Source organism: Suricata suricatta, chromosome 1, assembly GCF_006229205.1.
Source record: "Suricata suricatta isolate VVHF042 chromosome 1, meerkat_22Aug2017_6uvM2_HiC, whole genome shotgun sequence".
In the NCBI taxonomy this organism is placed as follows: domain Eukaryota; kingdom Metazoa; phylum Chordata; class Mammalia; order Carnivora; family Herpestidae; genus Suricata; species Suricata suricatta.
This window is the reverse complement of record NC_043700.1, coordinates 33,295,439-33,367,527: the sequence shown is the minus strand read 5'-3', so window position 1 is coordinate 33,367,527 and position 72,089 is coordinate 33,295,439. Positions and strand designations below refer to the sequence as shown.

General features: G+C 45.6%; 1 protein-coding gene and 1 long non-coding RNA gene across 2 annotated transcripts; one reads left to right on the top strand and one right to left on the bottom strand.

The window, feature by feature from the left end:
- The first annotated feature begins 30,314 nt into the window (after window positions 1-30,314).
- On the top strand, window positions 30,315-30,620 carry C1H8orf86 (chromosome 1 C8orf86 homolog). Its single transcript, XM_029950219.1, is given in 1 exon segment — window positions 30,315-30,620. A coding segment is annotated over 1 exon segment (306 nt).
- A 13,897-nt stretch (window positions 30,621-44,517) lies between these two features.
- Window positions 44,518-49,335, bottom strand: LOC115290610. The gene is made up of 3 exons (XR_003908181.1): window positions 49,267-49,335; window positions 45,525-45,671; window positions 44,518-44,579 (listed from the first exon to the last, which is right to left on the bottom strand). It is a non-coding gene; the product is annotated as an uncharacterized LOC115290610 (long non-coding RNA).
- Between the last annotated feature and the right edge of the window lie 22,754 nt (window positions 49,336-72,089).

The following is a 72,089-nucleotide window of genomic DNA, read 5'->3' as shown; positions in this document are numbered from 1 at the left end:
TCCTTATTGTCTGAATTCTGAAGAGTTTGCCCTGTTTTTTCAATTTCATTCATTCAGCCAGCCAGTCTTTCTCCAGCAGCTTCCATGTGCCAGGACCTGCCAGATGCCCAGCCCCCAGCCCCAGTCCCCAAGAAGGGGGCGCCAGTGTTGTGTCTTCAACTAGATTGTGAACTCTTTGGAGGCAGGAACATAACAGACACTTTTCCGTATCATGCCCCCGCCCACCCCACACAGGCAGCCCAGGAGGTCTGCTGCAGATATTTCTGGGTTAACTGCTAAACTGGACAGTTGACAATAATGCCCAGGGAGGGATGCTCCCCCGCCCCCGCCACCAATCGGTGCCACTGACTCTGCCTGTACCCGATGACCTGCCTGTTCTGTAAACTCATCTTCTGGCTCTGAGGTATTTCTCTTTCCACGAGGAAGGCAGCTCTGCCAGGTAATTTATCTCTATGTCCTGTCTTCTTAGGAGAGGACGTGCGGCACAGCAGGTGCCTGGTAACAAGCCCATTAAACCTCCATCTCTGCTCTCAGCTCCAGCGCCCAGGCACTCTGCGGTATGTCTTCCCTACCTAGCAGCTGCGTGCACAAGGAGGCTCTACCTCAGCGTGCGGGGGTGCAGACGGAGGCAGGAGACTGTACACAGAGCACCAGGTCACCCGAACAAGGGGAACTGCACCTAGTGCCATGTCCCCCCCCCCCCCAAGGAACGGGGTTGGGCAGAGGTTAACAGAAAGCCAATTATGTATGGCCATTGCTTCTTCAGATTGCCCCCCACAACTCCCCCTCATCCTACACATCACCCCCTCCTCCCCAGGCCCCCTGACATGCAAACTCAGAACACAGGAGAAAGGAAAAGCCAAGGAAACTACCTTTCACTGAGGGAGTTGGAGTGGGTGATCCCTGGTCCCCAAGGTGCAGTTAGGGAGTATCAGACAGGACTGACTCCCCTGCCACCTGTCACCAGGGCCTGAAATTTCTTATTTTGAGTTGTTTTCTGAGATGGCCCAAAAGCCTCCCTTTGAGAAGAAATACTGGACAGCCTGGGCTGGCTTTCTGGCACTTAGAAGGGCCCCCCATCCAGTTTCATGTTCTGCTATTGCCATCTTGAGAGTCTTAATAATTTTTTAATGAGAGACCCTGTGCTTTCGTTATGCATCGGGCCCTGCAATTAGGTGGGCCTGTGGATCAATGGCAAGCACAATTCTTCAGGAACAGGATACAGGACAGGACAGGCTCTTGAGGGAGAAGGGGTAGCAGGGGGCTGTAAGGGCTAGGGGGGCTGACCCTGAGAAAGGACTAGCTTCACTGGCCCCACTCAGGCTACAGAACACAAGATGCCACAGCCCCCAGCAGCTCAGAGAAACTGCGGGAGGCTGCTGGCCTTTCCCATGTCACCAAAGACAGAAGGCACAGAGCTGAGAGTTGAGTCTCACTGTGTCCCTGGGAGGATGTCCAAAGGTGCCCCCCCACCCCCACCCCCAGCTCTGAGTGCACGGTGAGTGTGGTGGTAGCCCATCCCCTAGTTCACAGGCTTCTGTCCAGCCACCAGGCCGGGCTAGGCCTCCGGCTGCAAATCCTGTCCAGTCACTTGGGCCATAGCAAAGTCAACTCTAAAAAACTGCTGGTGCCAGCTGGGTGCCTTCAGCCACAGCAGAGCAGGACCCAGGACCCTGGATCGCCAGTGCCAAGCCTTCCCCAGAGGGAGCCCATGTCAGGCTCTGAGCCTCAACTAAAAGAGCAGAGAAATCCCGGCCAACCTCATTTCCAGCAGAAGCCCTGAGCCTCCTCTGGGAAAATCAGCCCTTTATTAAAGCAGGGGGTCTGGCAGGGAGTGAGGTGAGGGCTTCTTTAAGGCAAGAGCCAGGTCTGAGACCCCTTTGCATCCCCATGGCAAATTCAGGGCCTAGCCCAAAGCAAGTCCTGGAAGGAAGGAGGGAGGGAGGGATGGAAAGAGGAAGGGAGGAAGGAAGGAAGGAAAGTGGGGAAGGAAGGGAAGGAGGGAAGAAGGAGAGAGACTTTCTTGTCTTTCAGTTGCCTTCAAAACAACCAGTCAGATTTGACGAGTATCACTTCTTAAAGAGTTTGAGAAGCGCCAATAAAGTTCAAATATCCCTGGAAATGGTAATTCTGTGAGCTTTCTTCCAGGCCATAAAGGGTGGTGCTTGGAGCCTGGTAAAGGCAGAAGGAAAGTGGGAAGAGGAGGGAGGCAGGGTCCTCCGGAGGGTAGACCCTGGGCAGGGACACGCCAGCAGCTGGGCTTGGGAAGTGGCCCTATGTGGTCACTGAAGCTCTGTCCTGAGGCCACAGCGCAGACAGGTGCTTCTCCAAGCGGCTTGCTGAACTCTGCTTGTCCTAAACGCCTTCCTGGGCCCTGAATCCTCCTCCCTGCCAGTGCACTGGGAAAGCAGAGCGTCCTGGAAGGAGGGAACAAACCCAATTTCACAGCGGGTAAAGACATGTACGAGGGGAGGTGGGTGCCATGCTGTCTTCTGGCACCTCCTACTGCAGAAGGGGGCAGGTGGAGGAGAGCCGGGCTTGGAGGGAGGGGCTGTCAGATTCTCACTGGAAATCCCAGCCTGCTCCACAGAACTCAACCTCATTAAGAGGGCCTGCTGGAAAGAGAATTAGGCATCATAGTGAGTTCCCAGCATGTGGTTGTTATTATCAGTAGTTGTCATCATGATTCAGAACTCATAGTTCAGAACGGGTGCCCTCTAGCCAACTGCGGCTGCCCTGGCATCAGTGGTGTACCTGCCTTCCCACTCTGCATCTGCGGGCTTGTGGATTCAAGTGCTCAGGCGCCATGGCCAGCGTAAAAGAGGACTGCAGCCACCCTCCCCCTGAAGCGCGGATCATGTGCTGGTGGTCCAGGAAGGCCTCAGGAGGGAGGTGGCTGGAGCTGGGCCCTGCGGAATGAGGGCAGGGACACTTGAATGTGGTTGGGGGGGGAGGGGAGCAGCAAAAGCAGCCAGAGACACTTATTTGTTTATTTGTTTAGTTAGTTAGAGACAGAACAGGCACAAGCATGGAAAGGGCAGAGAGAGAGGAAGAGAGAGAATCCCAAGCAGACTGTGCAGAGCCCTATGCAGGGCTTGAACTCAAAAACTGTGAGATGATGACCTGAGGCAAAATCAAGAATTGGACACTTGACCAACTGAGCCACACAGGTGCCCCCAAAGCTGCCAGAGACCCTTAAGCACATACCTCTGCTCCCCTGCCTTGTGCTTCCTAGTAGCCTGGAAGTTTCTGTGCTCCAAAAGCAGCCAAAAGGATTTCCCTGGAAATTCTTGGGATCAAAGCAGTCTTAACTGTCCCTAGAATTACCTCATAGACCTGGGGGTGAGGTTAACGGGTCTCAGTTCCTCACCTGCTGCTGCCACCTGTCAGCCAGCTGACCTCCAGGGTCCTCCACCCTCATCCCTCCTGTTCCAACCTGGAATAGTCTCCTGTGATGACCCAAGCATGGGGGACAAGCCAGCCTTGGGGAGCCCCTCAGGAAGAGAAGCTGTGGGAGAAATTCATCTCAGGGCTGCTGTCCCCTCAGTACAGCAAGGACACTGATGCAAGTAGCAGGCTCCTGAGGCTAAGCTTCAAGGTCCAAGCCCTAGCTCACTTGCCCATTCATTTGTTCATTCATTGGTTTGGCAGGACATCTACTGAGGCACTTGTTAAAGGCCCAGTGCTTGGTGCCCTTTAGACACATTCATCTTCCCTTTGCTTGTGGCCAGAGGGGGATGAGGCAGACACTGGGATATAGGTCATCTGTTGTGTGTGAGGCACTGTAAGAAAGGGTGCAAGTTCATGCCCAAGCCCTCAAATAACTTACAGCCTCAAAGCTGGGCATCAGTGACAGGGTTGGGAAAGGGGTCATCAGTCTGGAAGTCTCCTGCTAGCCTGGGGGCAGCTAACTCTGGGGGACACCAAAGCCTGAAGAAGAGGAAGAGTTTGCTGAAAGGGGAGAGAGGAGGGTGAGAGCTAAAGATAGGGGAAGAAGAGCCATCAGAGAAAGGGCCAGAAGACTCAGAACCCTCCAGAAGACGGGAAGGCCTAGAACAACAATGATTCTGGGAGCTGGAGCTTAGAAGTGAAAGGAGAACACCTCTGCTTTGGGCAGAGTGCAGACATGGTCAGATTTGAATCTTATTTATTTATTTTTAAATGTTTACTTATTTATTTTGAGAGGGGGGGGAGGGGCAGAGAGCAAGCCAGACAATCGTAAGCAGGCTGACCTCTTTTATCAGCACAGAGCCCACTGTGGGACTTGAACTCACAAACCATGAGATCATGACCTGAACCGAGACCAGAGGTCCAATGCTTAACTGACTCAGTCACCCAAGTGCCCCAGATTTACATTTTAGACAGTGATCAGAGTAGGAGGACCCTGCCTATGGCTGGTGAGAGCTGATGGACAATGAATTACAGCAATGGAGGTGAGGACAGGACAGAGGGGCAGATTGGTGGATTTAAGGAGGGAGAATAGACCGGATACAGTGACTACGTGAGCGTAGGGCTATCCAAGAAGGAAGATGACACCCAGCTTCCCGCTTGGTTGAGCTGTTAAAAAGGGTAAGAAATATGGACAAAAAATGGGATTGTAGGAAATATGATGACTAGTTCAACTCTGAACTTGTTGAGTTCGAAGTATTTGTGAGACATGTAAGAGATTCTGGAAAGCTGTTAGACAGTCCTAACTGGACCTCAGGTGTTACAGGTTTGGAAGACAATGGTAAATGAAGTCCAAGTAACTGAAGTCATCCAGTTTGTAAATGACAACAAGGATAAACCCACATGGAATATCATCCATGGGAAAGGAAGAGAGACCCAGGAAATGTTGAAAGGAATGACCAGAGAGATAGAAGAAAAAGCAGGGGAGAAAGAAAGTGAATGCAATAGGACTTTCCCGTGCATAACCAAAAAAGCCAATTCAAAGTGGCCCAAATAATAAATGTGATCTAAGTGTCCGTGTATACTGGCTTCAGGTTCAGTTTGATTCAGCTCAGTTGTGCTTTCTGCAGGATTAGTTTTCATCCAGTGCCTGCTGCCCAAACTCCTAAGTTTCAGGTTTCATACCGCCCCCTCCAAGTACAGGGCAGAGAGACCAGCACACCCAGAGATCTCCCAGAAGAGCAAGGGACCTTCTTACCCAGAAACAACCAACAACATTTTCCCAAACTCATTGACAAATCTGGTCACATTCTCACCCCTGAACCAACTCCTGCAGCTCTGACCAGCTGCTGCCAAAACCATTTTCCCCAGACTCAGAGCACAGGACAGAACTGATTTTCCACTGGACACACAGACAGAGGAGTAGAGTCCTTAAATAAAAAATAGGGTAGGGGCGCCTGGCTGGCTCAGTCAGTAAAGCATGTAAAGCTTGAACTCAGAGTTGTAAGTTCGAGCCCCATGTTGGGTATAGAGATTAGTTAAAAATAAAGAAATTAAAAATCTTTTTAAAAAAATCACAACAGGGTAATTACCATATTACCAAAAATAGAAAGAATAGATGTGTTGGGGGGTGGCAATCACAATTGAAGGCATCACTGATGAGCGTTTTCAAAAAGGAGAAAGTGACTCATAGCAGAAAAATGAGAGATCAAGGGCCACCTAAACTGAACAGGTATGTGCTATATGTGGTGGGATGTAGTATCTGAGGGCCGGGGGTCCGATCCAGAGATTCTTCCTGGAAATTGTAGTCCCTGAAGGGAAGCAAACCACACATTGGTGTTAGATAGTATGAGTGTGCACGAGTGTACGTGTGTGTGTGCCAGCACACACCCGCACACTGCGCACACTGGGAGGCAGGGTCTGCCCAGCAGAGGAAGGGTCTCACACAAAGAGCTGGAGGCAACGCTGAGGACACACTCCAATGAGGAAACGCAGAAATCCAGCGAGTGGATGGAGCAAGAGATGATGAGCTGACACCAGATCCCTGTAGACGGGCCACACTGAGAGCCTTGGATTTCATCATGAAGACGGTGGGCACCCCAGTAGGGGGATGGCATGGCCACAGAGAAGTGTAAAACGCTCACTCTGGCCTCAGCCTGGGGATGGAGTGAGGGAGCCAGGGAGCAGGCTGCCAGAGCCAGGGCCAGGCTGTTGAAGGAGTCTGGGGGACCCCCTACCCAAGGGGTGGAGAGAAGAAGACAGGGTGTACAACATCAAAGAGGACGAAACAGCAGCAGGACGGGGAGTAGACTGAGGTGAAGGATGAGGAGAGGAAGCGACCCGGATGTGAGGGCAGAGCTAGATAGCCCCAGGCACCTCTCAGGATAGGGGCCCTGCCAGAACTCTCCTCCCCTGTCCAGCCCATCCATTCATCTCTCAGGACATGCCAGTGATGTCAGCATGTGCTGCCATGGTCAGGATGACTTACTCTTCTTTGTCGAAAGGAAATTGAATATGCACGTGCAAGAGATGCTTGGAGCTCCAGCTGGCCCCACAGGTGGGGTAGGGAGGAGGGAGAGGGTGAGCTCCAAGAGGAAGGAAATAAAGAAGAGAGATGCTCCCAATGAGATGGAGATTTGAGAGAGAGAAACAGAGAGAGAGAGAGAAAGAGAAAGAAATGCAAGTGGAAGAGAATTTTGCCCCAAGGAGCAGCCGATGCAGAACAGGATTCTGAGTCTTCATTTGGAGGCAGCCCCCTGAGTGGACAGTCATTTTTCTTCTTGAAGTCGAAGCGCTTGCAGTCCCTTCTCCCAGAGCTCAAACCCCACGTTTTATTCCTTGTCCATGTTGGCTGTCGTCAAACAGGAGATGTAGAATCTTTTCCGCAGGAGAGCAGACCAAGCTGCACTCTTGGCCATGCTCCCTTGGCCTCGGCTTCGGTTTGAAGCAGGGGAGTACAGGGCTGGGGGGCTGGGGGGGCTGGAGAACACACAGGAGGAATGGACGGCTCTTCCCAACAGCCCCTGGAAGGAGAGACAGGAAGGGGAGCCCTGGCAAAACACCTAATCCTCTCTCCCTCTGCTTTCTCGCTCAGCGGCCTCTGGCCCGGCGTTCCCACCCTTGTCTGACTGCAGGGGAAGAGGAGGAGGATGAGGAGCTGCGGATGGAGCCTGTTTCCAAGAGCATGGCCAAAACCCAGGCCACCAATCTGGAAAACACAAGCGCCTGGCCGACCACAGCCACACCTGCCCCCACCCACACTAGGAGGTGACAACATTGGTCTCTCCAGGGTATTGTCCACATTCAACCCTGATGTCCAAGGGAGGAGGAGCGGGGAGCTGGGGCCAGCCAGAGAATGCCGTGTTCAGTGCTCTGGCCTTCCTTCTGCCTCAAAGTAGCATTAGAGCCTGGAAAGAGTCAAACCAAAGGTCTTGGTCGCTATTTTCAGAAAATGCTCTAGGAAATCTCTTCTTCAATCTAAAAACCCCTCCACCCCATCACCAGGAAGGCCACAAGGTCAAAAGTGACCTTTTTACTCGCACTTCCCCCCCATTCTTCCCCCTCACTGAGCACCAAGAATAACTTCCTGCTGGGGGTGAGGGTAGGTAAAAAAAAGATTTAATTACAGTTTCTGTTTCTGACCTCACTCCTCACCCCCAAGGGCCACCTTGTTGCTGTGGTGTCAGTGAAAGGGCTCTGGCCTGGCTTACACTACCGCAGGCCATGGTGTCACCTAGAGAGCTGTGGGGCTGGGGGTGGGTAATCTCCACTGCCAAGCTTATTCATTCTCACAGCGATCCCCAGGCAATCTCTGGCAATATCAGAAAATCGGGTTTAAGTGTACCTTATTAAGAATCCTAAGACCCAGGGCACCTGGGTGACAGTTGGTTGAGCGTCCAACTTCGGCTCAGGTCATGATCTCACTGCTCATGGTTGGTGAGTTCAAGCCCCATATTGGGCTCGCTGCTGTCAGCACAGAGCCCACTTTGGATCCTTGTTCCCCTCTCTCTGCCCCTCCCCCTGCTTTTGCTCTTTCAAAAATAAATAAACATTTAAAAAAACAAGAATTCTAAGTCCAGATTGAAGACAGTCTTTGGAAGAGAGGGTAATTTCCTCCTGAAGTCTTCTGACGAGCATTGTCCCTTCCTCCAATTTCCAAATCACACCTTCCATCCCCTCCGGTACCCCATTCCTACTGCTCTCTGGCATCCCCCAGGACTGCTCCATGCTTACTGCTGCCCCTGTGTGTTCTCATCAGCATCAAATGGGCTGCCCTTCACACCTGATAAGCCTGGGAGACACATCCTCTCTGGGCCCTCCACAACTGTGACCTGCCCACCCTCACTGCCAGCTTTCAAAGGAAGATTTTTAAAAATCCAGTATTCACCAAGCAAACATTCCTCAAATCCGTCTCTGCCCTCAGGCAGCCCTCACCTGTCCCCTTAAACTCTGATAAGCAAGTAGGGAAGGGGGGGCCTTCTTCCCACAAAGCCCCCTCCACTCCTCAGAGACTGCTTCTAATCTGGTCATCAGATATTTCTTAAACCAATGCTGAGCCAGGAAAGTCATCCCTGGAGCTATGTGGAAACCATTTTTCTGGTTTGGAACCTCACCTACCCGGATTCCGTTAGCTGCCTTTATTGTCCAAGAATTTGAGTTAGGAATCCACCCCCGCCCCCCAGGACGTAGGAGGGGTGATTTAAATGAACAAGAGAATAAAAGCTTTCAGACATGGTCCATCCGTGCCAAGAACAGCTTCGGAGAATTACAAGTGCTCACAGGACCATCAAAGAGAAGCCGACGCCGATAACTGTTTGTTGACTCAGTGAAATACTCCATCTCGGGGATATTGCCATTGAACACATCCCCTCTATCTGGAATCTTTTCTACACCAAGTGCACAATTGCTTCATTCATATCTTCGGAGGAGTCTGTCACCAAATCCATAAGCTGCCTCTGCCAACAGGCGGGGCAGGATACCAGCTCGCCCAGCCCCCCACCCACGGGGCTGTGCCAAGGATGCAGTCCCCTGTTAATAAAGCCCCAGATTCCTCCTCCCTCCCTCAGCCTTATCCCAACCCCCCTCACCCTCATAAAGAATCAAAGCAAGGGAGAGAGAGGGAAGTGGAACTTCCATCTGAATCACCTTCAGGGAGATTCACATAATCCTACAATGGGCTCCTATGCCCAGGAAAGGACTAACCTTATGGTATATGTCTTCCATGTACCAGAAAATGCTGTCACACGTCTGATCTTTACAACAACCCAGTGAGGTGGGTCTTTTATGGGAGAGAAAAAAACCCAAGACCACAGTAGAGCAGCACTTGAAAGCAAGCCCATCCTCACCCCAACCCAGTAGATGGCAAGATGTGGGCCAACTACCTAGAACCTGGGCTTCGTGTCACCTGTCTCTACCTGGAGAGTAGTAGTGGCATCTTCCCAAGCCACCTCCCAACCCTCTGAAGGAAGCCAGATGCAGCCGGCAGTCTTCGTGCTTTGTAATCTGGAAAGCAACATCCAAATGTTAATGAGCTGTGACTTCCTCAAAGGCAGGGAGATCTTCTACTTTATCTTGTGTTCCCAGTACCCAGATCAGCCCAGGATGTAACCTGTGCTCTATTGACATTGGAATAGAAGAAAGCAGTGCCCATATGACACCCCTGAAGAGCAAGAGGGGAGTCTTCCCCTTGTCTGTGGGCTTGGGAGGAGTGGCAGGGAAGCCAGCACCACTTGGCAGACCACTCTGGCCACAGAACCAGCACGCAGTTCTGGGAATGGAAGTGGATAAAGAGACGTCCTCCCCATGATCAAAGCTCCTCAGTTAGATCAGCCAAATCCACTGAAGTCTTGCAGGAAGACCCTCTCCCAAGAACTAAGAGTTGAAATGATGCCCAAAGCACCTTACAGGGAGAGCTGAGCCCATGTATGTTGGGAGTGGGGCCAATGCCCACCTGGTGTCGGCCTTGAAGAATCCCTGTGGCTCTGGACAGAAGGGCAGACCCTGACACCTGGCTTTCACTAAAAGTAAAAAGAGCAGGTGCTTTGGGCAAGTTTTAGGTGGGGGTGGGGTGTGGAGAGAAAACAGGGGGGAAAGTTCTAGATCTGGTGTTCCTCAGGAAATCCCCCACAAACCCACATCAGCCTAGTACAAAGGCAGTCTCCTGTCCCAGGCACAAACATTGCTGTCACCTCCCAGGGAGGCCTCCTCCACCCTTAGTTGGGGAGAGATCTTTGAATCCCCACGGCCCTTATCCGTAACCCTGGTTTTGTGGCATTAACTGCATTCTGCCTTTTGTTGCCAGCACTTGCATTCCTGTCTCATTTTCCTTATGGCATTAAGAGCAGGACATTATTATTATTATTATTATTATTATTATTATTATTATTATCCCATGTCCTTCTCAGCAGCTACCACAGTGCCCAGCACCTGACAAAGAAATGAAATCCGCTTCGAGGAAGAGGTCAAGAGGACAGAGGAAAGTCAGAATGGCCTGCTTAACCAAACGCCTCCCCTCTGACCTATCCTCTGCCAACCCCAGGCCCCAACATGGCCCCCTGGGGTGCTAGTTGACAGGAGTGGTCAGTAGACGGTGTTATGGGCAGGGCGGAGGCTCCCACTCCACTCTCTGGAGTGCTGGCCCTCCCCACCCAGGCAGGAAGCACTCCTGCAGGCTCCGCATCTGCACAGCCATAATTGAGCCTCACTCTCCAGGGTGATTTGTGTGTCAAAAATCCGCCAAGGCTGTAAATCAGGTGGTAGGAAGCTCTGTCTCCTGTTTTCCTGCTTACCCAGAGGGAGATGGAATGTACTGCCACAGGCTCCCAATTCTGGAAAATGGCCTCTGATTTAAGGGGAGATTTTTAACAGTCATTAACATGGGCTAGTGCTGGGGAGCAGGGCTCCTAACTCTCCCTCCCGGCCCAGCCATCCCCTCCCCAGCTGGGGGGCTTAACCGGTGGGGGACCTGAAAGCCAGGTGCCTAACAGGCCCTGGTCTACAGCAGCTGCTACAGCTCTTCCCGGGAGGCTCCAGAGGGGAATTTTCCACTGCCCAGTTTGATTTAGCTCTGGCCTGCTATGTGGCGGCCTTGACTGTTCACAGTGAGGGGAACAGGAAGGTAGGGAGCCTGCGCAGAGGCCTTCCATCCACAGGGCTTCTCTGGCTCAGGGGCGTGGGGAACTCCACTTTACTATTTCCTGATCACAGAATGCTGGGGTCCCCTGAGGTGCCGCACTGGGGACCAGGCCTCTGTATAGGGAGGGAGAAGAGGATCAGAGCCCTGGTTGCAGGAGCAGGACAGAGGCCACTGAGTTGCCTGCCTCCCTCTGTCCCTCTCTTTCTCAGGATGTCTGAGAGATGCCAAGTGTGGGTGAGGACTCCTTCCCTCTCTCTCTCTCTCTGCCTCTGCTCCTCCTCCCAGTCCCCGGAACCTCCACCCTCCCCCGCTCAGCCCTGAGTTGCTGATGCCCCTTTGGGTTCTGTTTTCATTCCAGGCTGTGGATCCGGTCGTGGGAAGCAGGTAGGAAACCATGATTCTGAGGGTTAAATGAAGAATTATATTTAGAGCTCACAGAAAGCCAAATATTGGGTTAGCAGCCAGGAATGGAGAGGGAAAAAACCCAAAGCAAACAGGAGAGGAAAGAAATTCCTACCAAACAAGGTCCCTATTCATTCTTCCAATCCCAGGTGCAGGGGCCTGCAGGGGTGAGACCCACTGAACATAAGCAGCCCATCCTGTGTTCATGGCTGCAGAGAAATGTGAGGGCCCCAGACTTTGGTGAGACCCTCAAATTCAGATCCTATACGGCTGTCCTCATGGGACCAAAGAGCTCTCAGCCCTCCCCACAAAGGCTGTCAACATCCCCACTAGCAAAAGTAGAGCTACTACGGAGCTCACTATATTGGCCCTCAATCCCTTTGAAAGCCAAGAGTGGAGAGGGAGAGAGCAAAGTAAAATGTTCCTGATTTGACCTTGAGCAAGTGATTGAACCTCCCTGAGCCTCATGTATGGAACGCAGGGTTTCATTATGATTTCACAGTTCCTAACATCCTACGATTCTGTGACTGTCTAAAGCAAATAATGAGGATAAGAGTATGAGCAAGACTATGACAGCAGTACCCATCTGTTTTTATAAGCTTAGCATGGGGCCTGGAGAGATCAAAGATGTTCCCCAGCTTATTCCCCACTCAACCTTCTGTGCCTTGGCCCTCCACAGGGTAAATTTCCAGGGTCTCAGCTGACTCTTCTGGAAACTCCAGACTCCAGTGACATGCTTCTGGAACCTGCTCAGATTGCCAGAAAGTCAGATAACAGTCTGGGCAGGGAGAGGACTGCCACAGCCAGCCTGGCTAACAGGAAAGCCGATGGGGACTGAAGTTCAGGGAGAGGTTGAGGGTAAGGAGACAGAGAAGGGGCAGGAGGGGGAGACATTGTAGACCTCCCAAACATCTTCCGCAGAGTCATGAGGAAGACAAGACTTACCCTCCTAACTCCCAGACTCATTTGTATCCAGCCACTGACTTATCCAATTATCCACCCCTCCTGTGGATCTCTTTGTGGGGGAGACTGACAGCAGGAGGTTGGATTCCAGGTAATAAAGAACCTTTCAGAGCCAAGGTTTCTAGTCAGACCGTACAGGACTGAATTCTGACCAACCAGAAGAAAGGAAAGACGGGAATTTCCTGCCCCGGGTCTGTCTTTCTCTATGTGTCTCTATTAATTTCCCAGACACTTGCCTCTCTCTGCTTCCCACCCCCTAGTTTTCTCAAAGGGGCCCAAACTTTGGGAAAATCTGGGCACCCATACTCCTTTTGAGCAAAAGATACCAACCTGTGGATTGGCATTTCCTGGGACCCCAAAGAATGCCTATTTTAAGGAGTCCCAGCCTAAGGGTAGCCCCATCTACTAACTCATCCCTAGCAACCCTATTTCCTCAGGTTCCAGCCCTTATCAGCAAGGACTCAAAAACGTTTGTCTGTCAGGGGATTCATAGTGCCAAAACTTTGGGAGAAGACGTGCAGAGCCAGTCACTAACAAAATTGTGAAATAAAGGGAATTCCTACAAACCAGCTCCTTCCCTTGCATTCCACAAGCTCAACAAATTGCACAACCTTCCACCTGTTTTCCAGAAACTAAAAATCACCTTTTACATCCATCCAATTGACCATCTCCTGTTTATACCCCAACCATATCTTTACCATCTCCCCACCTTCACTACTCTGGCTTCCACGGGGCCTTAGGCATGTCTCACCCACATTATTGGAATTCCCTCTTATCTGGCAACCCTGGTTTTGTGTGGCTCTTCCTCATCCCATCCTCTCCAATTTTGCCAGAGAAGAATTTCTTAACTGCATGTGTGTTGGGGGGGCATCTGGGTGGCTCCGTGGATAAAGCATTCAACTCTTGATTTTAGCTCAGTTTATGATCTCATGGTCCATGGGTTTGAACCCCACATGGGGCTCCGTACTGACAGAGCAGAGCCTGTTTGGGATTTTCTGTCTCCTTCTCTCTGTCCCTCCCCCTGCTCACTCTCTATCTCTCTCTCAAAATAAATAAATAAAAAATTTTAAGTAAATGTGTGTAGAATCATTTCCCTTGCCTGGTTGCAGGTTTCCATCATCCATCTGCTACTTAGAGGGCAAAGTCTGGGTTTGTGAGTGAGCATGCAAGGCTTGCCATCCACTCAACCCAGCCGGTCTACTACCATTTCTCTGGCCTCCAGCCAGTAGTAAGCTCCCTAAACAGGTCCTGCTGGGCTTCCAGTCAAAATGGAATGGTGCAATTAGTGCAGCCACTTGGAAAACAGTATGGAGGTTCCTCAAAATAGAACTACCCTACAATCCAGCAGCTCCACCTCTGAGTACTTATGTGAAGGAAATACAAACACTACATTGAAAAAATATCTACACCCCCATGTTCACCGCAGCATTATTTACAACAGCCATGATATGGAAACAACTAAGTGTCCATCCATGGGTAAATGGATAAAGAAGTGGTGGTGTATATTCAATGGAATACATTCAGCTATAAAAAAGAAGGAAATCTTGTCATTTGTAACATCATGGATGGACCCAGAGGGCAGTGTATTAACTACAGTAAATTACATGGAGAAAGACAAATACTATATGTTTCACCTACATGTGGATTCTGAAAAAAACAAGACTCACAGATACAGGCAATGGATTGGTGACTGCCAGAGAGAGGGGTGAAAGAAATAGGTGAAAGAGGTCAGAAGGTACAAAAATTCTAGTTATAAGACAAATAAGTCCTGAGGGTGGAATGTACAGCATGGTGACTATAGTTCATAGTATTGTATTGTTGGGGCATCTGTGTGGCTCAGTCAGTTAAGTGTCTTACTCTTGGTTTCAGCTCAGGTCATGATCTCATGGTTTTGTGAGTTTGAGTCCCACATCAGGCTCTGTGCTGAAAGCACAGAGCCTGTTTGGGATTCTCTCTCTCTCTCTCTCTCTCTCTCTCTCTCTCTCTCTCTCTCTCTCTCTTTCTCCTCCTCCTCCTCCATCATACTGTTTCTGTCTCTCTCAAAAATAAACTTAGAGAAAATTATTCTAAAAAATAATACTGTATTGCCTATTTGAAAGTTGATAAAGGAGTAAATCTCAAAAGTTCTCATCACAAGAAGAAAATATTTGTAACTATATGTGGCAATGAATGTTAACTAAGCTTATCATCATGACCATTTCACAACATATACAAATATTGAATCATTATGTTGTACACCTGAAACTAATGTAATGTGTGTCAATTATATCTCGACTTTTTAAAAATGGAGTGTTGAATTCTCTCTAGCCAAATGCCATGTTGAATAAAATATTTTTGAAAGTAACCCAACACACAAAGCTGGGCTCAAAAACAAGACAACTATTGCTGTGAATTAGAAGCCCGACAGAGACAGAAGTCACCAGCTGGAGCCAAGACTGAGGGCGTTGCTGGGCTCTGGGTCACAGGGGTAACCACAAGCGAGGCTCCTGTGGGGTACGAGAGACTAAAAGTTCTCTTGCTGTTAGGAAAGTTAGGAGTGTGGTTACCTTTGAAAGGGTAGTGACTGGCAAGAGCACCAGGGGGATTCTGGAGGCTGGCGATGTTCTCTTTCTTGATCCGGGTCCTTGTGATACAAGGGCCTTCACTTATGAAAATTTCTCCAGCTGCTCACTGTGATTAGTGTGCTTTTCTGTATGTATGTTACACTTCAATTAAAAAGTTTACTTGTAAAAAAAAAAAAAAAGAAAAAAGTTTACTTGTGAAAATGTTTTCCCAGGAGACAGGGGACCAGGGTCAGATCCACAACTTGAAACCAGGGGCCTGATTATGGCTTTCCTGTGTATGTAAAGAGGCTGAATAAAGAGTGGGGTGCCAGTCAGCTACTGGGGCTCCTCTTTCCAAATGCGCCGCGGCAGGGCAGGATGAGGCAAGGGGACAGAAACAGAGCACCGTCATGCAAGGAGGAACCAAGGCAAACTGCGCAGCCGCTCTGCATCTGCATTGGCCTTATTCTAGCACAGGGAGAGCAAGAGCCATGGAGCAACACTTAGGGTTTTGCTCTGGGAGGGGGGCTTGGGAGATTTGGCGGAGGCAAGTACAAAACTATAAACTGCACATTCAGGAAGAGGAGGTAAAAAAAAGGACAAAAAACAAATCAAGAGGGGGAAAAACTGCCTTTCAAAATGGATCTGCAAACCATAATTCAGAAACACATTTTAAAAAATGAAGCTTATCAAAAATAAGCAAGAAGTATTAAATGAAAACAGGTAGAAATGCAACAGATGAGCATAGAAAATAACCAATTAGGAGAAAAAACAAAACCAATTAGAAATCTTAGATACCAAAAATAGCCATTGAATTTTTACAAAGCATCAATAATCTGGGCTAAACTCAAGATTGAGTATAGTCAAAGAGGGGAAAAAAATGATGAATTGGAAGATAATAAAGAAAATCATCCAAAATGCAGTACAAAGAGACGAAGAGGGAAAAATAATAAAAAGACAAGTTAAGACATGAGATAGACTGAAAAACTCGGTCTACAGGAGATCTACAAGAAATAGAGTAGACAGAATGGTCATATGGTTTCTTTTTATTTCTTATTTTTGTTTGTTTCTGTCAGTGCCCTTACAACCCCTTCTAAATTCTTGTACCAAAGGTTCAAAAGGCAGATTAAAGCCTCAGTCATTTTCTTCCTCTAGCTGAGGTAGCAGGTGCCCAGGCTTGGTCAGACATAATTTGTGCAGAGTCTGGCTGGACTGCATTCCTCTGCCAGTCATCACACTTGTCCCAGGACTGCAGGACAAGAGAGATGCCAGCAGAAATTTCCTGCAGTTCCCTGACATCTAGGTGGTAACAGCAATTTCCTTACTCTCAGGGCCACAGCTACAATGGTGAATCTGAAAGTTGGGCATATTTCCTGATGTTCCTGCCAAAGGTTTTTTTTTAGCACCCAATTCCCTATGTGAAATCCCTTTCTACCTGTAGTCTCCAGTCTGGTATCTGTCTGTACTCCCGACTAATAAAGCTTACAGCTGTGCTGCAGTACTTTTTCGCATGAAGTAGACTAAAAAGTTAAAAGCTGTAAAATAGTAAAGAAGGATCAGAGAATTAGAGAACAAGTCCAAAAAGCCCAACCTTCAAAGAATAGGACTTCTAGAAACAGCTCTTGGGGGAAACTGAGAGAAGGAATTCAACAACAGCAACAAAATCATTCAAGAAATGATCCCAAGGGCTGAAAGATTTAAGTGCGCAAAATGAAAGGGTCCACCTAATGCAGAGCACAAAGCATGACAATAGACCCATGGGCAAGGCACATCATAATGAAGTTTTAAAACATTAAAGTTGGGGCGCCTGGGTGTCTCAGTCGGTTGAGCCGCCGGCTTCGGCTCAGGTCATGATCTCACGGTTCGTGGGTTCAAGCCCTGCATTGGGCTCTGTGCTGACAGCCAGCTCAGAGCCTGGAGCCTGCTTCCGATTCTGTGTCTCCCTCTCTCTCTGACCCTCCCCTGCTCGTGCTATGTCTCTCTCTGTCTGTCTCTCAAAAATAAAAAAAAAAATAAAATAAAAAACATTAAAGTTAAAGAAAAACTCCTAGAAGCTTCCAGAGGGAGGGGAAACCAGGCACATACAAAGCATCAAGAACCAGAATGGTGGGGAGCCTAGGGGGCTCCATCAGTTAAACAGCTAGCATATGACTCTCCATTTCGGCTCAGGTCATGATCTCCCAGTTTTGTGGGTTCAAGCCCACCACCGGGCTCTGTGCTGACAGTGTGGAGCCTGCTTAAGATTCTTTCTGGGACCCTCTCTCTCTGCCCCTCCGTCACTCATGCTGTCTCTGTCTCTCTCAAAATAAATAAATAAACTTAAAAAAATTTCTTTAAAGAATCAGAATGGGTAAACTTCTCAAAAGCAAAAGTGAAATCTAGAAGATAATGAAGCAATGCCCTCAAAATTCTACAGAAAAAATTATTTCTACCATAAAATTCCACACTCAGCCAAAGTAACAATCAATGTAAGGGTAGATAAAAACCATGTTTGGGGGCAGCTGGGTGGCTCAGTCGGCTAAGCATCTGACTTGGGCTCAGGTCATGATATCACAGTTTGTGGGTTCAAGCCTCGTGTTGGGCTCTGTGCTGATAGCTCAGAGCCTGGAGCCTGCTTCAGTATCTCCCTCTCTCCCTGACCCTCCCCTGCTCGCGCTGTCTCTCTCTGTCTCTCAAAAATAAATAAACAAATAAACAAACAAATGTTAAAAAAAATTTTTTTAAACCAGTTTTAGGGGTGCCTGAGTGACTCAGTCTGTTAAACATCCAACTTCAGCTCAGGTCATGATCTTGTGGTTCGTGGGTTCGAGCCCCGTATCAGGCTCTATGCTGAGAGCTAGCTCAGAGCCTGGAGCCTGTCTTCAGATTCTGTGTCTCCCTCTCTCCCTGCCCCACCCCTGTTCAAGCTGTCTCTCTCTCTCTCAAAAAAATAAATAAATAAAACATTTTTTAAAAACTATTTTTAGAAGTACAAAGAAATATTTTTAAAGTGTCTTATAAGTACTCTTTCTGAAGAAGATACTGAATATGTGTTCTACCAAAAGTAAGGAAGCAAACTAAGAATAAGGAAAGCCTTGGTGACAAGAAATCAACTCCCCTTCAAAGATGAGAATTTCTAAGATGGCAATGAAAGGAGAAAAAAGGATAATAGCTGTGTAATAAATGTAGCCATCAACCAGGCTAGGTTGGAGCAGGTCAGAATGTTCCAGAAAAGATTTCCCAGGAAAAGAAATTTGATAGACCACTTAATGTTTGGACATACTGAGAGGATTTACATAACAGGAGTTGAATCAGTAATATGAATACAGAACACTAAGCAAATGAAAAAGAAAGACAATCATGAACTCCTGGGAAAACAAAAATTTTTGCAGAAAAGGAAAATTAATCATAATGTGGCTCAGCTCAGCTCATTATCATAATATAGTCATGATAATATAGCTCAGTGTTAACAGAGTTATAATAATTAAATATTTTGGGTAAAATTATGGTTTTGAGAGGATTAAGGGACAAAAGAAGATCTGCATGTAGTTGAGGGAAGGAAGTGACAGAGGTACAGATAAAACAAGACTGACCCTGAGCTAACAGCGATCGAGGCTGTGTGACAAGTAGACAAAAGTTTATTATACCTATCTGTCTACTTTTGTGTGTGTTTTAGTGAAGAGTTAAGAAAGTTCAAATTCAGTCATAACATTAAAAGAAAAGAGACACAGGGGTGCCTGGGAGGCTCAGTCAGTTGAGCATATGACTCTTGATTTCAGCTCAGGTAATGATCACCCAGTCCGTAGGTTCAAGTCCTACATGGAGCTTTGTACTAACAGCTTGGAGCCTTCTTAGGAGTCTCTCTTTCCCTCTCTCTCTGTCCCTCCTCAGCTTGTGCACTCTCTTTCTCTCTCTCTCTCAAAATAAATAAATAAACTTAAAAAAGGAAAAGATTCTGATTATTAAAAAAAAAAGAAGAAGAAGAGACACAGAAGTCAATGTCCTTAAACTGACAAAAGTCATCTATCAAGCTTAGACTTCAAATCACTTTTGTAGTAAAACTTAAAATTAAGCATTGCCATTAAAGTCAAAAATGAGATGAATTTGTCTGCTTCTCCTCAACACAGTTCTAAAGGTCCTAACTTACACAATAAATAAGGAAATAAAGAAGAGGTTTAAGAATTGAAGGCTGGGGAGAAAAACCTATTCTTAGTTGTAGATAATATGATACTATATAGAAAAGCCAAAAAGCCTAATAAATTATTATAACTAATAGTGAAGCTCAGCAAGGAAATTTAATAGAAAAAGCATATTATTCACACACACACAAAATGATCCAGTATCTAGGAATAAGTCTAAGCCTAATGAGAAGTATACTTTCTGAACAAAATTACAAAAAAAACATTATTAAAGAACCTAAAAAGAAACTTGAATAAATGGATTTATTTTTACATCATGTTTACAGACAGAAAGTTCAATCTTATAGGTATCAATTATACCAATATTAATATATTAATCCAATGCAATTCTAATGAAAATCCCAACTAGTTTTTTCTTGTAATTACACAAGTTTATCCTAAAATTCACACAAAAGATCACATGTCAAGAAAAGCTAAGACAATGTTGAAGAGCAAAATAAGAGAACTTGCCCTACAGATGTCAAAGTCCTTCTAAATCCTTAATAACTAATTCAATAAGATGACTGAAGAGTAATAGACAAACATCAATCAAATAGAATAAAGAGCCCCCAAACATGCATATCTTTGGAAATTTGACATATGACAAAGGAGAGATCCCCAAACATAAGGAAGAAAAGAATGGATTCTTTGGTAAATGGTACTAGGGCACTTGTTATTCATCTAGAAAAAAAAAAAGTTAGATGTCTACTTCATACCATATAAAAAACATAATTTCATATGTTTAAAAAATACAAACATAAAAAGAAAGAAATTTAAATCTTCCGGAAGAAAATATAAGAGGAAAAAAAGAAGATATATTAGAGTATGCCTTTATTTGAAAAAGAGTACTTAATTAAAATCCAAAGCCTAATGCATAAAGGAAAAGATTGATAATATGACTACAATAAAATGTAAAACTGCAGTTTAAATGTAAAACAAGATAGGACCAGAAGATAAGTACAGCATGCACCACGACAAAGACATTAACATCCACATTTCATAAGGACCTCTTAAAGATCTATTTAAAAGAAGTTCCAGTTTGAGAATATGCATGCCCCGTCTTGTCTCTCCCACTGAATGCAACCATGAATCCTTGCAGACTCTATGGAGTGACTAGCTATCTGAGGACACTGAAAAGTAAATAGTAACAAGCCGGTTGTAGGATACCAGAGCTCAAAGTTCTACCTAACCAGCGGTGAGATTACCACTTTTTTCCCTTCAGTATCACTTGACCAAAAGGAAATCTGAAACTCAGAAGTACATACCAGATGAGGTCAGAAAAAGCTGCTAGACAAACTATTTTTCTAGTCTGAAGAAGGGAAAGGAGACCACTAAGGGTCAGAAGGGCTTCCCTGTTCTTTTTCTCTTTTTCTGCACTCTCCCACTCCAGCCCCTAGGCAATAACAAAGTGGAGGCATGATAATGGCAGGTGCCAAAACTCAAAGGAGCACAGAGGGGCTGCATTCCTCCAGAATGTGGGGCAAATTCCATTGCTTGTTATTTGAAATCTGATTAGAATGACTACAGATTTCTTATCAGAAACCATGGAGGCCAGGAGGAAGAAGAAAAACACAAGTACCAAGAATTCTACATCTAATTCAATGCAATCCCTATCAAACCATCAGCTATGTTTCTGGCAGAAATGGACAAACTGATCCAAAATTCATGTAGAATTACAAGGAGCCCTGATCACCTAATTTTGAAAAAGAGGAACAAAGGTAGAGGACTCATATATCCTGATTTCAAAACTTACTACAAAGCTACAGTAATCAAAATTGTGGTACTAGCAAAAGTATAAACATATCAATCAAATGAATAGAACTGAGAGTCCAGAAATAAACCCACATATGTACAGTCAACACACTTTTGACAAGAGTGTCAAGACCATTCAATGGGGAGAGTACTCTTCAACAAATAGTATGGGATTAATTAGATAACCAAATGCTAAAGAATGAAATGGGGCTTTGCATCATATATACACAAAACTCAATTCAAAATGGATCAAAGATCTAAATAGAAGACCTAAAATAATAAATTTCTTAAAATAAAACATAAGTATGAATCTCTAGGACCTTAGATTTGGTAATAGAGTCTTATAGATGACACAAAAAGCACAAATAATGAAATAAAAAATACATAAATTTTATCAACATTTACAACTTTTGTACATTAAAAGGTACTATCAAGGGGCGCCTGGCTGGCTCAGTCAGTGGGACATATAACTCTTGACCTCAGCGTTGTGAGCTCAAGCCCCATGTAGGGCATGGAGCTTACTTAAAATTAAATAAATAAATAAATATAACTTAAAGAAATAAAATTAAAAGGTACCATCAAGGAAATGAAAAGACAACCTACAGAATGGGAGAAAATATTGATATATCATATATCCAGTGTAGAAAGTATAGAAAGAAGTCTTTATTAAAACTTTTTTAAGGTTTATTTTTGAGAGCGAGACAGAAAAGATGCTCGATATCATTAGTTATTAGGAAAAGGCAAATAAATAAAATACAGTGAGATTCTGCTTCATACCCATTAAAATGACTAAAATAAACAGAAAATAACAAATGTTGGTAAGCATGTGGTAAAATTGGAACCCTCCTATACTGCCAGTGGAAATATAAAATGGTGCAGCCATTGTGGAAAACAGTTTAGCAGTTCACAAAAAGCTAAACATAGAATTATATATGACCTAGCAATTCCATTCCTGATTATAGATCCAAGAGAATTGAAAACAGGTGTTCAAACAAAAAGTTGTACATGACTGTTCATAGCAGCATTATTCATGACAGCCCAAAAGTGAAAACAACCCAAACATCCATCAACTGATGAATGGATAAATAAAATGTTATTATCCATACAATGGAACATTATTTAATCATAGAAAAGAATGAAATACTGATACACGGTGTAAGGTGGTTGAACCTTCAAAACATGAAGCTAAATGAAAGAAGCCAAACACTGAAAGTCACATATTGTATAATAACATTTATTTTTTTATGTTTTTTAATTTATTTTTGAGAGTGAAAGAGAGAGACAGAGCATGAGCTGGGGAGGGGCAGAGAAAGAGGGAGATACAGAATCTAAAGCAGACTCCAGGCTCTGAGCTGGAGCGGGGATCAAACCCACGAACCGTGAGATCATGACCTGAGTTGAATTTGAATGCCCAACTGACTGAGCCACCCAGGCACCCCTGTATGATTCCCTTTATATGAAATGTCCAGAATAAGCAAATTCACAGAGCTGGAAAGCAGAATGGTGGGTGCCAGGAGAAATGGAGTAACTGAGTAATGGATATGAAGTTTCTTTTGGGGGTGACATAAATACTCTGTTGTTAGACAGTAGTGATGGTTGCATATAATGAATGTACTTATAGCCACCTAATTGTACACTTGAAAATGATTAAAATGGGGATGCCTGGGTGGCTCAGTCAGTTAAGCATCCAACTTCGGCTCAGGTCATGATTTCATGGTTCGTGGGTTTGAGCCCCACGTTGGGCTCTGTGCTGACAGCTCAGAGCCTGGAGCCTGTCTTCTGATTCTATGTCTCCCCTGCTCATGCTGTCTCTGTCTCTCAAAAATAAATTAAAACATTAAAATAAACAAAATAAAATGATTAAAATGGAGAATTCAATATTATGTAAATTGTACCTTAATTTAAAAAAGAATTTTATATACAGTGAAAATATTCTTTAAGAATGAGTGAAATAAAGACATTCTCAAATAAAACTAAGAGAACTTGTCCTCATCAGGCTTGTTCTACAATAAATGCTAAAGAAAGTTCTTCAGATGGAAGAAAAGTGATACCTAAAAGAAACTTAGTACATTAGGAATGAAGAGAAACAAAAATGATAAATAATATAATATAATACACTATTCTCTTAAGTTCTTTAAGATATGTAAATAAGCAAAATGACAACAGGGTTCAGTAAATTTTTTGTGTATATAGATATAATACATATAACAACTAATGATGAAGACTGTAGGGTAAAAGGACCAATAAAGTGGTAGGTTTTCTACATTCTACATGAAGCAGGAAAATATCAATTCTTAGTAGACTGTGAAATATTAAGTATATATATATATATATATTATAATCACTGGAGCAACACTGCATTTTAAAAAAACTATGCAGAGATACAGTTTAAAATTCAACAGATAAAATGGGGGACAAAATTAAAACTATAGACTTAATTTTAAATGTATCAATATTTATATGAAATACAAGTTGTCTAAAAGACTGGGATTGTCAGATTAAATTTAAAAACAAACAACAAAACCCAACTATTTACTGTCGATAATTTTATGTACAGGTAGGGTTAAAGTAAAAGAATGGAAAAAGATATACCATGCAGACACTAATCAGGAGAAAGCTAGAGGGACGCCTGGGTGGCTCAGTCAGTTAAGTTTCTGACTTTGGCTCAGCTCATAATCTCACTGTTTGTGAGTTCAAGCCCCATTTCGGGCTCTGTGCTGACAGCTCAGAGCTTGGAGCCTGCTTCAAATTCGGTATCTCCCTTTGTCTTTGCCCCTTTCCTGCTCACACTTTGTCTCTGTCTCTCTCTCTCTCTCTTTCTCTCTCTCTCTCTCTCTCAAAAATAAATAAACATTAAGAAAAAAATTTTAATTAAAACAAAATTTAAAAAATAAAGCTAGAGTAGCTATATTAATGTTAGAGAAAAGAGACTGCATGGCAAGGATAATTTCCTGCAACAAAGAGAGCAATACCTAATAACAAAAGTCAATTCACCAAGAAGACAGCTGTAAATGTGCATGCCCCTGAGGCACCTGGGTGGCTCAGTCAGTTGAGAATCTGACTTCAGCTCAGGTCATGATCTCACTGGTGGGCTCAAGCCCCATGTCAGACGTAGGGCTCTGTGCTGACAGCTCAGAGCCTGGAGCCTGCTTCTAATTCTGTGTCTCCCTCTCTCTCTGCCCCTCCCCTGCTCATGATCTGTCTCTCTCTGTCTCTCAAAAATAAATGTTAAAAAGTTTTTAAAAATATATGTGCATTCCCCCAACAGAAGAGCTTCAAAATCCATGCAGCAACACTAACAGAATTGAAAAAGTTAGGTAAATCCACAATTATAGTTGGAGACTTCAACACTCCTCTCTCAGTAATTGATAGAATAAGCCAACAGAAAATCCGTAAATATATAGAAGAACTGAGCTATTCCATCTACCAACTGGATCCAAATGACATTTATAGAACACTCCACACAACAGGAACAGAATATACATTCTTCTCAAATGCACACAGAATATTCACTATGATAGATTATATCCAGAGTCATAAAACAAACCTTAATAAATTTTATAGACTTGAAATCATACAAAGTATGTTCTCTGACCATAATGGAATTAAACTAGCAATCAATAACAGAAAGATAACTGGAAAACCTCCAAATACTTGGAAATTAAACAACATAACAATGCATGGGCCAAAGAGGAAGTCACAAGGGAAAGCAGAAAATACTTGGACTTGAATAGAAACACAACATATCAGCATTTGTGGGATGCAGCTAATGCAGTGCTTAGAGGGAAATGTATACTATTAAATGCTTATATTTGAAACAAAGAAAGACTTCAATCCAATATTATAAGCTCCTACCTTAAGAAACTAGAAGAAGAAAAGTGAACTCAAAAGTTACAGAAGGGAGGAAGGCGTAAAGGCTCAGTAAAATTAAAAACAACAATGGAGAACATCAACAATGAAATAAAAAGCTGAGTCTAAAAATTTCAATAAAATTGATAAGTCTCTAGCTAGACTAACAAAAAAACAGGGGAGGGTGGTAGGAGAGAGGACACAAACTACCAATATCTAGAATGAAAGAGAGGCTCACTATAGACCCCAAAGACATTAAAAGAATAAGAGAATACTATCAACAAGTCTGTACAAATAAATTTGACAACTTAGATAAAATGAACCAATTTCTTGAAAGCCACAAATTACCAAAGCTTACCTAAGAAAAGATAAATAACCCAAATAGTCCTGTACCTAGTAAAGAAATTAAGTCATCCTTTGAAGTATTCTGATAGTTTTTTGGAGTAATAAAACTGTTCTGTTTTCCTATTGATCTAATGTTTACAATCTATATAAGTGTTAAAACTCAGAACTGCAGCCTCCCCTCCTCAAAAAAGTCAGTTTTACTCTGTTAATTTTTAAAATTAAAAAACTAATAAGTTCAGAAGAAGCCAAATGAATAAATATCAAAGTGGACAAAAGTATATAGGAAATTCACAGAAGAAACAAAAACTACAAAAATGTTCACCTTCCCTAGTAATCAGAGAATGAAACTAAAATAACAATAAAAAGTCATTTGCTTGACCATTTTTGATCAGAGCAAGTATTGGAAGGATGCAACAGGACCCTCGCTTACTGATAGGAATACAGCTGGCCAATTTCTTTGGAGTGGAATTTCACAAGATGAAGCTAAAAATGGGCCACTCTTCCCTCCAGCAATGCCTCTTCTAAAATTTTCATAGGAGCACAAAAAAGGATATTCCCAAGAAAGTTCATTACAGCATTGCCTATAATAGTAAAATATTTTTAAAAGCTAGAGAATTAATACATGATGTATTATTCATATAATAGAACACTATATAATATTTTAAGTGATATTTCATGATATGCTATTTTAAATACATGAACTTTTAACTATGAGAAACTGACAGAGATAAAATCTCAAAGACAGAAAACAGAATGCAGGGGTGCCTGACTGGCTCACTTGGTAGATCCCATGACTCTTGATCTCAGGGTTGTGAGTTCAAGTCCCACAATGGGTGTAGAGAAAATACATTAAATTATTAAAAATAAAAAAATTTAAAAAAAAGGAATGTGGAATGTTAATAGCCAGTTTTAAAATGACACTATATAAAAGTTTGAAAACATGCAAAACAAAGTTATATGTTGTTAATGGATATGTACACACATTTTAATAAGATTTAAAAACATGCCTGGGGGGGTAGTGCCTGGGTAGCTCAGTCCATTAAGATTCTTGACTTCTGCTCAGGTCATGATCTCATGGGTTCATGGGTTCAAGCCCTGCACTGGGCTCCGTGCGGATGATGCGGAACCTGCTTGGGATTCTCTTTCTTCTCTCTGCCTCTCTCTCTCTCAAAATAAATAAATAAACTTTTTTTTAAGATTTCTGGTAAACAGAATCCCAAATTCAGGATGGATAGATGCTACCTCAGAGGAAGGAAAGGAATGCGTTCAGTGTAGAATACCCAAGTGGACGTAACTGTATCTGTGATTTCTTTTTCCTTTTCTTTTCTTTTCTTTTCTTTTTTAAGAGAAACTAAGCAAGCAAGGCAAAATTCAATGGTACAGATCATGGATTCATGGGGATTTATTATGTTATTCTTTGTATTTTTCTAGACATTTGAAGTATTTCATAACTAAAGTAATAATTACCACTGCACACAGTAATTCATCCTTGTGGTTAGGGCCCTTGCCAGGACCAACGCCTGGGCTCTGATCTCAGTTCTGCTGCTCTCCAGCTTTGGGACTTGGAGAAACCACTTAACTTCTGTTTCAGTCTCCTTAAATGTAAAAGGATAGTAATCGGACTTTCCTTACAGTATTTTTGTGAGGGTTACAGGAGTTAAAATGTAAGATGCTTCGCATAGTGTTGGACACATAGCAAATATAACATGTGTTAGATTTTTTATTTTTATTATTCCTCAACCTTTGCAACTCAGCTGTCAGCTCTATGAAAGCTTCCCCAACACTGCCCCTGTGTCTAATCCATCCGTTAGCCCTCTCTGAGGAGAGTGGGCAACTCCACCTTGACTTTTCACCTTGCTTAGCTGTGTAGCTTAACTATTTGTCTGTCTTCCTGACTACTATTTTCTTAACTATCTTTGTATCCCAAATGTTCGGGCAATAGTAGGACTATAGGAATCATTACAGATGACTAGAAGAACAAATAAACAAGTGAAATCCCCCCCCCCAACCCCATGTCTCTAGTAAACTCACCAGTGTTTTCTGCCCACCTTCCCTCTCCTTCTCAAGGGCCCTGGACTTTTTCATAGACTGGCTTAAATCCCTCTAATCACAAGAAGAAATACTTAATGAAAAGTCATTACTCTGAACAAACCCTCTTCGCAGGTCATAAAAGAAGCCCTTGGGTAGAAGACAAGCTTAAAACAAAGGGAAGAGTCTCTAATAGCAGAATTTCAGAGCTCCCCCCACCACCACCACTATACTCTGAGTGCACACACACACACACAATACACACACACACACACACACACACACACGCATCTATCTCTGCTCAGAGGGGGACCATCTCAACAAGTGAGAAATACTGGAAGGTAATGTGGGCCCAGAGCTCTCAGAAAAAAGAGTTGTGAATGTTCTCTTGAAAAATTGTGTGTGAATCACAATTTTTAAAACACAAATCGTGTTCTCAGTGAATAAAAGAATGTTTTTAATTTACTGGGGAAGCTGGCTAGTTAAATCTTATTGTGAATTCTTTATTAAAGACTGAAGTCAGGAATTCTTTTGTTAAGTAAATATCCAGGCCCTTCCTTGCCAAAGAGCTTTTGAAACTTTGCTGTAATTATGCTGATGTTTTCTGTGTTTATATGTTAAATGCCTAGAGCTTAATTGTTAATGGGTAAATAAGAGAAGCCGCAGGGCCTTTGCCAAAAGAGGCCCAAGAGCTGGGGCTGGGAGAACAATGACTCCACAGGACTCCCCTGGAGTGGGTTGAAAGCAGTTAGGGAAAGAGCCCTGGATTCTCTGTAGATGTATCTCCCGGTGGAGCCCTGGGAAGAGGCTTCTCAGGTCGTGAACCTGGGCCTGAACAAACGTGCCAGGCAGAGCTCTGGCCTGTGTCCCATTTCTTCTCACTGCCAACAAGTCAAGAATTCCCTCTGTCCTCAAGAAAACCAGCTGGAGAATTACAACCCTGAAGTAGTAACTGTCAACCCAACAGAGGGCCAAGAATGAGGGTCTTGGCTACTTTCCCAAGGCAGGTGACCGTGTTGCAATTCCATACCTACCACATACAAGCTGTGCACGACGTAAGCTCTATCCTGGGGTCCTCATCAGCAAAATGGGGACAAGGGTACCGACCTTGTAAGGGTATTATCACTATTAAATAAGCTAATGTTGTAGAAAAAAAATGCTTAGGACTGTGCTTAGCACATTTTGAGTGCTACATGAGTTAAATATTTAACTGAGAGTTCAATAAATAGCATGTTAGGTTTCCATATATCAAATTTCTACGGAACAGAGGTGCAAATAACATTACGCTGTGGAGTTTTTGCGGGTTAAAATAAATTGGTCCTTCTCCACATCAAAAATATTTATTTATTTATTTATTTATTTATTTATTTATTTATGAGACAGAACACAAGTAGGGAACAGGGACAGAGGAAGAGGAAGAGATTTTTTAATTTTTAATGTTTATTTTTGAGAAAGAGACAGAGTGCAAGTGGGGGAGGGACAGAAAGAGACAGAGACACAGAATCTGAAGCAGGCTCCAGGCTCTGAGGTGTCAGCACAGAGCCTGACGCGGGACTTGAACCCATGAGCTGTGAGAACCTGAGCCAAAGTCAGACGCTTAATTGACTGAGCCACCCAGGCACCCAAAGAAAGAGAGTCTTAAGCAGGCTCTGTGCTCGGTATGGCACAGGGCTCATTCTCACAACTGACTGCAAGATCGTAAACTGAGCAGAAATCAAAAGCAGGATGCTTAGCTGACTGAGCCACCCAGGTGCCTCTCAATGCATACTTAAATATAAGGTCGTCTTTCTAGTCTCTGCAATACATCCTCCAGAAGACTATACCCAGAGGATGAAGAATTTGTGAGGAAACTTCCATATACTTCTATTGAAAGCCCAGCATGGCATGCTCAGATCAACTCTCTTCATCTTCATCTCAGAGCTTCTCCCCTTTAGGGGTTGGGGTCTTGGCAGAAGCAGGCTGTGACTTGCTGAGCCTGCCAGGGTATCTCCAACATAATCTTAGCTCTTCTAGGCAAAGTAACTTTAAATCCAAAGTCAGCAAATCATCTGCAAGCAAAAAGCTAGCAGGAAATCTCTGTGTTTGCTCAGGCCTTTTCCAGAATTGAAGTGGGGAGAGAAGCAGAGGATATTCAGGGGGTGTGGGCTTGAGATAGACCGAGTCTGCTAAGGCAAGGTAGTTCCCTCCAGGTGCTAGTCGTTCAGACTGGCTAGAATGTGGTCAGAGATAAGGTTCTCACACAGAAAGAGGGGGAAATGTTCTCAAGGCTTACCAGATCCTTAAAATTTCAGAGCTGAAAGGGGGCATTTCAACCCTCGGCTATAAGCAGCTCTCCAAGAGCCAAGAGTTTCTATGCTTCCAGGCACACGAGGCTTCTTGATTCTCAACATCACCGAACTAGCACGTACTTAGATGTGACTCTCAGAGCAGAGCCACGATCCACGAGGAAGGCCCCACCACCTCTCCTCTTGAAGAGAGGAATTTGTCAAGGCACAGCCATGTCCAGAATCTCACTGAATCCCCAGAAGCACATCTTTGGAACAGAAAGAGAAGTGTTAGTAGGGCACTTTAACAGCCAAGGAAGCAGATGCCCACAGTGACAAGTGACATGCCCGGGATCACATAGATGTTAAAGGCTTGAACAAAGGCCTGAGCACCCTGATCCTGGCCTGAGCTCTTCACCAGACTCTGCTATACTCCCTCTCTTTTTTGAAGCACCCGTCAGGGAATGAGTGCTCTATTTCTGCAAGCACCTGGCCTTGTTCCCCTGCACTCCTGTTAGAACCATGGCCAGCAGCCATCAGGTGAAGGCAGGTCCGTGACCACTACACACAGACCTTGTTGCTCAGCAAGCCCCTCCTTCTTCTGCGGTCTCCCCCTACCTCTGGCTTGCTCCCACTCTGGGGTAGACATCTGGAAAGAGCTCAGGCCTGCACCCCATTAGCTGATTTGGGATGTGCAGCACTTTCTTTTCCCTGCACCTTCAGAAACCGCTGTTCCTGCTCGGCTCCTAGAGATGGGTTCTCCAGAGGTCCCAACACTTCCATCTGCCTGGACTGCTGGGAAGAGAAGGCATGCTCTCAGAGATGCTTCCAGAAGGTGCTGGCATGTTCTTTCATGTAACCAACCATCAGTTCCCCTCACATAGGGAAGGGGGCTGGCTTGAATGGCACAGAAATTGGAGACCCTCCAGTTAAAACCCTCTGAGGAAGCAAGAAAAAGATACCCAAGTCAGGGAGGGGATGAGACTCCATGGGGAAAGGACTCTTTACAGCTGAGGAGTTATTACAAAGAGCTCCAGGCTTGGAAAAGACCTTTGGAGTTTGCAGGGTTCAATCCAGGGATCTGGCTGGGGAGCACTGGAGCAAGAGACCAAAAGCAGCCAAGCAGGAGGCGGAAGGGAAGGAAAGGGTTGAACAGTGAACAGAAAGACAAAGAACAGGCAGTTCCAAGGAGCCGAGAATGCAAATCATTTGCAGACGCTGGTGTGATAGTCAACCAAGGCGCCGGTGGGAGTGTCTGTCACTGTGGCTCAGGCACATCTACACGTCACAGTGAGTGTGAGCCTGTGTGTGTAAACGTCTCTGATGAATCATCCCATGTATGTAATGCTCTGTCAGTTTGTGAGTCATGGAGTGTGTGTCAGAGCTAGTGTGTGTGTGTGTGTGTGTGTGTGTGTGTGTGTGTGTGTGTGTTCCAATGCAAAAGCCCGCCTGTGAGGGCTGCCTGCCTGTGCCCAGAGTGACGCTGGAATGTGAACGAAAGCCAGACAGCACAGCGAGTGTAGAGCACTCCCGGGGTGAAGCTGTGTTTAAAGGGCACCATGCTTCATTCACACCGTACATCACACACCACATTTCTGAACCCGTTCCAGAGAAAGCCATCTGTCCCCCCTTCCTGCTGGAACCCCCCTATGGAGCGACAGTGTTAAATTCTTCAGGCTTGTGGCGCTGTTTCCAGAGTCAGAGATGGCCCATTCTCAGAATCCTACATTTCAACCCCTTCGTTTTACAGAGAGGCGAACTGTGGCAGAGAAAGCTGACGCCCAGGTCCCAGAATCACACAGCCAGCTTGTAGCAAAGCCAGGTGTGCACTTAGGTGTCCTCACCACCAGCACCCTGTCGCCCCCCAGGCCTCCAACCCCCTGCACACAGTGCATTCTTTTTCCATTTTCCTCAGGGATGTGATGGGTTCACTCCTTTTTACTAAAATGCACCTAGACCCTCGCATGGAAAGAAACATCAATGTCCATCCTAAAGGCTGACATCCATGGCTAACCACAAAAGCAAAGTTGCAGCATCTCCAGCTAAATGGCCATAGACTTAGAGTCATTTTACCTCTTCTAGAACCTGACTCACCCCACCCAGGTCTGGAACAGCCCCAGGGACTCCCATTATTAGGTCTCTGTGTCCATCACTGGCTAGGCCCTTGGCACTTGACACTCTCACTCAGGACTCTGATTCTTTCTCCTTTCACATTCCTGATGGTCCTTTCCCTGCTCAATTTCACTTGCCTCACAAAAATAAAAAAGTAAATACAGGAAGGGATTTATCTTAGCAGTTCTGAGGAAGGGTTTAATAGGTAAAGAGCCTGAAACCTATTACGATGAGGTTTGGAATTATCTATGACTTTCAATGATCCATTCCATTCATTCTTCTCAGATGGCTCAGAGTTGACCTGAACTTCAAAGGGACCACTTCAACCACTGGATTTATTGGTCTTATTTCATATTAATTAAGTACTTACCATATACACAGCACTGCTAAGGCCATTCAGTAGGCACAGACTCCACCCTGCATCCCTGGAGAGCAGAGATTGATTATCTCATTTATCTGGACTTCAAAGCCCTTTAACTCCAAGAGCATCTTATCACTGACTGTGGAGGCAGCCAGGATGCTGAGGGCACAACAGGGCAGGGAAAAGGAAAGAAACAGAGAAATCACTTCTCCAAGTCACGTCTGGAAGAAGGCTGGTCTTACATCTGAGTCCAACTTCGACATCCACAGCATGGTGTTTTTCAAATAATGCTCTGCAAAGCACACGCCTCGGGAAAGGCAGTGAAGATATTGTTTTGTGTGGTGAACAGACGGACAGGACAAGTAAATGTTGATACAGTAAGTATCCCTCACATGTAGCACATGGGCGGAAACCTAATGGCCAAATGTTTCCTTGAATATAAATACATATATTCACAGAGCATTAAATGTAATAGTGAAAAAGCTGCAAGTAACTGAAAAATCTAGTAAGAGGAGATAAGTTAAATTAATTGTGGTACAGGGGAACCCGGGTGGCTCAGTCTGTTAAGCAGGGAACTTTGGCTCAGGTCACGATCTCACAGTTCATGAGTTCGAGCCCCACATCAGACACTCTATTAGCACAGATCCTGCTTTGGATCCTCTGTCTCCCTTCTCTCTGCCCCTTCCCCATTTGCACTCTCTCAAAAATAAATAAATAAAACATGAAAAAAATTTTTTAAATAATAAATTGTGGTACATCCATACAACAGAAAATGCAAACATGAAGAACAATGAGCTCTATGTGCATACACTGACTTGAAAAGAGATCTGTGATTATTAAGTTACCACCAAAAAAAAGCAAGTTACGGGGCACCTGGATAGTTCAGTCCGTTAAACATCCAACTCTGGCTCAGATCATGATCTCATGGTTCGTGGGTTCAAGCCCCCTACTGGGTTCTGTCCTGACAGCTTGGAGTCTGGATCCTGCTTCAAATACTGTGTCCCCCTCTCTCTCTGCTCCCCAACTTGTGCTCTGTCTCTCTCTCTCAAAAATAAATAAACATTTAAAAAAATTTTAATTACTTTTTTATGTACTCTATTGTTTGACTCTAAGTATGAATTCTTTTATAACTTGAATAAAGAAAAAGAAAATGTATGAAAATAAAGAGAATAAAAACAGGCTTGTAGCTGTTTACTAGCCACACTCCACCCAGAAGCATCCCCCCATGTGAAATGCCTCACCTAGTATGACATTTGGAGAGCTGGCAGCCATCACTTGAAAAAAACATGGCACATTTGGCCTCTGCTGCAGCATCACGGAACAAAACAAAGACTTCAGCTGTCAGCTCAAAAGAAAAATACTGATTTGCATAAACATATGTGACATAGATTTAGTCAATGACTTTGAGAGATCTCACTCTAAACAGATAAAATTAATTAAAGCTAGTGCAACTTTCTGGCAACTGTGCTCCAATTCCCCATTATTTATCCAGGGCACTGAAAATTGGAATACATCACGGATTCTTAAATCACATCCTGAGTCTGGAGGAGGGATGGGAAAGGGAAAGAGACTTTGCCGAAGTGCCAGGCACTGAGCTGGCACTGTGCCTGCATCATCTCATTTGATCCTTATGATAATCCAGCAAGGTAGATGAAAAGGGGACATGCACATGCACACATTGGCAGGCACGTGCACACACACACACATACACACACACACACATACACACACACAAGCACGCAATGGAAACCATGCAACAAAGCAAAAGGAGAAGACTAACAGAGGGAAAGCTTCAGCTTCAGAGAAGCAATACCCCTTTAGCCTTACAGTGGGTACCAGGCAGAGTCCTCATCAGTTCAGGAGAGTAGCATTTCTGGGGTCCCTTGGGCACTCTGGCCAGGAGACACTGCTTGGGTCCCCTTCATTCCCTTGAAGGTGTGCAGCTCTGGGGGAGGAGGTCTAAGCACAAAAGGAAACTCACCTACTTACTTTAATTACAAGTGACTGAAACCTAACATCAACCAGCTTAGGCAAAACACTGACTTGTTTGGCTCTCACAACTAAAAATATCTGTGAGTAGATGGCTTGGTGGGATCAGGATTCAACTAATGTCAGTCAGCATGCATTCTGTCTCTGTACATCTCAGCTGTTTTCCTGTTTTCTGTGTTAGCTTCATTTTTCAGGCAGGCTCTCTTGACATGGCAGCGAAGATGGTCCCAGGATTCCATGTTACTTAGTTTTCTGCAACTACCTATTCCAAAGAAAAGAAAGCACTTGTTTCCCAATAGTTTCAGCCAAAGTGCCAGGGATGGCCCAGCTGGGGTCATGAACCCATTACTTAATAATTACTGTGATGATCTGTTTGGGCAGCCCCAGGTCACATGGGCTAGGAATAGGGGATTAGCCTCCCCCTCCAAAATTGTAGGGATGGCACCAAAGGAAGCAGGGAGGGATTCGGGGCCAGCAGACCGCAGATGTCTAACACAGTGTCACACAGAAACCTACCAGCAAATTGTAAACTGAGAAACTGGTAGGTGTTGGTTACTTATAACTGTCACCTCTTGGCAACCAGAACATCCTTGGAAATTGGTCGACACAATAATAGAAGTTTTGCAGACTGTAAGGACCCTCCTCTCCTGTTGCCAAGGTTAAGGGTTTGGGGAGATGCCCAAGAAATCTCTGAGAATTCTTGCCAGTGACCCTGGAGTCATCAGTTCCTGATGCCCTGCACAGGCTACAGGGAAATCCTGTGCCTAAAGAGCTGTGATGACAGAAGGTCCTTAATGACAAAGAGGCTGGAAATGTTCTGGGAAGAGCCCTGGAGTAGGTACCTGCGTTCCAGTTCAAGCTCTGCTTCTAACAAGCCATGTGACCTGGAACCAAATACCCTAAGTTCTCCGAGGTCATAGTTCTCACAAGTAAAATAAAGGGGCAGGGCAAAGCAAAATGACATCTAAAGTTATCGCCAGCTTTAAATTTTTGATTCTAGGTCAGGAAAAGTTGCAAGTTTACAAGTTGGAAAAAGTTTATGGGTGTCTCTGCAAATAAATAAGTGAGATAATAGTAGGCTGAAGAAACATACCACGCCCATTGGTCAAATCTGGGACAATGTGAACAACAAACTAAATGATGATCGTAATGGGAAATAACCCATAATGAAAATAAGATTCAGTGAATTCATATTAATATCCATCTAACCATCCATCCACGAGAAGGAAAAGGAAAAGTTCTTTATAGTAAGACAGCAGTTAGAAGGAATAATGAAGTTGGAAAACCATCAATGAATGTTAAAACCAATGGGTAAAAGTTTGATGAGAAACAGAATATTTCCAAGCCTCAAGATATCTCCCCATAGATTACTTATTGATTATAAAAGAGAAAAACAGCAACTTCATAGTGACGGAACTTGGAAGCCACCGCCTTACCCGGTGATCCCAGTGACATCACCTATGCTGAAAGAAACCACCCTCCCACGTTTCTGAGACAGTGCATACAGATGGCCATTGCATCCCCTCTGTGTCTTTCTGCCCAAAGTACGTAACCTGAACCTAATCAGAAAAAAACAGAATTGAAAACCAGAAAATCAGAACAATCAGAAAATCATAAAAGCCAAATTGAAGAAAATTTTGCACCACAATTGACCTATACTATTTTAAAATGTCAAGGTCTAATTTGAACTACTTAAAAAAAAAAAGTGAAGTCCATGACACACAAGGAAAGGCTAAAAAAGTGTCCAGTTTATTTTTTTTAATGTTTTTTATTTACTTTTGATACAGAAAGAGACAGAGCATGAGAGGGAGAGAGGCAGAGAGAGAGGGAGACACAGAATCTGAAGCAGCTCCAGGCTCTGAGCTTATCAGCACAGAGCCCAATGTGGGGCTCGAACCCATGAACATGGGATTATGACCTGAGCCGAAGTCGGAGGCTTAGCCGACTGAGCCACCCAGGCGCCCCAGAAGTATCCAGTTTAAAAGAGACTAAAGAGGGGCACCTGGGTGACACAATCGGTTGAGCGTCAAACTTTGGCTTGGGTCATGACATTGTGGGATCGTGGATTTGAGCCCCATGTCAGGCTCTGTGCTGACAGCTTGGAGCTTGGAGCCTGCTTTGGATTCTGTATTGTCCTCTCTCTCTACCCCTCCCCCACTCTCCTCCATCTCTCTCGCTCTCAAAAATAAACATTAAAAAATTTAAAGAGACTAAAGAGATGTCAGTGAAATGCAGTCAAAGGTGTGATCTTGGATCAGATTCTAAACTGGGAAAGAAATAGTTACAAAGGACTTTACTGAGATAATTGACGAAATTGAGCATGGATGATGATGCCTGCATGCACAGCAACCTGGTTTGAGCCTAAAATGTGTAATCCAGTGAAGGAGACCTCCAAGCGCCAGCCAAGGAGGTCACTCCCCAGCCCAGGACAGCAGCACTAGCCTCCAATGCTCCTGAGCCCCAGCATTTCCCTCCTGTTGGGCTTTCCCTCTCTAAGCTCTCCAATTGGTTCAGTGGAACAGTCCACTGCAGGAGGCGACTAGAACCTCTAGAAGGTTCCCCAGAGCCCCAGAAGTCCTACACTCTCACCTCTCCTATTTATTGTCGTTCCAGATCTTCCACTGGTTTTACCGAAGGGAATCGGCCCTGGACAAGGAAGGCCGTCACGTGACTTTCTGGCGCGTTGTGAATTACCGTCCAGCGCCCCCGTCCTGGCTCAGTGCCTTTCCAGTAAGGCCTTGCTGAGTCTCCTGAGTCAACGCACCAGCCCCCAGGCGGGGGCTCTCTGCCTTCCACGCGGTTTGTGACTGAGAGAACTGGCACCAGCCACTAGGTGAGGAGCTCGAAGCCACAGGTTGGGGTTCTAGCTCTAATTCTCATCCTGACCCGGGACCGAGAAGCATCAGTGTGCCATGCCTCGGGCTGGAAGTCTTGCTCGTTTTCTTTGATCCTAACTTTGCCCGTGTTACAATGGAGGGAGCCAAGGCTCAGAGAGATTGAAAGGCTTCTCCTACTTCATATTATGTTTAAAAGTAAAATCAAAGTGGATTAGCAATTTAGATGTATTTTTAAAAGGAGAAACATTGACCATTCGTATAACCTCAGGGCATTGGAGACCTACCCAGGCCAGCCTCTGCACGAGAAGACATAAAGAAAAGGCACATTTGATTCTATTAAAATTTAAAATATGGTAAGAGATACCTTCAGTAAAATTAAAAGATAAAAGACTGAAAGAAAATAGTTACAACACATATAACACAAAATTAATAGCTCTGATATACAAAGACTGTCTACCAAATGATTAGAAAAACACAAGGAGAAAGGATATAAAGGCAATTTGTCAAACAGGAAATGCAAGTGGACAATTATTGTATGGAAACACCATCAGCTTGCCTTGCTGACTGCCCTTAGAGAAATGCAATACAAAACCATGATGAGATACAATTATTTAACACATTAGATGGGCAACATAGCAAAGAGTCGGGAGATTTTGCAGGGCTGGTGAGGGTGTGGGGGAATAAGCATTTATATACAAGGCAGGTAGAAATGTGAATTCCTAAAACATTTTTGTTTAACTAGATCTGTTAAAATCTATTAACTTAGATGGATCTGGAAAAATGTATTAAAATTAAAGATACACATACAGATTCACCCAATAATCCCATTTTAATGAATTTAAGTTATAGAAATAAGAGTACCAGCGCATAATGAAATATGCAAAATCGTTTACTATAGCATTTTTTGAAGTAGCAAAAAAAAAAGGAAAAAGAAAAGATTTCAATATTCCTAAAGTGAGAAATGATTAAATAAATTATGGTACAACTACACTATGAAATGTAATGCAATTATGAAAAAATACTTTTAATTTTTTTAAGTTTATTTCTTTTTTTTAATTTTTTAATGTTTTTTTATTTATTTTTGAGAGACAGAGAGACAGTGAGAGCAGGGGAGGGTCAGAGAGAGAGAGAGACACAGAATCTGAAGCAGGCTCCAGGCTCCGAGCTAGCTGTTGGCACAGAGCTCGAAGCAGGGCTCGAACCCACGGACCGCGAGATCATGACCTGAGCTGAAGCATGAGTGGGTGAAGGGCAGAGAGAGACAGAGAGACACAGAATTCAAAGCAGGCTCTGAGCTGTCAGCACAGAGCCAAACAAGGGGCTCGAACTCACAAACCGCAAGATCATGACCTGAGCTGAAGTCAGACGCTTAACCAGCTGAGCCACCCAGGTGCCCCTGAAAAATATTTTTAAATATTTATTTATTTATTTATTTATTTAGAGAGAGAGAGAGAGAGTGTGTAGGAGGAGGGGCAAAGAGAGAAGGAGAGAGAGAATCCTAAGCAGGCTCTGTCAGCCCAGAGCCTGACATGCGGCTCTATCCCCAAAACCGTGAGATCATGACCTGAGCCAAAGTCAAAAGTTGGATGCTTAATTGATTGAGCCACCCATGCATCCTTCAAAAGTATTTTTTAAATGGATCCCTGTACATTGACCTAGAATATTGCCGAGATACAGTAAGTTTTAAAAATGCATTGATAGTATGATTCCACTTTGTTAAAACACTTATTAAAAAAACGCAAACCCCATATTTGTGTAAGTATACATATATGCTTGCTTATATTTCCCTGAGCATTCAACAAACAACACTGGTTACTCAGTAACAGAAGTAAGAGAAGCAAAGAATAAAGAAGGTGATTGTTTTTCTTTTATATGCTTTGTTTGTCATAAAAGAGTATGTAACTTTTGTAACTTTTCAGATAAAAAAGAATTAGGGAACTTCTTCAAGTTCAAAGGGCACTGTAAGCCATTGTTCAGATTGAGCACTGCACAAGGATCTGGTAGTGGGGATGTATTCACACTGCAGACATGAGGGAAGGAAGGGAAGGTGGGAGGTATCAGTCCCCAAGTCCTGAAGCTGCAGGAGAGAGTTCCGCCACCCCCCCCCGCCCCCACGGCCACACACTGGCAGACTCTGAAGGGGATGCGTGTACACCTTTGGTGCACTCTCACGTGCATCGCTGTACCTGTCCCAGCCATGTCTCAGCTGTGCCCTAAGGTTAAGTCTCTTGCTTGCTCTCCACTCTTGGTGACCAGATTCCCTAACCATCCCCACCTTGAATCTGGTACAACCCCTTTACTTGAGGGAGGATGAAGGTAGACACAGAGGTATGAATGCCAGGGGCACGTGTGTCCTGACACTAGGGTGTGGGGCAGCGAGGGAGTATGAGCAAGTGAGGGTGTGGGCACACGTGTGTCCCTAGGACTGCTGCGTGCTGAGGTTTGGGCACAGCCAGAATAAGGCTGCCTTCTTCACTTGCTCAAGCTGTGCAATAATATACTAAATGTAACCAATTTTACTTGAGGAAGAGGCACCTTTCTCTGATGTACATAGAGATCCATACAGGCAAGCAGCAGCCCTGCTGACGAGTGACAGAGACAGAATGCAGTCCAGGTCCTACTCCATTATCAGCTCTATGACTTTGGAGATAAAAATACGATAGTGGATGCTACAGCACTTTCTGAAAAGTCATAAATGGAAGGTGTCGTTGTAAACAATTCTCCAGTTCTCCAGCCAGCAGAGGGCCGGAGGTTATCTCATCTGTTGTCGGTCTCTTGGCATATGAGAACACAGGCCACTGGGAGAGACTAATGTCTCTGGTTCCCTGAAAAACACCACACCCACAGCAACATCTTATTTTTTCATTTCTATTACATTTAGGGCTGTATTCTGTATTTGTAAACTAACATGTTTTACAATGTTAATAATCTGTGTGTGTGTGCATGTGTGTTGTGTGTGTGTGTACAAGCAGGTATGTAGGTAACCATTTTCAATAAGATTTGAATCTCCTGGAGGACAGACATTGTCTTTTTATTGCATCTCCCACAGTCAACTATTTTCCATTGGTCACTGTGTTAAGATTTAAACAAATAAAAACACTTCTCATACAGGTGAAGTGAAATAACATATAAATCGTGCCTATATAGTACTGGGTCTATGAAAGGTGCTTACACGTATTTCTTTCCCCTTATTCCTCTTCTGATACAAAAGGAATACAAGCATTCACTCAACAACATTAGTTTGGGCCATTTGTTAAGGACCAGGCATTGTGCTGGGTGTTGGAGATACAGTGCTACATAAGAAATAATCTCTTTTAGTTCTGTGGTCCATCTGGCCAGAAAAGTATCCTTTATTGTAATCTCTCATGTGTTATATAGAGTTGTGAATGAGGCACTCTCGGGTGGAGGACAACAGAAAGGTAATTTGATGATTTTAACAATTTTCTGGGGTTGGAAGGGGAGCTGGATCTCCACTTTGAAAGGTAATGTTTGACTAGGGCCTTGAAGGATGAATAGGAGTTCGCAGAGCCAAGAAAGGAGAAAAAAGGCAGCAAAAGTGTTATAAGCAGAGTAAACAGGATGAGAAGCCACTTTCAAGATTAAAAGTTAGCTTGAAAATAACCACCTTCTTGACTGGAACATGATCCATTACCAGGGAAAGAACCCCCAAATCAAAAGTGGTTAATCAGAAGAAAGAAAATGCTTCAGAGCTGGACACTCCATCAATCATCTCACATTTAAAGCTCTTCAGGGCTTGGCACTAGCCTTTACATACATTTCATTTAAGGATGTTTGGAGCTTTTTAAATTATGCATGTTGTTATTTTCCATTATCTAGAAAGGAACTGTTTTTAAAGCCAAAGACCAAAAGCTACAACCCCCAGGAATTTATTTTAAACCTGGGAATTTCCCTGAGGCCTGGAATTTGGTGTCTGGGTTCCAGATTTGGGAGTAATTGTTGGGCTCCCTTCTCAGACCCCCGCCTACATGTGTGTCTAGTGCCTCCCCCGCCCCCATCCACACCATCTGTTCAGCAAGGCACAGCTTTCCAGAGCCCCAGGTCAGCCCTCTCCTGGTAACTCTACCTGGGGAGAAAAGCGGCTCTATGACCCACCAGATCAAAGATAAAGCCCAAACTGTTTACAGTATCAACTTTCCTCCCCAGAGAGGACTGTATCTTTCTCCATGGCTGCAAAACCCAACTGTAGCTTTTTGAATGGCTGGTCCCATTGGCACCTCCAGGCCCAGGAGCCCAGCTGGCTGCCCGGCCAGCCCAGGGAAGGAGGGAGAGAGGCCACCGACAAGACGCCCAGTATGAGAACAAAGCTATCAGCCCCATCTTTGCAGGGTACCACTTTTGCCCTCACACCTGCCAGGCGGGGCCTTTTCTTTCTTGGTAAGCCTACTTCTTTGTCCACTTGTTCCTCACTAGGCACATGGGAGACTCTCAGTTAGAGTTTGTGGTTTATTAGCAGCTGGCCTTATGACAAGGTCTTGATATCTGGATCTGGAGATCTAGGTTGATATTCTTCTTCCAACTGTACCAATATCCTGTCGAGCCTCTGTTTCCCTATCTTTAAAATGGCAATAATAATTATGCCTGATCTAACTGTTTCTCAGGGTTGTTCACTAGTTATAAGGAGGGCAGGGGCGCCTGGGTGGCTCAGTCGGTTAAAGCGTCCAGCTTCGGCTCAGATCATAATATCACGGTTTGTGAGTTCAAGCCCCACATCTGGCTCTATATATACTGACAGCTTGGAGCTCCAGAACTCAGAACTCGGAGCCTGGAGCCTGCTTCAGCTTCCCTGTCTCCCTCTCTCTGCCCCTCCCCTGCTGATGATCTGACTCTCTCTGTCACTCAAAAATAAATAAAAACATTTTAAAAATTAAAAAAAAAAGGAGGGCAACATGGACGAGAAGAAGCAGTGTGGGGTGGAGGCTAAGGGCTCAGCTCCTGCTTTATGCTGCCTGGATTCACGTACTAGTCTGTCATTTCCTAGTTAGGCCTATGCTATAACCCTGGACAAGTTACATAACTTCTCTAATGCCTCAGTCTTCCTCATCTGTAAAATGGATTATCATAGCTTATTATAACTAAGACTTCATGTGGTCATCAGGAGGATTGATTGAGATATTTAGTACTTATATAAAGAGCTTAGTACAATGTCTAGCACATAATAAAGTTTAGCCAGTATCTCCTCTATTTTTGGTGCTGGGGTTCTGAGATCAAAGACACAGGGCTCACAGTATGCTAAGGGAGTTCTTAACTCTCCCCACACACCTCACTTCAAAATTGTGTGTGTGTGTGTGTGTGTGTGTGTGTGTGTGTGTGTGTGTGTCCCCGCTGCACAATACGGCCCCTGCCAATCTCTCCAGTTCCTTATCCTTCACCCTCCAGACATGCCGGACTCTTTTCTAGTCCTTGAAGCCACCAAGCCACCAAGCTCTTCCCTGCCTTGAGGCTTTTGCTGTTTGTCCCTTATACCTCTAACAGTGACTCCTGGACTGGAAGCACCAGCATTTTCTGGGAACTTGTTGGAAATGTTCTCCAGCCTCCCCCAGGCCCTCCTGAACCAGAAACTCTGCAGGTGTGCACCCAGCAATCTGCATTCTGGTACACATTAAAGTTTAAGTGCTGCTGGCTCAGAATATTCTTTCCCTTTGCTCTTCTTTTGGTTGGTCCCTTCCTTGGGAAGGAATTCTTCCTTACTTCTCTCAGAGCACTTGCAGCCAAAAGGGGCTATGAGGTGGCCTGTGTTTTCTTTGTTGATTTATCATTTTGTTTGGGAGAATTAGAAATCTCTGGAAGAAGCCAGTTTGGAACCCACAGGACCAGTTCTGGATGGATGAAGTCAGAAGAACTGGGGGCAGGCACAGTGACACACATAGATTTCCTGTCCACGAGGCCATTTTAGAAAAAGAAAATGGAAAGCACAGAGGCCTGGAGGGGGTGAACTGTCTTAAGTGGAGAGAAACCAAGTCACTTGGGGATATTTAGCACCTAATGTAGGAGCAGAAATGTTAAGGAGGTAATTAACACCCGTAGCCTAATCTCAGTAGTAGCTAAAAACAGACTTAAACATAAGCTTGAAAATGACAAAATAGCCCCAGGAGGACAAAAGAAAATCTAGAAAGATGTTACTAAAAATAGTCAAGCCAGTGATACCTAGGAATTGGGGTGTTTTTTTAACATACAGTTTCACTGTAGTTTCCAAAGAAAATCCAAGTTCACCAATGTATGGCTGTTGTCTAAATATTTGTAAATGCATAGATAAGTATATTCTTGACATACCTTGGGTCTGCATTATCCAAGCAGACACCCCCACACTCACTTGATAAGTAGCAGCTTCATCCCAATAAAAGCAGAGAGAGTGAGAGCAAGCGAGCCTGGAAGGAACCGGAAAGGCTCCACAAGATGCCATTTTAGCGATGAGAATGAACAAGGTCACAGAGCAGGAGAGCAGCACAGGCCAGCGGGCATGGAGGAGGGCTCAAGCCGCGGATGTGCAGGAACAGACCTCCTCCTCCGGTGCGCTTCTGAAGAAATAATGCAATTGTAAAAGACCAGAGAAGCCACAAATAGAACAAAGGGAGGAAAGGAAAAATCAATACGCAATAAAGAGGAGGAAGGGAGCCAGGCGTGATGTCTGCATCTTGCTGGCCAGAAAGGGAAACCTGCGGCCATGTAGGTTGGTGCCCCCTCATGTAACAGGACCTGGGCATGAACGATGTTCCCAATCAGTGACTGGGCAGTATGCACAGATCCCTTCCATGGCAGACGCTAGTATCTACCTTCCACCTATGGGGGACTGAGAGTCAGAAAGATTACATAACTTGCTTTAATCCCTAGTATAAATAAAAGCACCAAGATTTGAACCCAGGGTCCCAGCCCCTTAACCCTGACTTTTTGTCAGCAACCACAGCAGTCTGGTCCATGAGGGCATTCATGGAATATGAACTAAAGGAGTTTGGAAGGGGAGAGGACCACTTTGCCTGTGTTTATGGGAGTTGGCTTCCCAAGGCTGATTCACCTGGGAAACAGCCTCTGGGGAAATTTGATCCCCTCTCACTCTCTGTGCCCCCACACAAACCGATGTGTATCTTTCTGAAAGCCGTCAGCGTCAGCGTGTCAGCCGGAGACCAGCCAGTGGCCTTCACCAGGGCCTCAGAAGAGGCACACCTTGCTCCTTGCAACATGCTTATTCCCCCTCGTTCTGGAGAGCATGCAAAAGAGAGAGGGACACTCGGGAAGCAGGAGGTGGCTGCTTGGGGCTCCCGCAATTCTGCACTCACACTGGGGTCTCCCAGGAGGAAAGCAGGGATATCCCTTCATTGATCCACACCCTGAGCCTCTGGGACCTGACCTCGCCCCTCTCCCTCCCACTCTGCAGTGTTTTAGTTGGAGAGTAAGACAGAACTCGCTAAATCAAAGTGGTTTCCCCAGCAACAGTGGGAGAAGCAGGTTTACTTACTCCAGGTAAATAATGCATGAGCTCGGACTGAGAAATACGGCAACCAAGTTCATGTTACTAACGGGTTCACTGAACCTCGAGGCTTGGCTCCTGAGCCAGAGTCCCAGGGGATTAGGTTGCAATTCCCTGCCTGCCCCTCCTCTCCAAAGGAATCCTTTCTGTATTCAAGTTGTGTTCTTGGTTTTATTTCCTCCCCCCGCCCCCCGGGCTATTTTGTAGTCCCTAAATCAAACTGCCTCTGCCTCCAAAAGTCAAGGCAATAGGCAGCAGTCTTCCATGTGGCTTCTTCCCATCTTTAAAGAGAAGGTGCTGGGAAAGACTGCAAAGTCAGACAAGACAGCGCAGACCTACACCTCACTCCCCAGTCTGCCAGAAGATGGTTTGTTTCCAAATGCAGTAGGTGTACCTCACAGGTCAGCCAGGTCCCCGGGCTCCAAGGTGCAGAAGCATGATGCCAAGAAGAAATATAAGTGGAACAAAATCCTGAAAGAACAGCTTAGTGATCAAGACCCTGTGCTCCTCCTGCCCCCTGAGAATAACTAACACTGAACCTACAGCTCTCTGCCCCCACCCCAGAAGATCTGGTGCTTTCTCTGATCTGTACTCTGAAAATACTTCATTTTTTTAAACAGCTCCATAGAAATGAAATTCTAGAATAATATAGAAAGCTTTTTCAAATTACATAACACCATCCCAATCAGATGCCCCGCCCCCAGCCCCAAACACACACACACCCCAAAGAGAATCACTCAGGTACATGACTGAAAATTCAGTACAAGGAGAAATTTTTTTTTTAATATTTTATTTATTTTTGATACAGAGAGAGACAGAGCATGAGAAGGGGAGGGTCAGAGAGAGAAGGAGACACAGAACCGGAAGCAGGCTCCAGGCACTGAGCTAGCTGTAAGCACAGAGCCCGACGCGGGGCTCGAGCCCACGAACATGAGATCTGACCTGAGCCGAAGCTGGAGGCTTAACCGACTGAGCCACCCAGGCACCCCACAAGGAGAAATTTTAAAACACCAATATGGGGAGCCTGAGTGGCTCAGTCAGTTAAGCCTCAGACTTTGGCTCAGGTCATGATCTCATGGCTTGGTGCTGTTGAGTTTGAGCCCTGACACAGGCAGGGTTGTGCTGATAGCTCAGAGCCTGGGGCCTGTTTCAGATTCTGTGTCTTCCTCTCTCCTTCTTCCTGCCCTTCTTCCAATCATGCTTTGTCTCTCTCTCCTTCAAAAAAAATAAGATAAACATTTAAAAAAAAATTAAAACACCAATCATAATAAACCAGTATGTTTTACTGGAGGGAAAGGTGAAGATTTAGCCCCTGCACAAAAGGACTTGCAACTTTTTGGGGTCTCCTATGAGGGGAGTTAGGTCTCCAAAGTTGTGTAAGAGGGAGTGCTTAGAACAGACGGGTCCAGAACTGACCTGTTGTCTTGTCCATCTGTCTCAGCAGTTGTGCGGAGAGTAGCTGGTCCTTTATTTATTTCCCTTATCCCCCTAGTATTTGGCACGCTGCCTCGCAGATAGTCGATATCGTCCAGATGAATAAGAAAGTAAAGCTGATGAAAGCTTCTAGTTCTCACAGAAGAAACAAAATTAAGAACACAGGCAATGAGACGTAGACAATGACTGCCATCCGTGTGTTTGTTTGAACATATTCATGGTATAAAACCGTCTGACGCAGACATGGTATAGAACATCACGGTGTTAATGAGTAACTATCGGTGGAAATGCTCCTATTGAAAGCCTCCCTGTTTCTCAGGTGGAAAGGAAGTAATTCACGCTGACAATAGATACTGCTCCCTGATCGCAAAATGAGGCAAGTCTTCAGTGGGTATCATAGCAACCTAGTGAGTCTGTGAACATTTTGGCAGTTCTGCATTAAAACCTGAAGACTGAAAAGCCAAATCTGTTAGGAAAACGATTTTTTAAAGAGGAAGTTCTGACATAGGCTACAACACAGATGAACGTTGAGGACATCATGCTACGTGAAATAAGCCAGCCACAAAAAGACAAATACTGTGTGATTCCACTGACATGAGGTACCCAGAGGAGTCAAAATCACAGAGACACAGTAGCATGGTGGCTGCCAGGAGATGGGAACAGATAAATGGAAAGTCATTGTTTCATGGGTGTAGAGTTTCGGTCTCACTAGATCAAAAGAGTTATGGAGATGGATGGTGGTGATGGTTGCACCAGTTAAAAATGTGTTTAATACCGCTGAGTTGTACACTTAAAAACTGATAAGATGGTAAATGTTATGTGAGGTGTATCTTACTAAAATCAAAAGATGGGGGGAGGGGCACCTGGGTAGGTTCAATTGGTTAAACCTCCAACTCATGACTAAAGTCATGATCTCACAGGTTTGTGAGTTCGAGCCCTGTGTCCAGCTCTGCAGTGACTGGAGCTTGCTTGAGATTCTCCCTCTCCATCTCTCTCTGCCCCTCCCCCTCTCATGCACATACTATCTCTCTCAAAAATAAATAAATAAGCATTTAAAAAAAAAGGTGGGGTAAAAGAGACTCTGGCAAATATAAACAGCATTACTAAAGAACCTTCAGGTACCTATTGAAGCAGCTGAGGCAAAAATCATATGGATAAAACAATGTTTGATTAGTGACTGAAATAAAGTGAGGTGTTTGGTCTGGATTGAAAATTTGTTTAGTGGATCCAGGATCACACATTCGCCAGTAAACATTATGACAGGCACATAAGACATGAAAACTTGCGGGGTGCCTGGTGGCTCAGTCGGGTAAGCCTCCGACTTCGGCTCAGGTCAGATCTCACATTCATGGGTTTGAGCCCCGCATCAGGCTCTGTGCTGACAGCTAGCTCAGAGCCTGGAGCCTGCTTCCTGTTCTGTGTCTCCTTCTCTCTCTGCCCCTCCCCATCTCATGCTCTGTCTCTCTCTGTATCAAAAATAAATAAAACATTAAAAAATTTAAAAAAAAGATATGAAAACTTGCTCAGTACCCACCAACCGAGGAAAGGATGGAAGGTATAATTGGAGGGCATGCGCCCTGTCCACCACAGATCATGCAACAGGTATATAATGATTACACAGCAGCGGTCCGCCCTCAAATGTGGGCTGATAAGCGGATGGTGCAATACTGGAGCACACACCCAAGAATGCTTTGGAAAATAACCACCACAAAATGTACTGGGATTGAGCTGTAACAGCCCATCAACAAATCCTGTCCAACTGCACAAACAGTCTGTCTGCTTGAGAAAATGAATAATTACTGCGGAAGCTATTGACAGAAGCACAAAAGTCCTGGTAGAAACATCACAAAACCGATTTAGAAGAATAAAACAGTGTGTGTCCCCGGCAGAACGGCTCTAGAGTTGCTGTGGAAAGTGAGAAGCTCGTGTGGTAAAATCTGCTATCCCTCCGGAAACCGGAGACGATCCTCAGACACTCACGGCCCATCCATCGCTCAGGTATCAGGGCCTAACACACTTTGGCATCAATTCAAAAGGCAGTACATGGAGACAATTGCCATATCAGTATGACACTCCTGTCCCAACAACAGATTATTTTCACGTTCTTGGCTAATATAGCAGAGACTGCCATAGTAAGTTATATAAACACAATAACGTTATACTTGAACACTTTACAGTATACATAGTACTTTTGTGGGTTTTTTGTTTTTTTGAAATTTTATTTGTATTTAGAGAGAGACAGCGAGTAGGGGAGGGGCAGAGACAGAGAGGGAAACAGAGAATCCCAAGCAGGCTCTACACTGCCAGTGTAGAGCCCTGACATGGGACTCAAACCCACGAACTGTGAGATCATGACCTGAAGTGAGACCGAGAGTTGGACGCTTAACCAGCTGAGCCACCCAGGTGCCCCTATGGTATATATAGTACCTTTAAAGCACTACTGGACCTTTGATCACATTTGTACTTTTGTTTCCATACATCTATTTCTGTTTTGTTTCTCCCTTTTTGCTCTCCCAAGAAAGCTATGGGACTAGGTGAGGTAGCATTTTATAAGAGAGAAAAAATAAAGCCCAGCTGGGCCTTCTAGGGCCTTCCAGGCCCATCTTTGTAACCGAGTACATCACTGTAGTCACATTGTGTCATTCATCCCTTCGTGTTTATGTGCTTAGACCAGGTCAGGGGATATCATCCAAATGACATTCTCCAACACTTCACATGCTTTTCCCCTGAGTTATACCAGTAGTTGACAGGGAAAAACGTGTGTCTGGGATCCCAAGTTGCTAGTCATTTGCCAAATCTCCACCTCACTCAGTGTCTGACAGAGAGATCTGTATGGCTCGGAGAGCTAACAGAATAGGCACTCCCTCCCACCCCATATCCTGCCCTGCCACATCACCAATAGCACACACATCCCTCCAGATGATCTTGCCCTAGGTTCTCACTCCCTAATGATAGCCCTGTGCCTCTGCATGAACCACAGGGAGTCTAAGAGTTGGGGCCTATAGAGTGTCAATCAACCTGGCCATGGGGAGCAAAGGCAGAGCCTCAGGTCTCGGGTCAGGGCAGCAGTGAGCTGCAGAGCCAAAGAGGAAAGGCCAGTGTCCAGCCAAGCAGAGGACCAAACAGGAATTGGGCAGTGCCCACAGGAAGACCCTGTCCTATGCACAGAGACCCCTGCTCACAGCATATCCCTGTGGCAGTTAAGAACCAGGGGACACCTCTTAGGAGGGCAGTGGGGTGTGGCCTGTATCCTAAGCCTCTGATGCATTTTGAGGGGTCTGGGGAGTCCCCAGTTAACTGTGAGAAAGAGTTACTTACTCCACTGTACAGCCACAGAGCTTGGGCCTTCTGCTGCTGGGCCACATTTCATTCTACCCACCTCCAACGCTGGCTCCTCTCCTAGTTTTTCCAGAATTCTTTTCTGCTCTTAAAATATCAAGAGCTCGAAGTTGAACTGGCACTGACCTCCCCTCCTCTGCCCCAAAAGGGAAAACAAACTACATTCTCAGATTAAGCCCCATCTTTTAAAAATGTTTAAGTAATTATTTTATTTTTTTTTTAAGTAGGCCCCATGCCCAGTGCAGAGCCTGACATGGGGCTCCAACTCACTACCCTGGACCTTGAAATCAAGGCCTCACCTGAGATCCTGAGTCAGATGCTTAACCAACTGAGCCACCCAGGCGCCCCTCCCCCACCTTTTAAAAACCACTGCCCGGTGTCTAACCTGCCCTTCAGCCTTCAGAGGAAGTTTGAGGGGTGATCCAAGGTGGAGGAATCAGAAGACAGATTTCTGGGCTCCAGAACCAGGGTCTATATTCCATCTTTTCCTCCCCTTTCCTTTCCCTCAGCACACAGGTTCACACATACACCCATCACCCACCCCCACAACATGCGGGGTCCGAAGAGCACCCCAGAACCGCAGCATTATAAAGTCGTGAATGCGCTTTCCCACACTCGCAAAAATCCTACACATCAGGTAATAGTATCTTTTCCATAGGCAAGGAAATTGAGGCTCTGTGGGGTTAAGTGCATCAAGTACAGAAGTGGATGGAGGAGTGAATGGCAGAGCAGGAATGGAGCCTGTTCAGGGTCCTCAGCGTATAGCGCTCTGTGACGTCATCAAGCCTCTCCCCACCCCTAAGGTCCCCAACCCTTGCCAGGAGGGACCTTGCTCTTCTTCGAGCCTCCTTTACCTCTTCCGAATTTGGAGCACTGCGTATTTCCTCCATATTCTTGACCTGCAGCAAGGCAGTGAATATCAATTAAGAGCAGCACCAGGCTCTCTTTTGATCTCATTTGTAAAGAACATGTGGAGGGGCGGAAGCGCACGGGAAGGGCTGCCCAAGTCAGGCGGGGAGACAGCACCCGAGATGCACCGAGAGCAAGGTCCTCCCACGACGTCAGGTCCTGTGGTGGTCGCTGCGCCCCCAGTGAGATCCCGCCTCTGCTGGCACAGGCACCCTCTGCTCTGGGGTCCTTCCCAAGGAAGGCTGGGGCTGCACTGCTGGGCCCCGGAGACTTCAGCGACTGCTAGGATGCAAATTGGAGTGTGCTTCCATAAAGATGTATTATGCATGCACTTTCTATTAGATTTCACTTGGAAACTCATCATCCATCACCCCAGCAGGGCCTGCACAACCTCGGGCCTGTGTCAGCAGTTTCTCCTCATTTGGGTCTGATGCCAAATTCATCTCCCTCATTGGGGGGCCTGGGGACTCCAACGGTTTGGAATGTAGCGTGGCTGGATGGGGAAGCCACTTCCTGGCATCCTAGGAGGTTGTCCTGCCCCTGCTAGAAGGGGGCAGGGCTGGGCTGGGAAGGAAAGAGCTGAGCCACACAGCTGAGACAGTCCGCAGGAGGCCTCCAGTGACCTGACCTCTTGTAAAGATGCCCCAGTGACCCCTGGAGCCCAGCAATCCATGGGAGAGGTTTAAGCTGGGAGAGGAAGGGGGATGAAGGCTTTGGCCAAGGGCCCAGACTTTAGTCAAGGAGGGTTCGGAGCCACACAGTCTCTGCCCCATGGAGGTAAGCAAAATCTTGAGTCCAGTAGGATTTGTCTGGAGGACTTTTCCTCCCTTATATACACACCTGCATGTACACATACAACCCATATCCCTGTACCACACAGGCTCACAACACCACACATGCACACACACAGCCTATCCATACACTCACATTTAGACACACATACACAACATACACACACTCACACTCACATACACAAAATAAACACAGCATACCATACTCATACACATACATGAACACACACCCCTTTTTGCCTGCACACACTCGCCCACACAAACACACACACTAACCCCCTCACACATCCACACACAGCACACACACATGCTTGTATATGTGCACACACATGCCCATTTCCTACTCACACACACACACCCTCACACACATTCACAAATAATCACACACACACATATTCACACCCAGTATTACTTGTGAAACCACAGAAGAGAACTTTCCTTCATTTATGAAAGGCTGAGGATGCCACTTTCCAGAGTCACAGTAGGTGTCATTGAAGCAGTTGGTGGACAAGTTCCCAGGCTCCTTGGGAGCAATAATTGGGAAAATGGGAGTCATGTTTCTTTCTACACGGTCCTCCCACCAATGGAAGGGCAGAGGGTAATGAGGCACAAGAAACCAAACAGGAGGAATCAATTGGGCATTGGAAATACGATAAACTGCCAGATGGGAAGGAGAGGTTTCAGCCCCTGAAGACTGTGAACCCAGTAAACCCTTCAGCCACTGTTGACCAGCCTGCTGCTCTGTGCCAGGGCTGAGCTGGGGACCCGAGGAGCCCAGAGTCGGCTTGCCAGGGGAAGACATCACGCCACTTCACCATCTAACCCACAGGGCAGGGCATGTGTGAGATGCTAAACAAGGCTTTCAAACCAGAAGTGCTAGTGTGGACAGTCAAAGAAGCGTAGTCACCATGGATCAGAGCAATCAGGAAAGGCAGAGAAAGTACATGACAGGTGGAGAGACTGGTGTGAGCCAAGATTGAAGGGTAGGGTGATGGAAGCTTTGGGGTAAGGAGCGAGCCTTGAAGGATTGAGTGGTAAGAGTCTGGCCCTGGTTGCACTCGGGTGAAGAACTTGCCTCATCAAAGGAAGCAGAAAGGCATCCCCCTCTCCTCTAGGTATACTGCCAGGTTTACCACCTCTAAAAAGCCACCTGAGATCTTCCCAGTCTCAGAACCTAGCAAATGGGTTGCCTCCCAGACTTTCATTTCTTGTGGTCCCGGACTTAGACCAATTCAGCACATAGTCAGTGAGTCTTGATGATAAATCCCTGACGTAAACAGCAGAATCCCTATCAACCAGGGCATATAAATGAAGAGCTATACTAGCAATCTTCGTGGTGCTAATGCCATTTCTTAATACTGTATGAGAAGGGTTCAGAGGATGAACTGAACATGCCCAGATCAGACAGTCACAAGAGGTTTCATAGAGGAGATGATGTTTGAGGGCTGGCAGAATGAGTTATTTCACCGTTCTTCAGCTTACGTGTTGTTTCCCACACAAAATTTTGGGGTTTTCTTGTCTTCTACTTTTTTGTCCCCTATCACGCCCAGTACAGAACTATGCTTTTAGTAAGTATGCATTTGTATTAGTACTGTGCATTATTAGCATTCTCAGTAACTTTATTATCTTGTTCATTTATTCAACTTTTACTTGCTTGCTTACTAGCAGAGCTTCTAGAATGCTTCTTCAAGGGGCACCTTGGTGGCTCAGTCAGTTAAGTGTCCGGCTTCAGCTCGGGGCATGATCTCATGGTTCGTGGGTTCGAGCCCCACGTCAGGCTCTGTGCTGACAGCTCAGAGCTTGGAGCCTGCTTTAGATTCTGTGTCTCCCTCTCTGCCCCTCCCCTGCTCACACTGTCTCTCTCTGTCTCTCAAAACTAAATTAAAAAAAAAAAAAACCAATAGAATGCTTCTTCAAGCTCAGGAAAGTAGGAGCCACATCCAGCCTAGCTATGTGCTCCTAGATATGTGAAGGTGGCTTTTCCATGAAAGATTGGAATGCTCCCCTGGGCGGGCCTAAGGCTGCCACTTTTACTATGTAGGTCAGAGTACAGTAATGGGGTGCAATCCAGATCTTGGAGCCCAGACCTCAGAGTTACTCCATGTCTTTTTTTTGCAGCCAGAGGCTAGAGATGCAAAGTAGCTATGCAAAGTCCCAAAGGTGATTAGATCAGACCAAAGGAAATCATACATTAAAAACTGTGCTTTGAAGTTATTTCACAGTGGAGAATCCTAACGAGCACTATTTCAGTCTAAGCCTCAAAGGTCAACATTGACAGTGGCAAGTCATGCCTATAGTATGGACTCTTGGTGTGATGTGCTGCACTTTCTTCTGAGGTCTTCCTCCTCAAACCCCTAATTCTAGTCTCATTATAAGAGAAACATCAGACAAACTGATGGAATATTCTACAAAATATCTGACCAATATTCCGCCAAACTGCCAAACTCATCAAAAACAAGGTCACTCTGAGAAATATGTCACGCAGCCAAGAGGAGGGTAAGGAGACATGACAGATGTGTCTACCTCACCTGGCACACACCTGCTGCCCTTGGGCTGGGGCAAGGCACACCCTTTCCCTCCATAAAGATGTGCCCTGAGCTGGTACTCAGGCCCTGGAGGACCCATCTTCTGGGCTCCAGAACCTTCAAATGTAATGCAGGATCCTGGCTGAGATCAGGGACCAGAAAAAGGACCTTAGGGAAAGCTGAATGAATAAAGTCTGGACTTTAGTTAATAATAATGTATTAACATTAGTTCATTAACTGTCACAAATACACCACACTAATGTAAGATATTCTAATAGGGAAACCAGGTTGGTATCTAGAAACTCTCTGTCCTATCTTTGCTTTTTTTTCTGTAAATTTACAACTACTCTAAAGAAATTTTTTTAATTTAAAAAAATTGTGCTTTGAACCCCTAAGAGAACGCTGCGCATCTTAGATCTTGTTAGTGTTGGGGTGCCTGGGTGGCTCAGTTCGTTGAGCATCCAACTTTAGCTCAGGTCATGATCTTGCAGTCTGTGGGTTCGAGCCCCGTGTCAGGCTCTGTGCTGACAGTTCAGAGCCTGGAGCCTGCTTCGGATTCTGTGTCTCTCTCTTTCTCTTTCCCTCCCCTTTTCACTCTGTCTCTCTCTCTCTAAAAATTAAATAAACATTAAAAAAAAAGATCTTATTAGTGTTAATAACAGGTTCCAGTCCACTACACATCCTGTCTTATCACATGGTTCCCAGACATATTAAGGTCTCTTTAAGCTCCTCTTGGTTGTGACAGTCGCTCAGACTTTCCCCCTCCTCCTCCTCCTCCTCCTCCTTCTTCTTCTTCTTCTGACCTTGGCAGATTTGAGGAATGCTGGTCAGGTATTTTGTAGAATGCCCCCCAATCAAGATTTATCTGATGGTTTTCTTTCAATCTAATTTCAAATCACTGAATCACAGCAGAGCCCACAGAGCTGAAACCACTTTTTCCCCTGGGCAGTAAGAGGGGAGCCACCTCCACTGCCCTCCACTATGAAGACTCAGCGTCGAGGGCAAATGAGGAGCAAGGGAACGCAGGTAAAGACCACACGGGCTGTTTAGAAACCAGCCCTGGCATCCTCATCTCCATAGTGCTGGCACCAATGTTGTTCTCACCTTTGCCTCATGTGAGAGACTCAAACTGCAGTAAGGATGGGTCTGATAGAAGAGAGTCTTGGCTTGGGCCTGGGTATTCCAGAAGACTAGTCTCTGCTCACGTCTCCCCAGAGCCAGTCTGAGGGAAGCCAGCTGCAGTGGCCATGGGGACGGGTGGGACTGTGGATACTGGGACCTGGGAGAAGTTGCCTTGACAACCCATCCTCAGGTGTTCGAGAGAGAGAGTGCCTCTGTGGGTTCTGAAAAGGACAGAATTCTAGAATATTGAGCTGCCTCTAAGGGTGTTGTCATCTTTATCCTCCCCAGGCCTTCATTATACAATTTCTTAGCCTTGTCTTTGGTTCCAGCCACTCCTGCTGGGACTCAGCCCCATGAGGGGGAGGCAGCCACTGGGCATGAACTGCGTGGGTTTGATAGAGCTGGCAGGCACACTCAGCATGCTAAATCCAGTGGACCATTCGAGATGTCTAGACAGGAAGCCAGGCTGAGAGAAAATCAAGGATACTCCCCTCACACTGGAGCCCAGAGGCTGCCAGGCAGACTGCTGCCACCAGCTTCAGGAGCCCAGAAGATGGGTCCTCCAGGGCCTGAGTGCCAGCTCAGGGCACATCTTTATGGAGAGAAAGGGTGTGCCTTGCCCCATCCCAAGGGCAGCAGGTGTGTGCCAGGTGAGGTATACATACTGTCAATAGTGGTGCTCAGATTTAAAAGTGACTCAGCATGACCTTGAAGTTGAGGCTGGGAGAGTGAACCTGGCATCAGGGCTTCAGGCTCTGGTCCCAGCGCCAGTATGGGGCAGGCTCTGAACATCAGGTAACATTCCCAGTAGGTGTAGTGGAGGGAGCGGAGAGCCTTGGGGGTTTAGCACTGGGACCTTGAACAGGATAGTCTGCTCTCAGTTTCCCCATTTGTAAAATGGAGCTAATTATATACCTGCCCTACCTGCCTCATGGGTCATCATGAGTTGCAGAGAAAATGATATATGGGAAGGATCCGCACAAAGTGCTTGGCAGGCATGACTATTACAAATGATGTTTACACTGTAAGCTTTGAGACTGTTGAGATACTCAGTTCCGTTGAACTGGGAAACTAAGCTTCTTTTGGCTGTCAATTCCTGAGTTGCTTAGACTGGGGAGATTCTTACAGCTCATTTAGTCCAACATACCCTTCTTGTCCTTGAGAAAAGCTGGAGCGTGTGAATCTGTGACTTCCCAGAGTCCCTGAGAAAGTTGGTATCTGACCAGGATTGCAGCCACGGCTCCTGATCCCCACCCAGGGCTCGTGCATCATGCCACACTGCCTGTGTCTGCCAGCGCCGATTGTTCTGGGCGCTAAACATCTACATCTCACCTCCAGCACCAAGAACTGGTCCCAACAGACTCCATTTGCATTTGAGTGCACACCCACTCTTGACAGCTTATCATATAACCAAACACCCATGCCAGATTCTGGGATCTTTAAGGAAATACAAAAGAGTGAAAGACACAACAGAAAGATGATAACCAAGTGTTCCTTTGGTGTTTTGCCAGTGTGGATCGGCAGTGTGCCTGAAACCCCCACCCTCAATCTGTTCACCAACATTTTTCGCTCCTCATTCAAGCTGCTCCTGAAAGCCTCTCCTCTGGGAAGTCTTCCCAGATCAACTAAGCTACTGGAAGCTTCCGGGGGTTGGCCCTGTCTGAACCTAGTGCTTCCCTGGGTGTTCCTCACCCACCTTCCACCTCAGTGGGCACTCAGCCTTGTCTGCCACTCCCATCTGCAAGGCCAAGCTTTCACCTCCTCTCCTGGCTTCTGTGTGGGAACCCTTCCTGTTCTTTCCTGCTTGCCAGTCTGTCCTAATTCCAGTCATATGCTTGACATATATTTCATGTTGATAATTTATTGTCTCTTGATGTATTTGCCTCCTGCTTTTATTTGGTCACAAGCCTGCCCTCTCCTTATTTCTTCCCATCTGTGTTGTTTGTCCAAGATACTTATAACCCAGGGGGTCTCATTATCAAAAAGGAAGAATTGCTTGCCCCTGCCCTGCTGTCGATTCAATCAGGAAGTGACTAGACTCTTTGCCCTGTGATTTAAACAGGTCCAAATTCCGCGTCTCATCAGCCTTGGCTACAAAGCTGAACTTCTGCTCTTCATACACTCTCTTTACTCATGACTGACAACTGTGTCCTTGATTTTTAAATGCAGTTTATTTTTTTTAAGTTAATTTATTTTTGAGAGAGAGAGAGAGCATGCACACACCTGCATCACAAGCAGGGGAGGGGCAGAGAGAGAGGGAGAGAGAGTCAGTCCTAAGCAGGCTCCACACTGATAGTGATGCAGGGCTCGAACTCATGAACAGTGGAATCATGACCTGAGCCACAATCAAGAGTCAGATGCTTAACTGACTGAGCCATCCAGGCACCCATCTGTTTTTTATTTTTAAATCCAAACTCCTGGACAGACTGATAAATCCATCTTTTTCTTTCTCAGACTTTCTACTTACCCTGACCTTTTACTATCTAATGATAGCGTTACTTAAAGGCTTAAAGGGAGCTTGCAGAAATGTTACCATTGTATAAAAAGGAGGGGAACTAGAACACACACATGCGCGCGTGTACACGTTTTGCTATCAAATGTAACTTAACTCTGAAAGATGTAAATACAATCATCTCTGCAAGTATACATGATCTCTGAATGATGTACCAAAATCTGAAAATATTAGTTGCCTCAGAGATTCTCATTATATACGTTTTTCCACCTTTCGAACTTTGAAAGCTTTTTTATAATTGATTATTTCATATATACAAAAAATATCTGAAATGAATGTATCTAGTGAGGTAGAATAATAAATAATTCTGCCTTGTGGATCCACCATCTAGCATCGGAAATGGAACATTACCAACAGTGTTGAGGTTTCTGCATGTCCACAGAGAAGCCACCATCCTCCTGCCCTCAGTTCTGTTAGCCTTTATTTTTTGTTGTTGTTGGGTTTTTTTTTAATTTTTATTTCTGTTAAAATTTATTTATTATTGAGAAACAGAGAGAGACAGAGCATGAGCATGGGAGGGGCAGAGAGAGGCAGAGACACAGAATCAGAAGAAGGCTCCAGGCTCTAAGCTGTCAGCACAGAGCCCAATGCGGAGCTCGAACCCACAAGTGATGAGATCATAACCTGAGCCCAAGTTCGATGCTCAACCAACTGAGCTACCCAGGCACCCCTCCTGTTTGCCTTTAGATGCAATCACAAAAGCATGATTTCACTTTACCTGTGTCACACTGTATTTTTCTGTGACTAGCTAATTTCCTTCTCCATAGTCAAACCTCATCCATGCTGATGTTTACAACATTCATTCATGCATTTTCATTGTTACTTAGCCACTTTATGTACCCATTTTCCTGGCATTAGACATCAGCTTATCGCCCATTTTTGCTGCTATGAACTGTCTTAGGCCTGCCTCTTGGTGCACTTGCACAAGATTCTCTAGGGTTTGATCCCCACAGTGGTACTGTTGGGCCACTGGGTAGATACACCCTCAGCTCAATGATCATTTGCCAGATTGTTTCCAAATTTACATTCCCAACAACCGCATGAAGGGATTTTGTTTCTCTGCCTTCTTACCAATACTTGATATTAAAAGACTGAATTGTTTGCCAATCTAGTGGGTGTAAAATGTTGTGATATTATGAGCTCAATCTACATTTCTCTGGTTACTGGTGATATTGAGAGCATCTACTTACATTTCATGTCCATTCATGTTTCCTCTTCTGTGACTTTTTGAATTTTGAAACATATGAATATATGACTTATTCTAATATGTGTATTTATTAAAATGGGCCTGCACTATCTCATTTCTCATGTGCAAAGGGCTCCACCACTCTCCCCTATAGCACACAACTACCATCTCTGACCAGTGTCACAACAAATACAATTGCTAACAATACACTGGTGAGTGTTTGGGGCTGAACTGCGCTCCCCCTAAATTCATAGGTTGAAGCTCTAACTTCGAATACCTCAGAATGCAACCATATTTGGAGATAAAGTCTTTAAAGAGGTAAGTTAAAATGAAATCTATAGGGTAGGCCCTCATCCAATATGACTCATGTCCTTATAGGAAGAGATTAGGACTCACAGACAACACAGACCCACAGATGATCATGTGAGGACACAGCAAGAAGGTGGCCATCTGCAAACCAAGGAGAGAGGCCCCTGAAGAACCAGATCTGCCAATACTTTGATCTTGCACTTCCCGCCTCCAAAATTGTGAGAAAATTAATTTCTGTTGTTTAAGCCCCGCAGTCTGTGATACTCTGTTATGGCCACCGAGCTGACTAGCACTGTGAGCATCTTCACGGTTCACACGGTGGTTCCACATACTTATCCCAACTACTTGTCCACCACCAAATAATTGATCATATTCTGAGTTTAAGAGCACATTTCACTGCTAAATCCTCACTGCAATCTTTTAAGTCAGGAACAACTATCCCAGACTTAAGGGAATTCATATTTGGGGGAGCTGAGAGGAGGAGAACAGAAATGACAAGGAAACAAAAACAATCTGTGGGGCCAGAGAGAGAAACCTCAAGTAGACATGATCCTTATCTTTAACATAAGAAGACCGTCATGGAGGAGAGAGGGAGTCCATTGTTCTTTATGGCCCTAAGCGATAGAACTATGATGAATAGGAAGAAACATCTAGAAGACAAATTTCACTTGAACAGAGAGAGAAAACATTGTCAGTTTAGTCAGATCATCACTGGAATTGTCTAAAGATACAGCTAGATGTTTTGAGTGTTGTGAGTCGTCCCCGTCGAAGCTGAACAACCATTTCATGAGGGATGCTGGGAGTTGGGGGCGGTGTAGGGAGTGAGGGTCAAGCTTCAGATGTGCGATGGGAGGACAGGACACTGAAGGTCCCTTCCTATCCAGAAGGGATAGGTCGCTGAGACCAGGTAACTAATAAGTGGTGGACCAAGAACAGAGCCTGTTTTCTAGATTGTGATTCTCTGTCTTTCTAGAACATTGAGCCACCCCTAAACAGATTAGTGGCTGGACAAATAAGTTCTAATCATGATAGCATTCACTCAGCTGCCTGGGGATAAGGTATGGTGACAGGGAGTATACAGCTTTTGAAATGAGAGAATTAAGTACCTCTTTAGGCTCCCCTCCCAGAAGTCTGATTATAGCCAGGTAGATAGCAGGAAGCAGGAAGGAGCAAGCAGCTCTGAAAACCTACTAAGCACCAGGTCTTTCATGGGCCTGGTTATATAATGCCTTGCATTAGCTCCAGCTGTAATATTATTCTGTATCTCCACTCCACAGATGTGGAAGCTGAGTCTCAAAGAGGCTAGGCAACTGTCCAAGCTCACGAAGCTAAATCATAGCAGTCACCTTGACCAAATTCCCTAACTTCAGTATTTGAGCCAACGCCTGCCTGATTCCAAAATCCATCATATCTTGTTACCTAATGGGTATTGGAATGTAAAAAATTTGGTTTTTATTTCTGAAAATCCAGACTACTGTCCTTTAGTACAAAACCCAGGATAAACAAGTTGTCCTGAATAGGACTTACTGGCCAGGAGGCAATGGGGAGGGGGGGGGGGCACTTCCTTCATATTCTTTAATTTGGACAATTGACACTTTCTCAGCCTCAGGTAAAGTACCAAGCAAGCTTCCAGCCCTGGTTTCGGACCAGATTACCACTCTTGAGCTCCTCCATAATGAAATTCTCTACTAATGTAACTAACATTTGCTTCTGCAATGAGTGTTCTCTCCTCCTCTCTCTGGACACTTCTATTCCAGAAGATGGTATAGCCGGCTTCTAGCAGAATCAGGGAAGAAGGGCGGTACCCCTAGCCGCAGCACAAAGGCCTGAATGGGCCCCCATTTCAAGCTGAATGATCTATTCAGTCCTCATTGATCCGCAAACTGGGCTGAGAGCCCTTTAAGCTGGCTGGGAATGAGGCCTCAGAGTGGGGCGTGCCCTTTGCTCGTCTTTTTTACTTTTGTTTTTTTGCCCTGAGGCAAAATGTAACTTCTGTTTTAGTCTGAGCCTCACCCTCCTTTTGGTAAACACAAAACTGGCCTGAGTTCCCCACCACCACCCATCCCAGACAGAATAATGCCCAGGGAGAGGAACGGGATCCTTGTTTTTGCATTGGAGCTAGATGAATCCACTCCCCAATTCAGTAGCTTGCCAAAGAGAGAGAGCTGGGCAGGTTCCAGAAAGTGAAAGAACCTTCCCCCCTCTCTACCAGCCTTTCTCTGACTTTCTGGGGGCTTCACACTCCCTCCTCTGTGTTCAGAAGTGTCAGAAGCTACATCCTTTGCAATGTATCCCTTTCCTGGGACTGAACACCGGGCCGCTTTAAGCTCTGAGGTTTGCTGGGACTAGGGTTTCCTCTTTCACCTCAAGCTTTGCTCCAAGCACCCTTCGCTGCACCGTCCGCTTCTCGTCTCCTCCCTCACTTCCCAGTTCCAGTCTGCCCTATTACTTAACCCACCTGACCTTTATGAAACTCGGAACAGAGTGCATTGCATTGTTAGAGATAATAGGCCCAAAGGGGTGGAGAGTTAGAACAAAGAGATGTCCCCCCCCCCCAGGAAGTTTAATTTACATCAGGTGAGCACAAAGCTAAACCAGATAAATACAGAATTTATGAGCCAGTGAGTGTGGCACAAAGCACCTCTAATGCAGGTCGGACCTGGGAGCACTGCCAAGTAGGAGTTTCATCTCTGTTCCTCAGGGGTGACCTTGTGGAGGAGGCCAGCTCTCAGGACTCATGAAGGGGAGTGCAGGGCTGCTGTCCTATTTGTAAGGGGAGGCAAGGTGCACCAAGCAAAGGAGCCAATGCAGAGATCCAGAACCGGTGGGAGCTGTTAGAAGAGAAGGACTGACAAACCCAAAGACAGAGGGGATGATTCGGCAGAAGGAGGCCATCACACCTTCAGGGACCACGCAGTGTTCATCACACATGCCACAGGCCCTGTGGCACAAAATCCCTTACAACGGGGAACATGATGAAAACAGGCCCAGCATGGCAGAGGCTGCTGACCTGCCCCATGATCTTGGAGAAGCCCTTTGAACTTGTTAGACCTCAGTTTTCTTATCTGTTAGAAGTAAGGGAGATGATTCATGTTCAGAAATACCAAATAAAAGCTGTGCTCTCCAGCTAACAGTAGGTCTACAACCTGTTGGAGATATGTAGGAAACCTCCCCTTCCCCCCACCCTGCCACAATGGAGTCCCAAACTTTTAAACACTTGCTTCCTGGTTCTTCTGCTTTCCATTTCATGCTTATTTATTTTCAAGGGCTTTGCAATGAACATGCATCAAAGAACAAAGGAGGGACTGACCATCTCTGGGTCACTTCAGGGAATGTACATTTGTTCCAGTCAGACTACTTTTGGCCTTACGTGGACATACAGACTTCCGGGTAAGGGTGTAACCTCCTGCAGTGCTCAGCCAATGAGGAACCAGAGAAGAGACTTGCTCGCTAGGAGATAAATTGTCTGCTGTAACTATCCCAAGTGTGCTGTCCATCAGATACCTGCTCTTGCTTCCTAGCTCCTACGATTCTGTGATTGGAACCCCAAGTGGGTAAATGACCAAGCCTCCCTTTGACCCCTACTTGGTGCTTTCCACAGCCTGAAGCAGAGCTTGAAAAAGGTTGCTGCCACTCTATGCAGGTGATCCCTATGCATCGATTTCCCTTGTCTCCTGAGGCGCAAAGGAAGTTCCTGTGGAGGTTTGGCTACTGTGACAGGTTCTGGAGGGGCGCTGTGGACAAAAATCTGAGACCTGACTCCTCTCCTCCGCTGGAGGCAGTAACTTACTCAGGGGGAGAGCTGTGTCTCACTCATCTTGGACACCTTTGCAGACATGAAGTCTTTCCATTGATAGACATGGGATTTAATTTCTATACTCCGAGGTCCAGAGATTCTAGGGTCTATCCAAATGAAATTCGTTCTGTGTGCACAGTTTTAACAGACCCCGCCTCAAGGAGGCTTCAGGCTCCAGAACTTAGCGCCACATCAGCCAAGGGCAAGGGACCTGCCTTTCTCTGGGGCTGTCATTTGGTAACTGAGACAATTTGGGGAGCAGCTCCCCACACAGCCCCAGGAGCCTGAGCCCAGCAGACGGACAGCTGCCCTGGCGGCACAGACCGCGCTGGGATTGTCTGGCAGAACTGTTGTCTGGAGACAATGCAGCCCATGTGACAGGTCCTAATGAGTCCCTTCTGGAATCCCACAATGGCCAAGTGGCAGAGGCTCCCAGAATAGGTCTCTCTTCTCAGCAGTGTCTAGGCGGCAACCTCCTCTCTCATTCTCCTCCTGGGTTTCTCGGCCCTCTCTTCCTTTCTTCCTTGTCATCTTTGTTAGGTACTTTAATTCTCCTGTTCCCTTTTGACCTCTTCCTTCACCTCACTCCTCCACACTCCGTCCTTTCTATCATGCCCTCTTAGATACAAAATCACCCTTCCCTATGCCATGTGGCCACCCTACTCCTAGATCTCATAGCTGAACAGCTATTCCTCAGGCATGTACCATCCTCCCCTTCCCTGCCACCCTACCCCAAGGAGACTGTTCTTAAGTCATGCTTTCCCTGCTGCTGGGAGTGTGGGGGAGTCACCAAGATTTAGTGATTGCAAATAAAAGCACCTGTAATGTAAGTTCATTATAAGTACTGCCGTCCCCTCCCAAATTAGAGTTCCGAGGCACAAGCAAGGTGGCTTTTCTCTGCCATTAAGAATTGGAAAGGTCTGATCCAGAAGCTGCGTATGGTGGTGGGGGGAGCAGAGGCATGTTAGGTTTACTTTCCTGCTCTCACTTCCTTGATTTGCAGCAAAAGGGGCCATGTGCAGCCTTGGCTGACCCAACCATGGGCATGATGTCACATTTAGGGCATCCCCTAGGTGCCTTCCCTACAGCCTGGCCTACTGGCTCGGGGCTGCCAATTAGTCTGTAAGAAGCCCCACCACTGGGGAGGGTCAGCCTCTGCCACAGCCGCCTTTTCTTCACCATTCACCCCTCAGCCTGCACTCCCCACCCCCATCCCAACTCTTAGGAACCAGAGCTGTGGAAAAAAACAGCCCTGATGAATGGGGATTATGGGGCTCTGTGTTTTACAAAAACATGGTCAGGAAATATTGAGGGTCTTCCTTATTTCACCAGTCGATTCCCTAGAGAAGGATAATGCAATTGAGGAGGCATTGAAAGGGGTCTTCTGGAAGAAGAGCTGCAGATTCTGTCCGGGAGGAGAGAGGTGAGGCAGAGGGCAGGAGCCAGGAGCAGGAGCATTGTGGGCGCCCCATAAAGCTCCATAAATCTTTGACTTTACATCATTCACTTAAAACCTGGCTGTGAGGCACAAAGAGGAGAACCTGAAGCCAGAGATATTGAAAGGGAAAGAGAGAAAGGGAGAGAGAGACTGCCAAGGAGCTTATTGAGAAAAAGGAATTTGAGAATCACCAATCTGTTTCATTATCCCTGATTGCTCACCTTTTTTTCTCTCCCCCATCATTTTTTCTTTGACATCTGTCTGTATGAAACTGGGTGAGGTCGGCGCATTTCGGGAGGAGATGCTAAGTGGGTATGAGGACAGATGAAGATCACTGAGGGTGGTAAGTGAGAATAAGGAGAGTAAAGGAATCCACCCCCACCCCTGCCTCTTTAAACCCAAATCGGGATAAGTCTGAGTGCTGGCCTTAGAACTGTTCAGTGGGGTGCCTACCCTAACACGCACCTCTCAAGTGTCCGAATTTGAAGCTAGAGCATTGTTCAGGCCTTTCAGCCCCTGGATGACTGGTACCCTGTAGAGTAGCTCAGGTAAAGACAGTCCACATTTAATGAGCACCTACTATGCATCAGGCACTGCGTTCAGGTCTTTGGATGGATTGTTTTTTATGTTTTCACAACCCTATGTATCCATTTTACAGTCAAGGAAGTTGAGGCCCAAAGAAGCTGCTAAACTTGCCAAAGTGACCCAAAAAAATTCACAGTCTGGACAAACCAGTGCTTACGTAGCCCCAGGGGAACACTGGCAAGTCAGTGAAGCAAAAGGGCTAAGGAGGTCTCTGTTACTCTGTATTTTTGAGCAAAGCTAGAGAAGTCTCATTTCGATCCTCCAACAGGCTTTAGAGCTCAAATAAAAGGCCACCTGAAGCAGAAACAGGAAAAGGAGGGCGCTGGAAGAGGGCATGACTGCTCTGCAGTCCCAGGACAAAGTGCCTTCAATCAGGGCCAGGGGCAACGCGACCCATAGTCTGGACAAAGTCGGGCGTGCATTCATTGTCCCAGCGAGTTCCCAGCAGTCCCTTACCTGTCATCAACACTCTGTTTCTTGCTGTCACCAACACACGATGATCTGATCTGGAAGGAAAAAAGGAGAGTGGAGTATCTGCAGAAACAAACATCATCAAATGTCCTGGCTCCCTTCCCAGAGCTTCAACATAAAAGCAGGAAGGAAGAAGCCACAGAGCTGAGGCTGCATCAGCAAGTCTGTCCGAATCTTCAGTAAGGTGGCAAGAGAGGACTTTGTAGCTCTGGGGCTGACTGCCAGGGCGCTGCTGCCGTGGAGGGGTGGCCTTCCTGGCAGAGGGACAGGCTTAGGAACAGGCTTAGGGACAGACAGGGACATGAAGTATGAGTTGAGCACTTGTTCTCTTCCTTCCCCTCCATATTCAACTTTTTGCCATAACAACTTTCTCCCTGGCTGTTTTAATAACGTGTACTGCTTTGGGGTGCCTGGATGGCTCCATTAAGCATCCTACTCTTGAGCTCTGCTCAGGTATGATCTCACGGTTCGTGGGTTCGAGCGCCGCATCAGGCTCTGCGCTGATAGCACATAACCTGCTTAGGATTCTTTCTCTCCCTCTCTGCCCTCCCCTGCTCGTTCTCTCTCTGTCTGTCTGTCTCAAAATAAATAAATAAACATTTAAAAAAAGAGAGAGAGAATAATGCTTACTGCATAAGACCTTGGCTTGAAGCCATAGCATGAAGTACAGCTCTAATTTGGACAACCGATGACCCGAATTATACTCCTGGGAAGGTAGGAGGCAGGAGCAGGGGGGCGGCCTCTGAGACCTTTCACAGAGGTGAGGGAACACTGCAGCCAAGCAAGAGTTTCCTGAGAAACTAAGCTGGCAGTAAAGTGAAAGATCAAATCATTTCTCTACTTGGAACCCTGCCCCTCGCTCCCCAACACTTTGAAAGGCAAAAGGAGATGGAATTATAAGTGGGCTGGGGTGCAGGGTATGGAAAAAAAGATGTAAATGAAAAATAAACTTGAAACATACCTAGCAGAAAGCACATTTGATTTGAAAGAGTCTTTCCATCTCAATTCTCTGTGGGCCTATTCATAACAGAGATAGGATTACTTAACATACAGTCTCTGCACCGCTGATTGAGTCTCCTGAAACACGCCTTCCATGTTCTCCGCCAGCCCCTGCTTCAGCATTAACACATCATTCCTGAACAACATCTCTAACAGGAACAGCTGAACTTGAGCGGAATAACTCTGAAACCTAGGGACACCCCTAAGTGACACGGAGATGTGGGCCCACAAGCTGTCAAATTTCAACCCTTTTGGGGCACCTGAGTGGCTCAGTCAGTTAAGTGTCCAGCTTTGGCTTAGGTCACGATCTCACAATTCGTGGGTTCGAGCCCTGCGTAGGGCTCTGTGCTGACAGCTCAGAGCCTGGAGCCTGTTTCAGATTCTGTGCCTCCCTCTCTCTCTGACCCTCCCCTGCTCACACTGTCTCTCTCTGTCTCTCAAAAATAAATAAAAAACATTTTTAAAAGTTTTTTTAAAAAAAAAGATTTCAACCTTTTTTTCCTACCACCCCCTCCTTACACACATGGGCTTGCACATGTGCGCGCGCACGTACAGTCACAGCATTTCTACAATGCTGAACTGTTTTAGAAAAATGGCCTGGGTGTGATTCAAGCAGATTAGTAACAAGTTCTCTTTAAAACACACACTCAGGGGCGCCTGGGTAGCTTGAGCATGACTTTGGCTCAGGTCATGATCTCACGGTTCATGGGTTCGAGCCCCACATCGGGCTCTGTGCTGACAGCTAGCTCAGAGCCTGGAGCCTGCTTGGATGCTGTGTCTCTTTCTCTCTCTGCCTGTCTCTCAAAAATAAATAAAAGTAAAACACACACACACTCAAACTGCTACAGTTCTGTTTGGTGTGGTTTAAAGATTTTTTTATAACTGAATTTTTTAAAGGAAGAGCGGTTTTAAATTTCCTTCTGTAGATACTTAATCAAGAGCATCCTCTTCTCCTGAGGTGAAATGGCTGGCAACAAAAGCTCTGGAGTCTGGATTTGAAGCCATGCTTCCTTATCTAACCACTTGTGGGGCTACTTCCTGTCTGTAAGCCTCAGTTTTCTCACCTGTGAAATGGGACCTAACAGTTGCATCTACCTCTTTGTTGTGAGGTTTAAATGAGACGAGTGGTGTAAAAGTAAGGGGCCTGCTTACAGCAAACATTCATTAAATATTAGCTTTGTGGCCTCAAAACAAAATCTTTTTTTAATTTTTAATTTTATTATTTTTGAGAGAGAGAAAGACAAAGCACGAGTAGGGGAGGGGCAGAGAGAGAGGGAGACACAGAATCTGAGGCAGGCTCCAGGCTCTGAGTTGTCAGCACAGAGCCGGACGTGGGGCTCAAACCAGGAGATTACTACCTGAGCCAAAGTTGGATGCCTAACAGGCTGAGCCACCCAGGCACCCCAAAACAAAACATTTTTTAAAACACTTCAAGAAGGGGTGCCTGGGTGGCTCAGTTGGTTAAGCATCCGACTTCTGCTCAAATCATGATCCCCCAGTTCACAGGTTCAAGCCCCGTGTGCAGCTCAGTGCTGACAGCTCAGAGTCTGGAGCCTGCTTCGGATTCTGTGTCTCCCTCTCTGCTCCTCCCTCTCTCACACTCTGTCTCTCTCTCTCTCTCAAAAATAAATAAACATTAAGAAAAATTAAGAGTGCCTCAAGGAGAGAGATCAAATCTAATACAGCTATTTGTATTCTGCGTACACATCTTAGAAAAGAAGTTCACGTGCTTGGAAACCTATCAGAGTGGCTTTAGGAACACAAAGGCGAATTATTAGCCTCTATCTAGTCTAAGTAAGAAGCTTCCTGGAAGGACCCAGAGGACTCAACACCCATCCAGAATGAGTCTAAATAGTTCTCAGAAACCTACCCCAATTGACTCAACAAGGAAACGACTATTGGCCACCCTCTTCAGCTGCTGACCAAAGCCACTTAGGGACTGCGGGGCACTATGGGAGGGGCCTGGGCTTCTGACTCAGGCAGGCCTCACACACAAGCCTTCCATGGGCTCTGCACTGACTGGCACGGAGGAAAGCACGCTGCAGGAAGACCAATGGTCAGAGGAGTCGCTGGCCCTTCCTGAACTCAAAGCACTGTCCAACATCTGAGGTTTCCGAAGATCAGCTTCCATGTTGTCTCTCTCTCTCTCCTCAGATGAGGGGCCATTTTGCAAAATGGTTAGGCTTGTGGCCACTAAAAGTGAGGACATAGGAGTCTTGTGAAGGCTTGAGAGCAGCCACTCCAGTGTTGTCCAAATGGGGGACACCTGGCTGGCTCATCCCGTAGAGCGTGTGGTTCTTGACTTTGGGATCATGAGTTTGAGCCCTAGTTGGGTGTAGAAATTACTTTTAAAAAGGTGGGGGGCATCTGGGTGGCTCAGTCGGTTAAGTGACTGACTTTGGCTCAGGTCATGATCTCATGGCTCATGAGTTCGAGCCCTGCATGGGGCTTTCTGCTGTCAGCACAGAGCCGGCTGCCTCTCTCTCTCTCTCTCTGCTCCGCCCCCCACTCTCTTACTCTCTCAAAAATAAATAAAAACATTAAAAAAGAAAAGAAAAGAAAGAAGAAACACTTTTTTGGCAGGGCAGTTCTCCACAATAGCTTCTTGACCGAAGATAAAATTATATCACTTAGTGCATGTTTGCTTTTTCTAAACACGTTGTCATTATTGCTGTTGTTATTTTGCTGATCGTAAAAGCAGTACACAGTCAGGACTAGATGCCTCCGAGCCGGCTGGACGAGGGCACCACTTCCTGCGGGCAGATGTAAGTGCAGCAGCGCACAGCTTGTCAGCCCCTGAAGTACGCGCACAGGACACGACCTGCTCAACCGTTCAGACGACCCTGGGAACACACTCCTTGCAAAAAATTCAAATGATACAAAGGTATGTCAAAAAGAAAGTGTAAGCCTCCTAGAATCAATCACATCCCAGAAAACCACTATTAACAGTTTGGTTAATGGACCTTTGGTCTGTTTAAAACAGAATAATGAAATTCAATTAGGGAGGAAAAGTATAGTACACCATGAAATTTTTAAATAGTGCCAAAGGGCGTAGTCTAAAATTTCACTTCCTACCCCTACCTACTTCCTACTTCCTACCCCTTCCTAGTTACTCAATTCATCAGTTGTGTGTATGTGCTTTTCCTTCTAGGTAGTCCATATATAGATAAGCATATATGTGTGTAGGTGTCTGCATATGTGAGTGTGTGTGCCCATGTTTTTTTTCCACAAGTGATGTCTTTTTTTAGAGATCTATTTTATTTTTTAATTAGGCTCTATACCCAACAGGGGGCTTGAAACCACAATCCCGAAATCAAGAGTCACAAGCTTTACTGACTAAGCCAGCCAGATGCCCCACAAACGACCTTTTATATACATAGTACAAAGCGTCATGCTCTTTCCCCTCCACGTTAGCACATACAGATACATCTTATTCCTTTTTTATTTTTATTTTTTATTTAAAAAAATTTTTTAATGTTTATTTATTATTGAGACAGAAACAGAGCATGTGTGGGGAAGGGGCAGAAAGAGAGGAAGACACAGAATCTAAATCAGGCTCCAGGCTCTGAGCTGTTGGCACAGAGCCCGAAGCGGGGCTCAAACTCACGAACTGTGAGATCATGACCTGAGCCAAAGTCAGACGCTCAACCCACTGAGCCACCCAGGCGCCCCTTTATTCCTTTTTTTAAAAAATGTTTAACGTTTATGTATTTTTGAGAGAGAGACAGAGTGCAAGTGGGGAGGGGCAGAGAGAGAGAGACACAGGATCTCCAGCAGGCTCCAGGCTCCAAGCTGTCAGCACAGAGCCAGACGTGGGGCTTGAACCCACAGACCGCGAGATCATGACCTGAGCTGAGGTCAGATGCTTAACCGACTGAGCCACCCAGGCGCCCCTATCTTATTCCTTTTAACAGATGCGCAATTTTGCATTTAGAAGTGTACCAGGATTTATTTCACCAAGCCCCTTATGGAAGCACAGTCAGATGGTGGATGCGTACATTCTCAATGTTTTGCAGCCACAGACAATACTGCAATGATTATCACTGTATATATGTATTATATACACACTTTCTATACATATGCCTGGACATCTATACATTAAATTTCTAGAAGAATTACTGAGTCAAAGAGTATATAAAATGTATGCCCGTTAAATGCTGATAAATATTATCAAATGACCCCCAAAGAGACTATCAATCAGCGCTCCCACCAACAATGGTTTTAAGTGCTTGTTTTCCTGTACTGTCACAAAACCTTTATCTTTCAATCTTTTAAAATACGTATCTATCCTTTTTAACCTACTTGGGGGAATTCTGTGTATTTTTAAATTCTCTTCCTCTCTGATGCCACCCATTCCAATATCACCAAAAGTTTTTAACAACCCAGAAGTCCTCTGCAACTTTGTTAGCATATCCTTGGATGGAATCCACTTCAAAGTTGAATCCTCAAATATCCCAGTCCAACCCTGAAACTTTGATCTTTGTCCCTAGGCAGGGCAGAATCCTGAGGAACCCGGTCCTCTTACTCCTGGGGAGTCCTCAGAAATGCAAATGGTCCACCCTTCTGCTAAGGCCAGGCCATCCCAGCACCTCTCCAGGCCTCGGCACAGTGCTTTGGATGAGCCACTTTTCCTGGGAAAGGGTTTGTAAGCTGGAGTCTGAAAGGGGGAAGAGTTTAGGGAGCTCAGAAGAAAAGCAGAGGACAAAGGGCAAGCTGTTTCTTAGTGAACATTCTGAAGGGAATCTGAAAGCTAGACAAGGGACCATGGCTCTGAGGATCACTGAGGTTTTAGAAGTTCTGTTAGCTTCTACATACATGTTCCTGTTGTCTTCTTGTTTCACAGTAAAACCTATGGCAGAAGGGGCTGCTTATCCTGTGGGGTCAGCAAGGAAGTGAAAAAAATAGAGGGTTTTTTTGCATTTGGTCTTAGGGGACAGAGAATCTGAGGGTGGTGGTGACCGTATAATAATACCACAAAGATACCTGGAAAATGAACTCCAAAAGAAGTGTCTTGAGCTGCAGGAAAGCTCCTGGGCTAAAATAGAACCTAAGCGACTACCATTTACTGAGCACTTACTATCTTCCCAGCCCAAGATCGCACACCCAGAAAGCAGTGGCAGAATTGGGACCAAAACCTGTTTGATTCCAGAGACACGAGTTCATCCCTTCAGGGCAAGATAATATAGGAGCTTCTCTGCACGTACTCTTCCAGTCTTGCCCTGCTCAGTTAGCCCAGATGAGTTTGTTTATTTTTACATGCTGTCATCTTTCAAGATTCAGGCATCACTTTCCCCCAGTCCTCTCCCTTCCTGATCTCTCTTTCCCAAACACCCTCTACGTGCCCCTGGTGTGGCACTGCTTGTAATGCTGGGTCTCTGCCACAAGACTGGGTACTCCCTGAGACCATACCCTCCTCTCTCATCTTGGGATGCACAGTGCCTAGCACAGTGCCTGACACGTGAGACATAGCCCCCTACCCCGAGCCCAAGGCTCCAAGAATAAATGTTGCATTAGGGCCAGACAAGCTGAGCTGCCACTACTGCAAATTCCCTTTCCCACTCCCAGTTGGTAGGAGAGAGTGAAATGTTATTTACAAAAACACCAAGCCAAACAAGACCCTCCCTTCCCCGATATGCTGAAGCTGCTCTCAGAACAGCCAGGGGTCACCAAATGGCAGCCAGATGGTAACTGACTGCTGCTTCCTAACTCCAGGGGCCTGGGGCAAAAGGCCTGGCCGCCCACCTGCTCCCAGGGACCTGTGAACATCCACTTTGTAGGCAAAATCCCAGACGGTTCCCTCCTCCTGAAACCCATCCCACTTCTAGTCCTGGGAGCTGAGGCTCTGCCTGCTCCCTCCAGTCTGAGGGACTCCCAAGGCTGGCTGGAGCAGCTCTCTGGCCCACCCTCGACCCGACCCATAGAGATGTTGCCTGCCTCTTCCCTAACTTCCCCTGTGACAGGGAGGTGTTAACTCTGCGGTACCAGCCCAGTGTAGTGGGGGTGCTTATCTCTGGGGGGAACAGCTGAGCCCTAAGATAACTAAACTCGGATGAAGCAGGGGAGCACTGAGGAGAGAGGAGGAGTTCTCTTCCCCGTGGAAGAACTCTGAGGCCCTCAAGTAGCTGGCAGAAGGAGGAAGGGATTTTCTGCTGCGTCAGAAACAAAGAGAACCGATGGGGCTTTGGGGAGAGCTCCGTTTCCCTCTATTTCATTCAGCACTGGTTTCCTCCTCCCACAGACCCAGGAGGCAACAGGCCCCCAACTGGTTATCAGGTCCTCAAGCATGAGGGCCTTTGTCTCCCCCTCAGACATCTAGCTGGCAGGGCAAGGGGCCTACAAATCCTCCCTGACCCTCCCAGCTCTTTGTTATCTCGGAGGGAAGATTACATTTCTGTGTGGGGAGGCAAGGTGCCAGGAGTCCTCAGAGCAGGACAGAGTCAGCCAGAGCTGCCGGCTGACCCCCGTTGCCTGGAGCTGCCCTGGGGACGTTCTCCCTCCAATGGCCTGGGGCCTGTCCTACAGTGGAGGGTCTGCCTTTCAGAAAGGGGAGGGAGAAAGAGCTCTG